The sequence below is a fragment of the Muntiacus reevesi genome, chromosome 4 (assembly GCF_963930625.1).
Source record: "Muntiacus reevesi chromosome 4, mMunRee1.1, whole genome shotgun sequence".
In the NCBI taxonomy this organism is placed as follows: Eukaryota; Metazoa; Chordata; class Mammalia; order Artiodactyla; family Cervidae; genus Muntiacus; species Muntiacus reevesi.
In genome coordinates this window covers 115769137-115837352 of record NC_089252.1, presented here as the reverse complement: position 1 = coordinate 115837352, position 68216 = coordinate 115769137, and the positions used below count along the sequence as shown (strand labels likewise).

Genomic DNA, 68216 nt, shown 5'->3' with positions numbered 1-68216 from the left:
AGGTCTGCTGCACTGCAGGCGGATCTTTACCAGCTGAGCCAGCAGGGAAGTAAAGACACTGTCTTGTGCTGTGACTGTGCTGGTAGGGAGAGTCTCGGGTGACTGGCATCCAGTGTTGTCACACCCCCTCTGGGCTAATTTGGAGTCTCCAGGAGCTGGTGAATTTCTTTCAAAGAACAAAATTGGCTGATGTAGTTTCCGTAATGGTTTTTCTCTAATAATGAAAATATATCAGCTAATTACTATAATCAACCTCCTCTATCTTCTAGAAGAAGATACAATTAAAGCTCTAGCTAAAGCCTTAATTGGATCAAGTTAAACCCTTTCAGCAATAATGCTTCATGGAGGCCGTGCTTTACGCAAGGAATCCACCTGGAGTCTGGGGCTGGGATTGCTCTGCTGGGTGGCAGCAGCCAGAGCTGGCCACTCTCTTTGCAGCTGTCCACGCACCTTGCGACGACAGAGGGTCTAAAATAACTTACTGGAGAATATTCCCTGATTGGCCCCTGATGAAAAACCCAGATTCATATGGCCTTGGAAACAGAACTATACACAAAGAAGTCTTCATCCGCATGTTGCTTCTTATCATTTCTGAGGATGAAGGAAGTCCTTTACTCTGGGGACCCCCTCTTTCCCTGTGACGTGACAGGTACTGTCAGACTTCTGATGCGACAGCAAGATTCCTGGCCTGTGGAGAGATGGGCTAAAGCCATCTTTCCATGTAAGCACACCCAGCGGCCTCTGCACAGAGACCCAGCTGAGTGTCTCTTGATTGTTCAGGTTTGGAAAGTCTAAGTGGAAGAGGAAGCTGAGGAGGCACCCTAAATTCTGACTTCCCTGAATCGGAACCTGGACGTCGGTGTTTATCTCTCAGGTGCACCACAGAATGTCTTTGACGCTTGATAGCATTAGTATTTAGTGAAGCTTGTCTCAGATGAGTGACTCTTCTTGAATAAAGGCTCACGTAAGTAAAACCATTTCAAAAAGCCAGGAATTCCTAGGCTTACATTCATTTCTATGACTTAAAACTTTTCATGTCCTGTTTTGGTAATTCACAAGTTCAGAGAGCAACCTGAATACTAAAAATGCTATTAATGTAATCTGATTTTCTGTATAGAATGTATTTTCAATATAGAATGATTTCATTTTCCTTTTCGCTGGTTTAGTTGCTAAGTTGTGTCCAAATCTTTGCAACCCCTTGGACTGCAGCCCCCCAGGCTCTTCTGTCCATGAGATTTTCCAGGCAAGAATACTGGAGTGGGTTGCCATTTCCTTCCCCAGGGGATCTTCCTGACCCAGGAATCAAACCTGGGTCTCCAGCACCGAAGGCAGATTCTTTACTGATTGAGCGACCAGGGAAGGCTTTTCACTACCACATAGATATTTTTTTAAATTTAGGCCAGGCACATATTACACTTTTTAAAACATTTCAGGATGTAAGGAGATGCTGGAATGGTAGATTAAGTTTAAATTTGTGGGTAAAATAAAACACGGTGTTTTTCATGGTTCAGCATAGGGATATTATCATAGATAAGCACAGGGGTCCATTTATCTAACTACATTTTATATGTCCTTGGGGAAATTTTTCTTTGATATCTGGGGCTTCCCAGGTGATGCTAGTGGTAAAAAATCCTCCTGCCAATGCAGGAGATGCAGGAGACTCAGGTTCAATCCCTGGGTTGGGAAGATTCCCTGGAGAAGGAAATTGCACCCCACTCCAGTATTCTTGCCTGTAAAGCCCCATGGACAGAGGAGCCTCGTGGGCTACAGGCCATGGGGTTACAAAGAGTTAGACACGATGGGCGACTGAGCATACATACACATAGTGTCTTCTCTTAGCTGATCTGTTAACCTTAGAGTTATTCCTTACTAACTTGTAATAATGGAGGGGAGGATATTGAATTTAACTCTAGACACTATTTTAAAAGATTTCATTACATTAAATTTATTAAAGTCTCTAGAAATAAGAAATTTCTTTGTTGTAGTCTCACTGAATTTTCTGTAATAAATAAGAAAATTTACCATAGTTTAGACAAGCCTACTTTATCTCTTGCTCAATAATCATTTATCTTCTAAAGGATTTTTCACTGCTCCTTCCTCCCAAATTTTAAGTGATGATGTTCTCACTGAGAACTTTCTTCCCAAGATATTAGTTAAGTAGAATTTTAATCCAGTCATTGAATTATCACAGATTCAAATTTGGGGTATATAAATCAGGTAAATGAAGCATGTTTTCCATTAAGTGGTTTTGAAGGAGAAGAAAATGACTTAGTCCCACTGTTAAGTGGGTGGGGAAAGATATATGCCAAGACCCCCAGTGGATGCCTCCAACCATGAATGGTACTGTCCCCTACCAATAACTATGCTTTTTCCTATACAAACGTAACTATGAAGATGTTAAATTTATAAATTAGACATAGTAAGAGAGTATCCAATTTGCCAGAGTATCACTACTCTTGCACTTTGGGGACATTGTTAAGTAAAATAAGGGTTGCTTGAACACAAACATTGTGATACCATGCATCTGATAACAGAGACTGCTAGGTAACCAGCATGGATGTGCTGGACAAAGGAATGATTCACGTCCTGGGCAGGAGGGAACAGGATGGTGCAAAATTTCATCATGCTATTCAGAACTGTGTACAGTGTAAAACTTATGAATGAGTTTTTTATTTCTGGAATTTTTTAATACTTTTGGACTGACACTGACAGTAGTTCAGTTCAGTTCATGCTGGTGGGGACACCCTTGTACAGTCTCCCTATGCACAGATACCTCTCCAGAGACAGAAACACTCAGTTTTAGAGTGCACACATTCCCATTTTACTTGATTTTCTGAATTTCCCTATAAAGTCGCTCTGCCAATTTATATGGTCAGATCTTTAGAACCAAGAAGGGAAGAGTCTCCATTATGATGACACTATTATAGTGACTCCCCCTTATCTGCAATTTCACTTTTTGCTTTTAGTTACCACTGTCAGAAAGTGAAGAAGAACTAAAGAGCCTCTTGATGAAAGTGAAAGAGGAGAGTGAAAAAGTTGGCTTAAAGCTCAACATGCAGAAAACTAAGACCATGGCATCAGGTCCCATCACTTCATGGCAAATAGATGGGGAAACAGTGGAAACTGAGTGACTATTTTGGGGAGCTCCAAAATCACTGCAGATGGTGATTGGAGCCATGAAATTAAAAGATGCTTACTCCTTGGAAGGAAAGTTATGACCAACCTAGACAGCATATTAAAAAGCAGAGACATTACTTTGCCAACAAAGGTCCATCTAGTCAAGGCTATGGTTTTTCCAGTAGTCATGTATGGATGTGAGAGTTGGACTAAAGAAAGCTGAGCGCAGAAGAATTGATGCATTTGAACTGTGGTGTTGGAGAGGACTCTTGAGAGTCCCTTGGACTGCAACGAGATCCAACCAGTCCATCCTAAAGGACATCAGTCCTGGGTGTTCATTGGAAGAACTGATGTTGAAGCTGAAACTCCAAAACTTTGGCCACCTGATATGAAGAGCTGACTCACTGGAAAAGACCCTGATACTGGGAAAGATAGAGGGCAGGAGGAAATGGGGACAACAGAGGATGAGATGGTTGGATGGCATCACTGACTCAATGGACATGAGTTTGAGTAAACTCTGGGAGTTGGTGATGGACAGGGAGGCCTGGCGTGCTGTGGATCATGGGGTTGCAAAGAGTCAGACACGACTGAGCCATCAAGAGAATAAATGCATAAAATTTAAAAGGTATAGTAAAATTATTAAAATTTTATTTTAAATAAATATACTAAAATAATACATACTTAGTTTATGTTGTAAGAATGCCATCAAAAGTCAAAGTGTTAGTCACTCAGTCGTGTCCGACTCTTTATGACCCCATGGACTGTAGCCCACCAGGCTCCTCTGTCCATGGGACTTCCCAGGCAAGAATACTGGAGCAGGTTGCCATATCCTTCCCCAGGGGATCGTCCCCACCAAGGGATTGAACCCAGGTCTCCTGCACTGCAGGCGGATTCCTTACCACCTGAGCCACCAGGGAAGACCCTAAGAATGCCATATTTACTCAAAATGACCTAGCAGTACACAGACTTTAGAAATAATGTGAATGATAAAAGTTGGCTATAAGACATTGATTGTGTCTATCGTGTGAGTGTCAGATTTTAAAAAATTTAGTATTGGTGACAGATGTGTTAAAAATAGACTGGGAGGTGTGTAGCCATGTTCGCAGCAGCACTGTTGACAGAAGCTGAAAGGTGGGAACAACCGAAGTGTCCGTGAGACAGCACGGGTGAACTTGGAGGACGTTGTGCCAAGTGAGATAAGCCAGTCACAGGAAGACAAATGTTATGTGACCCCCTCACGTGAGGTCCCTGGAGGAGTCAGAGCCAGTCACAGACAGTGGGGGGGCAGGGAGAGGAGCTGGTGTTTGATGGGGACAGGGTTTCAGCGTGGGAAGATGAAACAGTCCTGGAGATGAATGGTGACGCCGGCTCCACAGTGTGAGTGGACTTAATGCCACCGACTTGAAAAAGGTTACAATGACAAACTCTGTTATGTTTATTTTTCCACAGCTTTTTAAAAAGCGGGTGGTCCAGTGGTTCAGAGCTGCTTGCCAGTCGATACCTGGTCTGGGAAGATCCCACATACCACGGAGCAGCTAAGCCCGTGGGCCACAACTGCTGAGCCTGCTCTCCAGAGCCCACGCCCTGCAAACCACTGAGCCCACGTGCTGCGCCTGCTGAAGCCTGTGTGCCTGGGGCCTGTGCTCCACAACGAGAGAAGCCTCCACGATCAGAAGCCCTCGCACCGCAGCAAAGAGCAGCCCCCGCTTGCTGCAGCTAGAGAGAGACCGTGTCCAGCAATGAAGACCCGGCACATTAAAAAAAAAAAAATCTAAAAATATCAGAAAAATGTATACTGGAAAGAGAGCCTATATTATATCTGAAGATGCAGAGGACAGGAATGGGGACTAAAGGGATGTTAACTCCATCAGTATCTTTAAACAACTTTTCCCATCAGCCTTGATTTGAAGCTTGGAGTGTTAATTATAGCTGAGCTCAGGCAGCCACTGTGTGGGACAGAGCAATGTGGCCCTGAACCTCCACCAGCATGGTTAAATGGTGTCACTTAGTGTATGGTTTTTTAACTTTTTCTATGCAAAGTTTCAGACATGTAGGAATGTAGAATGATTAAGGTACCTGCTCATAGTGCCCCGACTCTGTTTTCTCCCTGCCCTGTTTGGATGAACTGAGTGTCCCCTTTCTCGTTCATGTGAACATAGGAGGAAGTCTGTCTGCTTAGCCCATGGTCAGGTGTCATCCAAAAGCTCTTCAGGCCCAGCGGACCCTGAAAGTTATCGGTGAGACCATCCAGGCATACATGACTTCTCTTTGGTTCTTCCAGGTGAGTGAGGAACCTTTTATTTTACATGAGGTCTATAGTTTCTAATCATTTGAGACACCACGGGTTACTAAAATATTACTAAGTTAAAATGTGTGCAGTCACATAACTTTCTGAGGACTTAAAATTCAGTGTCCTGCTAAGAAGCCTGGCCGGTGCACTAGCCTATGTCACAAAATAAAACTGACCCAAAACACTGGGCAACCGGCACGTCCAAGTTGGCTGATCTTGAGCTGCCATCCTCCAGAAGCCATTTGTTGTAAAGCTGGTTTGGTGTTGAGTTCTCTTAGCTTTTGCTTTTCTGTATCAACCTTTGATTTCTCTATCAAATACTGAACAGGAGCCTTGTTGGGCAGAGGATTCTTGGTTGTAGGTTTTCCCTTTTCATCACTTTAAATATATCATGCCACTCCCTTCTATTGGGTTTCCCTGTGGCTCAGCGGGAAAGAGGAGAAGGCAATGGCACCCCACTCCAGTACTCTTGCCTGGAAAACCCCATGGACGGAGGAGCCTGGTAGGGTGCAGTCCATGGGGTTTCGAAGAGTTAGACATGATTGAGCGGTTTCACTTTCACTTTTCACTTTCATGCATTGGAGAAGGAAATGGCAACCCACTCCAGTGTTCTTGCCTGGAGAATCCCAGGGACGGCGGAGCCTGGTGGGCTGCCGTCTGTGGGGTCGCACAGAGTCGAATATCACTGAAGTGACTTAGCAGCAGCAGCAGCAGCAGGAAAGAATCTGCCTGCTAATGCAGAAGATGGGGTTTTGATCCCTGGGCCAGGAAGATCCCCTGGAGAAGGAAATGGCAACCCACTCCAGTATTCTTGTCTGGGAAATCCCAGGGACAGAGGAGCCTGACGGCTAAAGTCCATGGAGTCGCAAAGAATTGGACACAACTGAGCAAGTAAACTCCCTTCTAGCCTGAGTTTCTGCTGAAAAACCAGTTGTTAACCTTATAGGTATTCTCTTGTATGTTCTTTTTCCTTTGTTGCTTTTAATATTTTTCTGTTTGTCATTAATTTTTATTAATAGCAATTGATTACTATGTGTCTTAGAGTGTTCCTCCTTGGGTTTATCCTGCTTGGGATTATCTGTACTTCCTAGACTTGGGTGACTATTTCCTATCCCAGTTAGGGAAGTTTCTAGCTATTATCTGTTTTGAGTATTTTCTCAGGTTCTTTCCCTCTCTCTTCTCCTCCTGGGACCCTTATAATGTGAACACTGGTACATTTAATGTTGTCCCAGAGGGCTCTTAAATTGTCATTGCACTTTTTTTCTTTTATTCTGTTCCATAGCAGTGATTTCCACTATTGTCTTCCAGCTCACTTATCCATTCTGCTGCCTCATTTATTCTATTGATTCCTTCTACTGTATTTTTCATCGGAGTTACTGTTCAGTTGTTTGTTCTTTAAATCTTCTAGCTCATTGTTAAACATTTCGTGTATCTTCTTAGTCTGTGCTTCCATTCTTTTTGTGAGATCTTAGATCATCTTTACTATCATTACTCTGAATCCTCTTTCAGGTAGATTGTCTATCTGCACTTTATTTAGTCTTTCTTCTGGGGTTTTATCTTGTTTTACCATCTGACACATATTCCTCTGCCGTCTTATTTGTGGTCTCCACTCTGCAGCCTGCAAGACAGTAGCTCCTCTTGCTGCAGGTGTCTGCCCTCTGGTGGGCGAGGCTAGTCAGAGAGGCGTGTGCAGGCTTCCTGGTGGGAGGGACTGGTGCTTGCCCACCGGTGGGTAGAGCTGGCTCTTGACCCCCCGTGGACAAGGTCATGTCAAGGATTGTTTAGAGGTGGTGAGGGCTCAGGAAGACTTTAAGCAGTCTGTCTGCTGACGGCTGGGGCTGTGATCCCACTGTTGGTTGTTTGGCCCGAGTCAGCCCAGCACTTGAGCCTAAGGGCTGATGGGTGGGGTTAGGTCTCTGCCTAAACAGTAATCTCCAGGGCAGCTCACGCCAGTGAGCACTCCCCAGTGCCTCTGTCCCTAGTGTCCTTGCCCCTGCAGTGAGCCTCAGCACCTCCCACCTCCTAGAAGACCCTGGGGGCTAGCAGGGAGGTCTGGCCCAGGCTCCTATGAAGTGCTTTTTCCCCCAGGTCCCAGTGTGCCTGAGACTTGTGTGTGCCCTCTAAGAGTGGCATTTGTTACTTCCAGTCCTGTGGAGTTCCTGTGATCAAGCCCTGCTACTGCTGCTGCTGCTAAGTCGCGTCAGTCGTGTCCGACTCTGTGCGACCCCTGAGACGGCAGCCCACCAGGCTCCGCCGTCCCTGGGATTCTCCAGGTAAGAACACTGGAGTGGGTTGCCATTTCCCTCTCCAATGCATGAAAGTGAAAAGTGAAAGTGAAGTCGCTCAGTCGTGTCCGACTCTTTGCAACCCCATGGACTGCAACCCACCAGGTTCCTCTGTCCACGGGATTTTCCAGGCAAGAGTACTGGAGTGGGTTGCCATTGCCTTCTCTGTGATCAAGCCCTACTGGCTTTCAAAGTCAAATTGTTCTTGTGGCTCCTCCTCCCAATGCCAGACCCCCAGGCTGTTGGAACTCTTAACTCCTGTGGGAGAACCTCTGCGATATATTCTTTTCCAGTTTGTACGTCACCTATTTAGTGGGTGTGATAGTTGATTACATTGTGAATGCACCCCTCCCTACCATCTTGTAGTGGCTTCATTTTCTTTGAACATAGACTATCCTTTTTTGTCGAAGGTTGTTCAGCAGTTATTTGTGATTTTGGTGTTTTCATGAGAGAAGGTGAGCTCAGGTCCTTCTACTTGGCCATTTTGTCCTAGTCCGTGGGATCTGCCTTTCTCCTTACTTTTCTGCTTTTAAGTAAATGCTGACCCCTGGCTGGACTCTATCTTCATGCAGTTGGGAACAAGATGGGTCACCTTCCCGTGTCCCTAGGACATGGACCGTAGAGGTTCCCTGAATGCACGGAATGCATGGGATCCAAGACATGGTCACAGATCAGTGACGTCTTGGTCAAAATGTTTCCAGAAAAAGTATGTCTTAAACGTGCAAGGGTCTGCCTGCGGTTCAAAGAAGTCCCAGGGCTTCTCCAGGTGTCACGGCTTCCAGGCCTGGCCACTCCAGCTTCGTGCCCCTACGCCCTCGCCCTCGCCCTGAGCTGGGCCTGCAGGCTTACTCTCTGGTGTCAGAGGCAGCCTCCTATGCTGTGTCTCCATGTCCCTTGGGCACTGTGGGCTGTGACTCACTTCTGACAAATGCAACAGAAACGTTGACAGCAGTGCCCATGTGAGAGCATCTACTCACAGACAAAATCATCTGAGCTTTGTTTGAATGCAACACGGAAAACTTGACTCAGAATGATCTACCGGTGTCTTCAGAGAATTTCAGTTGAGTTTTTCACAATTCCTATTTCCTTGTATCAGAAATATTTTTAATTAGTAAAAACAGAAGCCACACTCGCAATCAGGTAAAAACCATGTTTTTCTTTTAATTGACACAGTTTCCTCTCTTGCCTCGCACTCTGGTAATGATTAGGTCCCCACCTCTCAGGAGCACTGCATCCGAACAAGCTGAGACAGAACCAGTGTGAACGCGGTCCCAGAGCAGAGCTTTTCACTTACAAAGGGATTCACTCAGAGTCCAAAGCTCTGCTTTCTAACCGCAGAAAACCTGGAGCTCAAGGCAAAACTGGAAACCAGAAGGAACCAGAAACGAAGCATACTGCCTCCTCAAATACTCGAGGGCTGATCGTCTCACCTCTGCTACAAGGAATGGCCCCACTCCAGCATTTGTAAGGGAAAACGTTCTGTTTTTATTTCACTTTCCAACTGGGTATAAAATCTACTAAAAGGAACACGAAGAATCAAAACAAATCAGCTCACTCACAAGAGTCACTCCCAGATAGTGATTTCTGGTTGCTGAGATGATTCAGCACGTTATTTCCAAGTGGCAAAATTCACGACAATCTGAGGACTCAAAAGTGGCAGCGATATTCACCAACAGGTTTGTGTGAGACACACATACACACAACCCCGTTTTTCAGTGTATATACGGCAAAGGGCCAAGACCCCAATCAGCACAATAACTTATTTTGTACATTACAGTGCACAGAACAGAGGGAAAAGACACTTTCTTGGAGACGTTCGTCTGGGCTCTGAAGGCGGCTGGAGCCCAGTGCCCCAGCCATCATTAGCTCGACGCCGCCTCCTCTTTGGTTGCACTGGCCTCGGAGGCAGCTGCTTCCTGTAAGGGGTCTGCTGGCTTCTCCTCCTCCTCCTCCTCCTCCTCTTCCTGGGGGTAGAGGTCTGGGTACTTCTGCATGCACTCCTGCATGGCCCGGAACTGGTCCACACAGTCCGACCCCTTGACATCCTCCTTGCTGTAGTGGAAGCAGGAAAAGGCTGCCTTGAACTGTTCCCCGCACGGGCCACTGGCCATCCCCCCAAGGCATGGGCAGTTCCAGTTGATGTCTCCGTTTGGCAGGATCAGTCCTGGGACAGGAAGATGGGCAAGGAAGTGAGACAGGTTTCAAAAAAAGCAAACCCAAGCCCAGCCTCACAGGCATAATGGTAAGACAAACTGCTGCCTGGCCGGCGCTGGCCGGTGGCCCTGCTTCTCCCTCGGGATGGGGTTTAAACTCCCAGCACAAACCCACCGAGCGTTCTCGGCTCAGTCGGACAGAAGTCACCGTGGGCGGCTTTCTCCAGTGCAGCTCTGCCGGGTGTGCGAAGTCGCCTCCCGGGGCTATAGCCATGCTTGTGCTCAGGACTACACGGGGGAAACCGTTTAGTCCAAAGGCTTGAAGGGTGAGTCCTGGTCTCCTCCTTCCACACGGATGGTCGGGACCCCCATGCCCTCCCTTCAAGCCCGTCCTGCTCCTCGGCTGCTCTCAGCTCAGCACAGCCTGAGGACTGGAAACAGCGAGGCTGGACGGTGTGCAAGGGGCGGGGCGTGTCAGAGCACTGAGGCTCCACTTTGTCAAAGTGGAGAACTGTTCAGAGCTCAGAAGCAACTCCTAGGTTTGGCCTGATGGCCAGGTCAGCGCACGGCCCCTCCCACCCAAGGGAGACACTCTCGTGTCCTGGGAGCAGGTGGCCAAGGTGGACACCCAGCCATGGCCAGAACATTGGACTGCTGCCCCGCGACCCCGGCCCCGCGCTCACCATGCTCCTCGTACGGATCATTGGGGTCGTCGGCCACCAGCTCTGCGTTGCTTGGAGTCTCGTGGTCTTCTTTGGTCACAAATATGATTCGATCCTTCCCTAGAGTTTGGAGAACAGAGAGAGCCACATTGCACCAGAAGCTGCACCAGGAGCTGTGACTCAGCCTGAACCCAAGCAGCCACGGAAGCCTCGTGTGAAGCCTGTCCCACCTGAAACCTTGATGCGCTCCCCCTGGGGACCCCCTCCCCTCGATGCCGACCTGGGGGACAGTCTAGCGGCCACCAGTGCACCATGTGCCTGTGGCTGGAATGGGGAGGAGGGAGACGAGACGCCCCACCCCTCAGATGCAGCTGCCCTCAGTCCCGAAGCCTGCTGACGTCTGACAGGCCGGTCTTGCCCTGCTCAGAACTCCCATGGCCCCACACCTTTGTTCCGTCCCGTGGCCTGTGAGCACCTTGTCCAGGCCCTGAGGGACCTGCCAGCAGGCGCCCTCAGATGACACCCCGCCCGCCAGGCTCCTCCGGCAGAGGCTTGGGAAGAGCACCAGGATGGCTGTATGAAGCTCAGAGAGGTATGCGGGTGAGGACAGTGCGGGGGCGGGACACCCTCCCCTCACTGTCCCCCAAGTGGTGACAGCGATGACAGCTGCCACTCCGCACACAGGGCCACGGCCCGCTCCAGAACACCCAGGGTGTCTGCTCCAGCACCCCATACTTGACCTCAGAGAGGGCGGCTCGTCCCACATGGCCCGGGGAAGGGTTGGGGCCAGGCAGCCAGGACACGCTGAAGAACCTAAAGACCTCAGTGATTCCGACCAGAGTTCGGAACACTCGAAAGCAGCCCACAGAAGCGCTGTGCTAAGCAGAAGACATAAGCTGACACGACTGACTGCTCAGCTCAGCCCTGACAGTTTTGTTTACCAAGGTCTCAGCTGGGCCCAGCCCAGTGCGGAGGCTGGTCTTCGGCCCAGAGCCAAGGGGTCCAAGCCTGGACAGTGACTTGTCTTTGTACCCCCAGCCCTGGTGCCCGATGGTCCTCATGCTGGTTGAACAGACCCGGTAACAGTCAGGGCTCGACACCAGGTGCGGGAAGAGCAAAGCGTGGCCCCGCGCAGGAGAGGTAAGGCCGGCTTGGGAGGGTCCGGCTCCCGGTGCCGTCAGCATCCCAGAGGCTCGGGGCTGGGCTTCAAACCGGGGCTCAGGCACAACAGCCATGTGACCTCAGGCACCTCCCAGCTCAGCCCATCTCCCTCCCTGGTTTGGGCAAGAGTCAAGAGACTCCAGAAAACAAGGAAGTGAAGTGAGTTTCTAGGTGCACCTGAAATTCCGCTCAAAACACAGTAACTTTTTCAGCGGCATCAAATGACAGACATCTCTGGGAAGAGAGAACAGGGCTGGAGATGTCGGTGAGGACTGGAAGTGGGAAAGCGGGTAGAGTAGTGCTCTTGCCTGAAAGACTGAAGAAAGTTGCCCGTGGAGTCCCCCAAAGGGGCAGGCCCCAGAGCCTGGCGGGACTGGCAGTCGGAGGCCCCAGGGCCCTGAAAGCAGGAGCTCGGGGTGGCTGAGGACTGGAGGAAGGACGGAGCGGCGAGGCACGCCGAGGCCCCGGGTCTGCAGCCGTGCTCTGCGGCCACACCGACTCCCGTCCTCCTCTCCCCCCTACCTCTTCCGCCCGGCGAGCTCTGCCTTCAAGTCTGTCCACAAAGACCCACATCCCTCACCTGCAGGACTCCCTCCATTCAGCATCTCCTTGCTTCTACGCAAAGACACTGAGCACACGCCTACCTCGGGGAGCCGCCAGGCCGTTCTGTCATCCAGGAGTGTATTCAGATCTCTCATAGCCACGTCTCCCTGACTTCAGCCCTCCTGCTCAGATGGCATCTTCCTTCATCTCTCCCCATTGCCCTTAACCCGCCTTTTCTTACCCACAGTTACATGTCTGTTTACCACCCATCTCCCCGACTGAAATGTCAGCTCCTCATGGGCAAGGATGTGTCTGTTCCATTCACTGCAGTACCCCAGAGCCTAGTACAGTGCCCGAGAGAGTGAGTAATCAGTATTTGCTGGAAAAGTGAATGGGGAAATGAACTCTGAATTCAGACATGAAGACCCCAGACCCAGCAGAGTATGGAGGATAGATAGCTATCACCATGAAGTAGGTTACAGGAAAAAATAAAACCTTGCTTGGGTGGTCTCATTTCCCCTAGAACACATCATCTCTTGGCACATCCAACCTGCCCCCTCCACTGCCTCCACCGTGCCACAGGGCAGACTACCCACCTCTGCCAACTGCCTCTGCCATGTCATGGGGGCTAGCACATCACAGGTGCTCAGTCTGTCTGCTGACAGGACAGGAAAGAGCAGGACCAGCATTAGAAAAGAAGGAACAAAGACGGGAGCAATGTGGCCCTGGGCCAGGCAGCCAGCCTGAGTCCATGCTGCCTAACACCTTGAATACCAGCTATGGCCTTTGACCCCAACGCTGGGGGGCGGACCCCTGAAGTCAAGTGCATGGGCAAGTGATTCCCTCAGAAAAGGGCAGCCATGTGTACCAGTTCACTGGGTAAACTGCAGGGGATGTGGCCCATCTAATGCTCTCAGCCTGCTGCAACGCAGACAAGCCGAAAGAGAACAAAAATACACCAGGTGATTTCAGAGAGTTTAGGCTGTGGAAGACACAAAGCCCAGGGAAGACCTCACTGAGGTGGCATCTGCACGGAATCTTAAAGGATGAGGAAGTAGCCGTGAGAAGAGCTGGGGGAGGGATGCACCAGACACAGGGAACAGCCAGAGGGCAGCCTGGCAGCACAGAGACAGGCGCGTAGAGACCAGCAGGAGCCAGGCCAGGCCTCGATCCCATAAGCCTTCATCAGGAAGGCACTGGGGTCGGTTCTCCAAGTCCCATGGGAAGCATAAAGAATCCATGCATAGAAAACAGGGACAGTGGCATGGACAGGTAAAAACTAGGCAAGGCCTAAAGTGAGTGCTTCTAATTCTTATCCCCAAAGAAAGAAAGAGATCTTTGATCCAGGAAAAGATACAGGTCTGAACACTTACCTCTGCTTCCCAGATAACATGCGACTCCTAGAAACCCACAAGAATGAGGATTATAGCCTCATTATACCCAGAAGGCTAAAAAAAAAAACATTTGCTACATAAAGGAGTAAATTAGACTCAGAAAGATGAAATCAAAAACAAGAGACCTAGTCTAACAAACTGGTGAGGACAGAGGACTTCTGCTCATGGCAGAATTCAATATCAATCAATGGAAACTACTTCTCAGAGACATCACTGAGTATTATGGCTTTGCGACCCAGGGAAGGAGGGTTCCAGAAGCAGAATGGGGTACTGAGAAACTGTTGTTTGGTCGCTCAGTCGTGTCCAACTCTTTGCAACCCCATGGAATGTTGCTCTGTCCATGGGATTTTCCAGCCAAGAATACTGGAGTGGGTCGCCATTTATTAGAATTCCATGGACTGTATAGTCCATGGGGTCCCACAGAGTGGGACGGGACTGAGCGACTCTCACCTTCCTCCTCCAGGGGATCTTCCCCACCCAGGGATTAACTCCAGTCTCCTGCATTGGCATCTGAGGCACCAGGGGAGGCCACTGGTAAAAGGCTTGGCATTTTAAATCGAGCTGTGAGCTGAAGCCTGACAGGCTTCTCCTAACTGAAGCATGACCTTGGGCAGGTCACCTCCACTCGGCTCAGGATTTCCTGAGATGACTGAGTGAGCTGGAGTATTCACTAGAGAGTTTCCAGGGAGTTCCACTTCTCTCTGGAACTTCATAGTCCCAGATATCCACCCTCCCCCTCACCTGGCATGGAGAAGGTACTTCATGAATATCTGCGGAATGAATGAAGACTAACTTCTCTTTACAAGACTGGACAACTGGGCCTGGAGGGTTTGGGTGTCGGCTCAGGGACAGTTCGTGGTTGCGCGGGGAGGCCCTCGGACCGCGGCCTGGAGACTTCCTAGGTGAGAGACCGCAGGCGGGGACCAACTTTTGTTTTTTTTCTGCGGGATGTCTTCCCAGCGGAGGGCTCCCTGGAGTCCACTGGGCACCAGACGGGGAAGCTCTGGACTCAGACCGCGAGTCTCCAACCTCAGCTCGGCAAGTAGCCGGCCGCGTGGCTCAGCCAAGTCACCTCTGCGTCTTGGTTTACTCTTGGGTTAAGAGCAGGGCCTGATCCGTGCCCGCCGGCGGCTCTCCCACCGTCAGCACCGCGCCCACCGAGGGGCGACCTTCCGGGACAGTTAGAGGCGGTGCAAACGGGAACACGTGGTGTGTGGCGAGCGGCGTAGCAACATAACTAGTAATCAGCACATTTCCCGTTACCAGCCTCAGGCAGCGCACTCGCGCCGCCTTAACCCCCGGGCCTAGGTTACGAGTCCCCCCACGTGCTGTTCTCTCCGAGTTCCGGGTTCGAGTCTTTCGGCGACCCGGGAAAGCCTTGTTCCTCCGCGGGCCTCGGTTTTCTCATCCGAAAAGTGGGGCTGGCGACCCCGCCGCCAACCCGCACCCTCCTCCCAAGAACTTGTGCACCGCGCCCTCAGTGGGGGGTGCTGCACGGACCGCGTGTCCCTTGCAGGCCCTCGGACGCCGTCTTCACACAGCCCGCCCTCCTACCTTCCTGCCGGCAGTAGGCCATGATGCAGCCCGGCACTCCGACCTCGCGGCGATCGCGGCGGCGGCCTCACGCCGTGACCTCTCCGCGGCGGGGCGGGCGGCTCGGAGGCCCGCGCGGACCCGCCCCCCAGGCCTGCCCGCCGCGCGCCTGCCTCGGCGCTTCCAGTTCGGCGCTCTCAGCCGGTAACTACATTTCCCGGCAGGCTGCGCGCCTCGCGGCCACGCCCCAGACAGTAGGAACTACATTTCCCAGAATGGCTTGCAGTGCGCGGGCTCGTCAGTGAGGTGTCGGTGGGTTGCAACTTTCGGAAAGCACCCGACCCAGGACTACGTTTCCCAGGAGGCAGTGCGGCACGGCGAGCGAGAGCCAAAAAAAGCCTGGGCGTCCTGGGCGGTAGCTCTGTGGCGCGTCCCCGGCTCTCGGTTTGCGCCGCTGTCTGCAGCTCTCCGGCGGGCGAGAGGTCGCGGACTCAGTGCTGCGGCCGTAAACCCTACTCCGCGCTGAGCCGAGCGAGGCGGGCGGCGACCGGGCCCCACCATGGCCGCGAACGTGAGTGTCTCCTGGTCCGCCGGCCACACCCAGGCCTCCCGGTCCTCCGGCCCCCTCTTCCCGCGGCCGTGTGGCGGCTCCCTGCTCGGCGGTCCCCTCCGTCCAGCCCGCCCGCCTCCCTCTCACACCCCTGTCCGCGCCTTCCGGCAGCTGTGCCGTCTGTCTTGCTCAGCCCGGCCCGACTCCTTGGGTCCCGCTGTTGGGGACCGGGCCTCTGGTCCGTGGCTCCAGCTCGGGGTCCTCTGGTGCGCAGCCCGTCCCCGCAGCCCTTTCCTTCGTTCCCGGTTCCCTTCTGGACCCTCAGGGTTGTCACGTGTGCGGACTTGGAGGGCCGGACGGGGCCGCAGAGAGGTGGCCAGTCCACGGGGGCGGTGGGGAAACCGATCCGCCCGGATGGAGCTGTCCAGCGACGTGCTGTCCGGGGCGGGCAGTGAGCTCCGTGCCCAGCGGGGTATGTAAAACCGGGGCTGTTATGCACTGGAGCGCAGGCTAGATGGGGAGCGGAGACTTCAGGGAGGCGGGCAGAGGAGGGCATTTCCCTACGGCCGGGCGCCCGTCCTCCTAGCAGGGGTTTAGTTGCAGAGCCCCTCGCTGAAGGTGGTGCCCCTGGAAAGGCTGCTGGCCTCCTGCCAGCAGCCAGCCTTTCTCAGGAACCTTTCAGAAGTTTAAGCCAAACATTCATTCAACAAACTGAGGGGCACGTCTCACCAGGGTGTTGGACGAAGAAGGAGCTGGTGACTCAGGCTCCGCTTCTCTGTGAGTGTCTGGAGCCAGCTCGGAGCCCTGCCAGGCCGGGCACTCCCTCCCTCTTGCTTTGGTTGAGTGTCCTAGCCACTCTCCGCAGCTCTGTTACACCCTTTCCAGGCTCCTCCTCTGTCCCCAAGCGTCCTTTCTGCCTCCCACACCCCCTGAGAAGCCAGGGTTTCGTCACCCGCAGCCCCAGTACACCCTGCCTGGTTTCGTTGTTCGAGAGGGTTAGGGTTAGGCGGGGAAGTCCTAAGTGATGCCCCTGGAGGCGGTCCCCCAGATCAGGGTCTGCGGGGGAGGGGGGGCCTGGGCTACGTCAGGAGACAGGCGTGCCCTCAGACCACCACCAGGATATCTTACAGATGCGAACTTCCCAGCAGGGAAGCGCACTTGCCCAGGGCCCCCACAGCCAGTTTGGCGGGTCATGTGAAGGTGTGGCAGGCTCTGGCGTCAGGCCCACCTGGGGAAAGATCCAAATTCTTCCTCAGTAGCTATGTGGCCTTAATTTCTTGGGATTTTTGTTTCCTCACGGGCTCAGTTACTGTGAAGTTTAAGGAAGACTGTGCTTTAAGCACAGCACCTGGTGCACCGTAGGTACTTAATACGTTAAAAACCAGTTTATCTTCAGTCCTAATGGGCGGAGAGCCTCTTGGGTACGTAGGGTCCTGATCTTTGCCAAGGAGTGTAGATGAATTTGGGTATCCTCTGCCACCAAACCTTCGTTGATTCACCCAGTAGTGGGGTGCACATTTACAGGGACCGGGAGGCCCCGTGCCGAAGAAAGATCTGAAGATGGTGGGCAGGAGCAGAAAGGACACCCGATTCTTAATCACTGTAACCTCCGCCCAGTAATGGAGTTACTGTTGACATCTGTGCTTTATAAATGAGTCAACAGGATCAGAGGGGTAGAAGCTTACCCAGGGTTACACAGGAGGTGATTTTCAGGGCCTGTAGGTCAGCCTCTGTTCCCGATGCATTTAGAAGCACATTTCTTCTAAGCCTGGAGTAGGGGAGAGGGTGGGGAGGAGATCACCACCGTCCTTGTTTACTGGGAATTTGGTCTAGTGGGCCGGGTGTGTCATGCCAGCCTGAGGATCACCTTCTTTCTTCTCTTCAAGGCCATCTTTGAGCCCCTTGTCTTGATATTGGCTGTTAGGGGTGGCTGGGGTGAGGCCCAGGAGGAAGCCAGGCCTTCCTACACCCAAGTTGGGGACTGGCTTCTTTTCCTGCCCTGCGTGCCTGCCTCGGGCTCCCAGTGTTCAGCTCCTGTTGTGGCCCCAAGCGTGAGGAAGGCAGTCGGGAGTAGAATGGTAGAGAGTGGCCCCCAGTCTGCCCGGATATGAATCCTGAGTCCGCCTCATAGAGGCTGTGTGATGTGGACTGGTGCCGTAACTGCTGACCCCGTTTTCCTGTCTCTGAAATGAAGTCGTGATAGCACCTACCTTCTTGGCTGTTGCAGGACTGGCTTCTGATAGACTGGTGTTTGCCATCGTAATCATCATAATGGCTGATGGTCACCTGTCTTCCTGCAGCAAATGGCTCCACTGACGTTTCCATGTGGCTTGGAAAGTCAAGAGCATTGGTGATGCTTGTGTTAGAGGAGGCTGGGTGTAGAAACAGGGGTCGAGGTCTGTTCAGGTGGAGGGGCCTTTTCAAAATGAGAGACTTGAATCCATGAATTGATGTTCAGTTTGGCTGAGCAGAGATAAGTCAACAACAGATAAGGCAACTGCTGTCTGTCGTGGTTGCAAAGAATCATTTATTTGATGTCCTTTCCAATAGACAAAATTTCTGTTATAATCCGTGATCTGTAGGGTTTTCTGGAAGCTGACTGTAAAAAGAACTTGTTACCAATTTTTTTTTTTAAGTGTCTCAATAAGACCCTGACAATAATGTAATGTGTCCCTTGAGCCACCACGGGGGAAAGTTTCCGAAAATACTGTTTTCCCCAGGAACCATTTTCTCAGGTGCACGGTGAGTTGAAGGAGATACATGCTGGAGTCACGGCAGGTGTGCCCAGGCGTGAGGTGTGTGTTGTCTGCTTTTTAAAGTAGGTCTAAACCGTATTTGGGTGGTGGGGTCAAAATTCCCCTCTTCGGGGCCGTGTCTGTTTCTCTTCTGTAGTGTCAGTTTCGTGAGCCTGTGGGAGGAATGCTTCCGCTGGGTTAGGAGCATTCCCTGAGAGCAGTGGACATTTTGGAGGGTGGACCGCATGAGGATTTAAATCTTCACGTGAAGATGGGGCAGCGTCACGGCCTCAGCGAGCTGATTGCCTTTAGCTTCCATGGCATTGAATGAGAATTCCCAGTGTTTTCAGTAGTTACTAACTGTTTTGGCAGTTGTATAACAATAACTCTTCTACTTGTCTTTTATTAGGTTGTCCTGACGAGGTTGAACACCTCACTGTTTCCATAGCATTCCCGAGTCGTGTGTCACTCCTGAGGCACAGCGGCTGGCAGCGTAGATGGTGCCACGGGGTCGTTAGCTAGAGTTAAGGCAGTTCATTCAGCTTCTGCTTTGTTTCTGGTAAATGACAGCTTTTGGTGATGTCCACTATGGGCGTTACTGCACGTCCATCTTGGTAACGTCCCTGCTCCTCCCTTAAGTAGGACCGTCTGTAAATTAAATCAGATCAGCATTATCGATACGGGTTCCCGGGAACAAGAAGATGACCTAACCGGTTCACAAAGTGCAGTCGAGGCTGTTTTCTTCCTGTGGCGCCAGAAGCAGCGCTGCAGGTCAGGGCTCTCACATGGAACCCAGTAGCGCAGGGCAGCGACACCCCACAGAAGCTGGGCGCTCCAGAGCAGTGCTGAGGGCGGTGGCAGTGCGGAAGAGCCCTCCTGAGTGCGGGCCGGGGCCGAGCAGGGGGCCCCGTCCTCGTGTGCGGCGGCCCTGCAGGAGAGCCGTGACTGGGGCAGCCCTTGTGCAGGAGAAAGGCCTCTGGCTGCCGAGTCCAGTTTAGTTTGAGAGGCTAAAGCTTGTCATGAAACAGTTTTGTAAAAGCGTAGTTACTGTAGAGACATAAATGACAAAAGACTTAAAATCTTGGTTAAAGACTTGATTACAATGCAGTTGTCAAGGAAACTATTCTATAGCATACAACATTTTAAGAGAGTAACTAGAATCATGAGTGACACATACCAGGAGATTTCCAATTTTAGGAAATTGCTACAATTTCTAGAATGCTTATATTAATATATTTATCCACACAATATGACCTAAGAATTTATCATTACTCAGTGTTTCCCATGTAATGTAACATATCAAATGGGCCCAGTTAGCTTAATATTTCTCTTTGAGATGTTCAGGGGTTTTCTGAAGCATCCCAAAGTTAACTGGAGGTCAAAAAAGCTTCATTAAGAATTTGAGTTGAGGAAGTTTGTGGAAGATATCAAAAGGTTTTAAATGTTTGACTAAGTAGGATCATAAGTCACTATGAAACAATATTTATTCGCTTAACCAAAGTGATAATAAAAAGATTTCAAAAGTAAATAACAGAAAGCTACAGCAGATAAGTTAGAGGTGAAGAAACTTTATGATCTTTACCAAAAGCAGTATTTTGAGAAGGCTTTGTCCTCTTCACAGAGAAAAAAGTTGGTTTTCACCATTTTACCTTTATTATTAAAATTCATTCTTTTAATTAAATTCAGTCTGATCTTAGTAAGTCCTGGCCATGTACAAAACTTTTCTCAAGGTTCCCTTTTTAAAATTAATTTTTAAAAATATATGGTACTTTATAGTCAGTCTTTGAGTAAAGCGCAGAGCATATTTATTCATAGTCTCAAGCATGTTTAGTCTCTCTGTGTGTGTTGCTTCAATCATGGCCAACTCTGCGACCCCATGGACTGTAGCCCACCAGCCTCCTCCATCCGTGGGATTTTCCAGGCAAGAACACTGGAGTGGGTTGCCATTAAAGTAGGTAATTAAAGACTTATTTAGCAATTACTCTTTCAGTATTTTCTTATTAAGAAAATGGTCTAGACATTCAGTGAATTCCATCATTTGACTTAATTTAGCAGAACTCGATAACTCTAAAATTTCAAATCCCCCCAAATTGGGAGAAACTGTCTTTAGGTGTGAAAGTGAAAGTTGCTTGGTTGTGTCTGACTCTTTGCGACCCCATGGACTGTACTGTCCATGGAATTCTCCAGGCCAGAATACTGGAATGGGTAGCCTTTCCCTTCTCCAGGGGATCTTCCCAACCCAGGGATCGAACCCAGGTCTCCTACAGTGCAGGTGGATTCTTTACCAACTGAGCCACCTGTTTTTAGGTACACATACCCTAAAAGAAAATTACCCTGAAAGAATTCACCCCAAAACTTACTCATTATTTATGAAAATGTTACCATGCCAAGTTAATTTTCTTGTTGACACATTTTATAACCACGATAATGTGAACATATTAACTTTCAGGAAACCTGAGTACAGTTAAAATGTTACACTTAATGATGACTGTAAAGCCATGTCTGTCTTAATTAGACCATCAATTTTAACTTGTTTTCTTCCATTAAAGATTAATCCTAGATTATGTGATCCTTTGACAGTTTGGGCTAGTTTAAGTGAAATATTTGATTTGTAAACATTTACTTTTAAGTCAATTAAGTAGAACTCTTTTACATTAATGTTGATAGTAACCTCTGAAGTTAGAGATGGATCATACTTGTATATACAGACATACATATATCCAGATACACACAGGAATAGCTGTCCTGCTTGAGTTTTACAAAGATCTGTTTTCACACACACATACACACCCCCTTTTTTTTTCTTTTGAATCTAGTACTTAAGCCAAATAGACTCTAAAACTGGAAAGAAGAAAAAAAGGTCAATCTTCATCCCAGTTCCCAAGAAGAAAAGTACTAGAGAATGTTCAAACTATCAGATGATCGCTCTCACTTCCCATGCTAGTAAGGTTATGCTCGGAATCCTTTAAGCCACGCTTCGGCAGTACTTGAATTGAGAACTTCCAGATGTACCAGCTTAGAAAAGGCAGAAGAACCAGAGATCAAATTGCCAACATTCACTGGGTCATAGAGAAAGCAAGGGGATTCCAGAAAAACATCTACTTCTGTTTCATTGACTCCATTAAAGCCTTTGACTGTTTGGATCATAACAAACTGTGACAAACTCTGAAAAAAAATGAGAATAACAGGCCATCTTGTCTATTGAGAAACTTGTATGCAGGTCGAGAAGCAACAGTTAGAACCTTAAATGAAACAACTGAGTGGTTCAAACTTGAGAAAGGAGTATGACAAGGCTGATTATTGTCGCCCGCTTATTTAACTTACATACAGAACACACCTCATGCAACGCCGGGCTGGATGAGCTACGAGCCGGAGTCAAGAATGCCAGGAGAAATATCAACAACCTTAGATACACAGACGATACCACTCTTAACGGCAGAAAGCAAAGAGGAACTAAAGAGCCTCTTGACGAGGCTGAAAGAGGAGTGTGAAAAAGCTGGCTTAATACTTTGGCCACCTGATGCAAAGAACTGACTCATTGTAAAAGACCCTGATGCTGGGAAAGATTGAAGACGGGAGGAGAAGGGGACGACAGAGGGTGAGATGGTTGGATGGCATCACCGACTCAATGGACATGAGTTTGAGTAAACTCCAGGAGTTGGTGATGGGCAGGGAGGCCTGGCGTGCTGCGGTCCTAGGGGCTCGCAGAGTCGGACACGACTGAGCAGCTAAACTGACTGAAAGCTCAATATTGAAGAAACTAAGATCATGGCATCAGTCCCATCACTTCATGGCAAATGGAGGGGTAGGAAAGGTGGAAACTGTGACAGAGTTCCTCTTCTTGGGCTTTAAAATCACTGTGGATGGTGACTGCAGCATGAAACTAGAAGACAGTTTCTTTTGGAAGGAAAGTTGTGACAAACCTCGACAGTGTTTTAAAAAGCAAAGACATCACTTTGCTGACAAAGGTCCATATAGTCAAAGCTATGGTCTTTCTAGTAGTTATGTACAGAAGTGAGAGTTGGACCATAAAGAAGGCAGAGTGCCGAAGAATTGATGCCTTCGAAATGTGGTGCTGGAGAAGACTCTTGAGAGTCCCTTGGACTGCAAGGAGATCAAACCAGTCAATCCAAAAGGAAATCAACCCTGAATACTCACTGGAAGGACTGATGTTGAAACTGAAATTCCAGTAGTTTGGCCACCTGATGTGAAGAACTGACTCACTGGAAAAGACCCTGATGCTGGGAAAGATTGAGGGCAGGAGGAGAAGGGGACGACAGAGGATGAGATATCTGGATGGCATCACTAACTCAATGGACATGAACTTGGGCAAACTCCAGGAGATGGTGAAGGACAGAGAGGCCTGGCATGCTTTAGTCCATGGGGTTGCAAGGAGTTGGACATGACTTGGCAACTGAACCCCAACAATTAAGCCAAGACAATAGACTCAAGGCAATGTGGGCTGTGTTCACATTTCAAGAGCATGATAAGGGTTATAACTTCAGGCTTTCTCCTAGCAATACTTCTTTTCCCTCAAGTTCTGAATTTTTTGTCAAGCCAGCTTTCTCTACAGTGTTGGAACATCTAAGGAGCTCCCTCCTGGTCATTTAAGAGTTAAGTGTTTGCAGGCGTTGGTTTTGTCATGAAGCCAGCCAAGAGGCCGTTCGGCCTTTGAGGGATAGTTTCCCGTTATTACTTTGGCAGCCTCATTCAGATAGGATCTCAACAACTTTCTGAGGGCCCCGTGATGGAACGAATGTGTATCTGGCTCCCTAAGGGGTTCCCCTGGGGTTCGCTTGACTCTCGTGTCTCAGCTTCTCCTTCCAACAGTTAAAACCGCTGTGGGTGCGGGGAGTGCCGGCTGATCAGCGTCACTGTGCTCCCCAGCGGGCAGAATGCACTCAGTGGTTCTAGTGGGGCTCCCTGTGGGGCCGCTGCTCGTCTGGAGGACTGATGCTCAGGCACTTCCACTGGGGTCTCCGCCGCCTGAGAACTGCTCCTGGCTGAAGGAGCAGGTGTCCCTTCACGTGGAGCTACGCGGGCTCAGTGTCCTTCCACTGGCGGTGTGTTCACACCGTGTATACAAGTCTTTCCAATTTAAGTCAGTCTGTCAAGAAAGACCAGTGAGCCCCGTTCACCCCAAAGCACATCCCAGGTCTCTGCCTAGGAGATGGTCCAGTAATCCCTTTAAGACTCCAAGTCCCAAGAGGAACAGCTTGAGTAAAACTCAGAGTGGGATTTAAAGCAACAATGTCCAGGTGTCAGGAGAACTCAGGAGAGCACCGAAGGAATGCAGAGAAGCGGGAGGTGCTCCAAGGACCCGTGCTTGTACCAGGGCTGGTTTGGGGTGGACTCCAGGTGTCCTCTGGTGGATGTGTCTGACAGTCCCCCAACTACGCCAATCAAATGTGGATGAAAATTTAGTTAACCATCAAATCAAGAAGAAAAAAGGGCATTTTATTTGAGCCAAACAGGATTATAACCCTGGAGACAGCCTCCCAGAAGCTCTGAGAACTTCCACCTGCTAGAAGTTGAAGACACAGTTGTGAGCATTTCTGGGACAAAGGATCATACGTGAAAATGGCATACTGATGCTTTACATACGCTTCACCAAGGATACGTAGTCCAGGTAGGCGTGTGTACAAAGCGAGCAGCAAGTCCCCATGGCTCCTTCCAGAGCGGAGAAAGAACGCTGCTGTTTTTAGAAGTTTCGTTGCTGACGTCAGAAGAAAGGGGAAAAGGTCCTTACGGTTGAGCAGGTGCTCCCATGTTTGAGAAGGTCTGGTCAGTAACGCAGATGCAGACTGCACGTGAGGGAGGTAGGAGGCCCACACGGCACAGAGTTTTATGTTCGAATTTTCGTGTCCTGCCCTCACATATAAATTACATTTCACCAGCTTGTAAATGAGTGTTCATAGAAGCTTTGTTCATAATCGCTAGGAACTGGAAATATCCAAGGTATCCATTGACTGGTGAGTAAATTGACAGATGTGGAATTCTACTCGGCTATTTAAAGGAGCAGACTACTGATACCATGACATAGGTGACCCCAAGCGTTACGCCAAGTCCACGAATCTGGACAGAGGAGCTCATGCTGTGTCGTGATCTCTTCGTACCACGTTCAGGAAGAGGCAGAACTAAATCGTAGTGATACAGATTCAGGTCACTGTTACCTCTGGGCGGTGGGGATACGGAGTATTGGCAAGGAGCGGCACAGGGAGCTTTGGGTGAGCGACGTGTTTTGTGTGTTGATGAACATGGGTATGCGCTTGTCAAAACTCAACACTCAATCTGTGCACTTTTACATATAGAATTAAAACTCAGTAAGAGCTGAGTGTAAATGCAGTTTGTTTTTTGAAAACCAGTTTTCTTTTTGTGTTTTTTCAGTATTCCAGTGCGAGTAACAAGAAAGATCACGTCAGAATCACGGACAAGCCCCAGCCTGACTTCTTGGAGCGGCTGAGCGAGACCTCGGGTGGAATGTTCGTGGGGCTCGTGACCTTCCTGGTCTCCTTCTACTTAATCTTCACCAATGAGGTATGGTGCTCGGGGTCCCTCTGTGCAGAGTGGGGGTCCGTGCGGTATCGCAACGCAGAGGCTGGATGTGGTAACAAGGGTCAAGATTTTATGGGCGTGAGGGTTGGATTAGTCAGTTCTTTCTCTTGTGCCCCGCCTCATCACTAACAGAGCAGGAGGGGAGATGGATCAGTTCACATACCTGAAATGAGGGTGAAAGAAAAAGTGAAAGTCGCTCAGTCGTGTTTAACTCTTTGCAACCCCATGGACTACAGTCCATGGAATTCTCCCGGCCAGAATCCTGGAGTGGGTAGCCTATCCCTTCTCCAGCAGATCTTCCTGACCTGGGAATTGAATCAGGGTCTCCTGCTTTGCAGGTGGATTCTTTACCAACTGAGCTACCAGGGAAGCCCTGAAATGGGGATAGCATCAGCCTCAGGCGTAGTTGGATCCAGGCATTCATGCTGGGTCACCAGGAGCCTCTGTTTCTCCAGCTGTTGCCCATTCTTCTCTGTTGTTCAGCGGGCTCTCCCCCGGTGGGGGCAAAGGTGGCTCAGCAACTCTCATGTCACATCCAAGCAGCTTAGCAACCCCAGAGAGAAGAGGAAGCGTCTCTACTTCTAAATCAGTTTAGGCAAAGTCGCAGGGTGATCTCTGAGTGTCCTCCATCCTCCCTGAACCACTCCTTGTGGCCAGTGGACACAGGATGCGGTTGGTGAGGCCTGGGTCATATTGAACAGCTGTGCGATCAGCCCTGGTGAGGCACATGGATGGAGGGGAGGAGAAGCTAGAGAAAAACGGGGCAGGGGTGCAGGGCAGAGGCAGCCGCCGTTCTTCCTGGCGTGGTGGTGCTGCGTGGGGTGCGGGGAGACCTGGAGAGCAGGCGTCCTGGGTTCTCCTTGCCCAGGACGGCGGGTGTCCGGCAGCTGAAATCCCCTGTCTCCGGCATGCACAGGGCCGCGCATTGAAGACGGCGAGCTCGCTGGCCGAGGGGCTCTCGCTGGTGGTGTCCCCCAGCAGCATCCACAGCGTGGCCCCGGAGAACGAGGGGAGGCTGGTGCACATCATCGGGGCCCTGCGGACGTCCAAGGTAGGCCGGCGGTGCTCGCTGACCGCTGGGGCTCGGGCCCCTCATGGGCGTCGTCTGGAGGCCTGGGCCTGGGAAACAGAGACTCGGTGTGAGTCGCGCTGCACCGCTCGGCGGCTGTGGACCTGTCTGTCCCGAGTCTCAGAGTCTTCCTCTGTCAAATGGGGAGGAGCCTTGTAACAACCCGAGGGGGCTCTGCGGAGCGGCCTGATTCAGGAGCGCCTCTCCTGGCACAGTGGCCCTTGGCCAGAGCTTGACACAGAGGCGCATTAGTGGTGACGACGGGCGTGCGTGCCTGGGGCAGGGTCTCCTGTCTGAACACCCTTCATGCTGCCTGGCCCTGCACCCTGGGCTTGCAGCCTGAGCCGTGCGTGCAGCTTGGGTCACAGGCTCCACTCTCGGGGCGGGTGGCTCCCCTGGCTCCCATGCGAGCGGCTGCGGGGTTCTCCAGGCTGTCCTGCCCTCTGGACCTGTTTCTCCCCAGCCTAGCTTCCCCTCAGCTGAGCGTTCTTGTCCTTTGTCTTCCTGGCCTGTTTCTGTGTGAAGCTCTTGTCTGATCCTAACTATGGGGTCCACCTCCCGGCTGTGAAGCTGCGGCGGCACGTGGAGATGTACCAGTGGGTGGAGACAGAGGAGTCCAGGTGAGGGGCCGTGGGCGCCGGGGTTAGGGGGACGCGCGGCCGGCCTTCACATCAGCACTGCCGAAGGTCACCGTGGGAAGTCTTCTTGTCGGAGGAATATCAGGTTATCCCCCAGGCGTTGGCCCATGGTCTCGTTTGGAGGTGGCAGGGGTCTCCTGCAGAGTGCCTGGGGGAAGAAAGCGGCTGGCCTGGCTCCCGGGGATCACCACGTGTCTGGGCTGGTGCGGACCAAGCCTGCTCCGTGTGGGGAGCCTGGCCTGGGAGCCCCGAGGCCGCTCAGGCCAGAGACGCCTAGAGGTGGGGCCGCCTCGGGAGCGGCTGGCTCACTTGGGCTGCCTGTGGTTTCCCACAGGGAGTACACGGAGGACGGGCAGGTGAAGACGGAGAAGAAGTACTCCTACAGTGAGTCGCGGGCCCCCCTGCTCCCCATGGCCCCCATCCTTCCTTAGCCAGCATCAGGCTCCTGGCGTGCTGGTCCTCGGAGCCCTGCTCCCCGTCTGTCCAGCGAGGCTCCAGGAGTTGCCCCGTGGGCCCTCGGGTGGTCACGGGCTTGGATCAGAGGACGTGGGGCCGGCGGGCCTCAAACCTGAGGTTTCCCATGGTCTCTGCGTTGCTCGCTCTGCTCAAAACAGACACAGAATGGAGGTCGGAGGTCATCAACAGCAGAAACTTTGACCGAGAGATTGGCCACAAAAACCCCAGGTGAGAACCAGCCCCTGGCAGCTTCCCAGGCTCCGCATCCTCATCTGGGTAGTGCGGCTGAGTTTCTTCTGTCTCGCGGGCTGATGAAATGTGGGCCGGGGCTCCGAGGCTCGCTCAGGCACCAGGAGCAGAGGCGGGGCCTGACGCCCCTGGCCCTGGGCAACCATCCCTCCAACAGGGCCTGGGTGTGGGGCTGGGCCAAGTGCCCGGAGGGGTGGTCAGCGGCAGACATGCGGAGACGGTCGCAGGGCTTTCGGGAGCGGCCGTACTTGGTGCCCCGCTTCAAGAGCCCGACAGAGGATGGTTAGCTCAGGGGCAGGGGTGAGGGTGTGGATACAGGTGTGACGCTGGGCAGGGCCCACGTGGGCTGTGTGCTGTGACGAGCCGGGAGGGACCAGGAAGGGCCTTGAATGTTCGCAGTGAGGCTTGGATGCTGGTGGCCGGGAAGGGTCTGGAGGCGAGGGTGTGAAGCCCATGGCCGGGCTGTCTGATGGCTGGGGGGCACGGTGGGACAGGCTGGCAGGGGTCCTGGCAGGATCCTGAGAAGCTCTGGGAGACGGGAAGCCGGCGGAAGCTGCCCTTCCTCTGCAGGGGATGGGGTTGGGGGACAACAAGACTGCAAGGCCGGGCTGGGCTGGGCTGGCAGGAGCCCCCTGGGTGCCGACCCTGCCCAGCACCTCCCCCCGGACCCTGGCAGCTCCCACCCGGCGCCCCACATCTCCAACAGCTCCCGCTCTCTCCCCAGCGCGATGGCGGTGGAGTCGTTCACTGCAACAGCCCCCTTCGTCCAGATCGGCAGGTTTTTCCTTTCGGCGGGTGAGTCTCAGGCAGTTAGATTAGCCACCATGGCCCCAGGAGCCTGTACTTCCACCCGGTCGCCCCCCAGGAGCCGGGACCCTGCCCTCAGTCGTTGGGCGCTTAAAGGGGTCTCCCGCTGCCCTGGGCGAGGGTCAGCCAGCACTTCTCCAGCGTCATACTTTTGGTGTGTCCCCAGGAAGGGGGACCTGTGTGGAGCCCCTGAAGCCTGTTCAGGGAGCAGCTGCCGGGTGTGGGTCCTCGTCCGGCTGAGCAGGCGGGGCTGAGAGCCCCTCCTCAGGCCGCCCTGGAGGGCAGCGCACTTTTAAGGCCTCCTGAGCCCGGGAGGGACTGCTTCATTACAGACCCTGCAGGGCCGCCACAGAGAGGGGCTTGCAGGGGACAGCCTGGCTGTGAGACCGCCATCGAAACTCCTAGGGCTTGGCCCTGGGCCAGACCTGAGGAGGGAGAGAGGACACTTAGGGTCAGAGCGTCAAGGTGTCGGGGCAGGGGAGAGACCGCGTGAGCAGGGCCTGGCCTGTCTGCCACATGCTCTGGCCCTCAACTGGTGCCAGCCATCCCAGGCGGCCCTGCCTCATGCTGCGGGGCATCTGGGAGCCAGGCCAGGACGCCGGTAACTGGACCTGGGGACCAGTGGCCACAGGACCAAGGCCCTCCCGGGACTTGACGGGGGATGGCTTCCTGGAGGCTGAAGGGGCTAGCCCTGTGGAGGACGGAGTTGAAGCAGGGCCTCCGGGTGGGAGAGCGGGCGTGCAGAGGCCCTGGGGGGTGAGCTGGCAGGTGGCCACGCAGCTGGGCTTGTGGGGCGGGCTGGGAAGGCCGTCAGGCTGTGGGTTTGCAGACGGGCTACAGAGGACGTGCACTGTTTCTAACCACCTGTTTCTCAGGGCTCATCGACAAAGTGGACAACTTCAAGACGCTGAGCTTGTCTAAGCTGGAGGACCCGCATGTTGACATCATTCGCCGGGGGGACTATTTCTACCACAGTGAAAACCCCAAGTACCCCGAGGTACGCAGCAGGTTCAGGCGCTCGGATGACCGAGGTCGGGGCCCTGGAGTCCTGCCCCCTACAGTGTGTGAGTCTGAGCCCCGCTTCAGCTCCATCCAGTTCCATGAATCGCGGCTGCACTCGGCTGGCGCCAGCGAGGCTGCAGAGAGGGACTGTCCATGCAATGGGGCTGCCTGGGTGTGGGTGGGGCTGGTGTGACCCCCTCATGGGCGCCCTGGGCCCCAGCTCGGACTCCCACCTCCCTCCCTCGCCTCTCTTCTGCCCCAGGTTGGAGACCTGCGTGTCTCCTTCTCCTACGCAGGGCTGAGCAGCGACGACCCCGACCTGGGCCCGGCTCACGTGGTAAGCGGCTCCCCAGGCTGAGGGGGGGCCCTTCCCGGGTGCACACCCCCGGGCCCGAGCGCACGCTTAGGACGCACCCCTCCCCCTCGTGTGTGCACGTCCTCGGTCCCCAGGCGGGGAGTGGCCCTGAGGGTCTCAGCGCCGCGCCTGAGGAGGTTCTTCCAGGCCTGTGCAGCCGCTGTCCCTGAGTGCTGACCTCTGCCCTGTAGATGCTCACCCTGCACTCCTGACCCTGTCACCCCCGCCCCCCTGGGTCCTCCCCGGGGCTTTGGAGGGAGCAGCACAGTGGGAGCGCCTCCCCCGGGCCCATGCGGAGGCAGGGGCTGGGCGGCCTGGGGCCCCTGCTGCCTTGGCGCACAGCGAGACGGGCGCAGGCCCCGGGCAGATGGCCCCGCGGCTCTGAGCTGGAGTTCCCCGACCAGGTCACCGTGATTGCCCGGCAGCGAGGTGACCAGCTGGTCCCCTACTCCACCAAGGCGGGGGACACCCTGCTTCTGCTGCACCACGGGGACTTCTCGGCAGAGGTGAGCGGCCGCGGTGCGCCTGTGCGCTGCCCTCCAGTGCTCTGGTCGCCAGCCGCCCCCACGGAGGCAGAGCCAGGGCTGGAGGCAATGGAAGGGGTGAGGTGTCCTTGTGTGTGCGGCCCGGCTGCCCTCCGAGAGAGGGAACAGTGAGCAAAGCAGAGAATCCCCCGGATGCCCGGAGGTGACAGACGTGCTAACAGGAGCCTCCTGTGGCGGCGGGTGGCGAGCGACTTCTCTGCTGAGTCCCAAGTGAAGAGCTGGGCGGGTCAGTTGTCGCAGCCCAGGGCCCCCTTACCGGGGCCAGGACTCGGGTGGCCCTGTGCACGGAGGGGCAGGCAGAGGCCCCTCAGGGCCGAGTGTGAGCTCGGGTGAAGGGGTGAGCGGTGCAGGACCAGGTGAGTGAGGGCGGGGTCGCCCCAGGGAGGCCTGGGTACCCCCATCCACAACAGAGGGTCAGGCCGCACACACGCTCCGAGGACAGGCTGCAGAGAGCTGCTTCTAGTCCAGTGGCTGCCTGAGACATCCGGCCCTGCCGTTGGGGCGGGCTGCTGACCCCGCAGGGTGGGGTGTGACCACCTCGCCTCCCTGCTTGTCCTGCAGGAGGTGTTTCGTCGGGAACAGAAGAGCAACTCGCTGAAGACGTGGGGCCTGCGGGCGGCCGGCTGGGCGGCCATGTTCATGGGCCTCAACCTCATGACGCGGATCCTCTACACGCTGGGTAGGTGGGCAGACGGGGCCTCCTTGGCCCCCACCACCGCTCCGGCTTTGCAGCCCACTGGGTGCACTCAGCCCCTCCCGTGACCTCAGGGCCTTGGGACGGGTGAGCCGGGGAAGCAGGACGTCGTCACAGTGCCCCAGGGTGCGGGGGTGGACGCTGACCCCCGAGGCTGCAGTCTCCCCGCTCTGCCCACCGCCCATCCCCTCAGTGTCCACCCCTTCACCCCCAGCTGCGTAGCCGTGCTGAGGGGCTGGCCGGCCGGGAGAGCTCCCGGTTCCTTTCCTGCCCCAGCCTAGGTTTCCTCACACCTAACCTGCTGAGTTTTGTGACGAGCTTGGCAAATAGGAAACATGCAAGAGCTGTCACCCTTCACGCCCCACCCCCAAACCCTGAATGAGACTTGGACAGCGTGGCAGGCCTGGAGCGCAGGGGAGGCTGTGCCGGGCTGTTCATGGGCCTGAGTTGGCCTGCTTGAGCCCAGGAGCTCAGCTCAGGACCCAGCCGCAGGGTGGGTGACTGGCGCTGGGCCTGCTGCTGTGCGGGAGGATGGGGCTTCTCGGGGGACTGAGCCCCATCAGCCAGGTGGGTATGGTTCCCGGAAACCCCTCCCCGCTTAGCCTTGCCAGCTGGGAGAGTCTGGCTGCAGCCCCCAGATGATCAGCCCATTTTACAGGCGGGAAGACTGAGGATCGGGGGGCTGGGGGAGGCTGCTTCCCCCAGATGGTGGAACCGCACCCAGGAAGCAACCTGTGTGGTCACTGGGCCCATCATGGCCACGACCTCGGGTAGGCCCTTTGCTCTCGGGGCCCAGTCCCCCCTCGTCAGGTCTGTCTCGGGGTTCCCCTCTGACCGGTTCACTCCACGCCAGAGGCTGAGCCTCCAGCGTCAGGACAGAGTGAGCGTACAGAGGACTTGGTGTGGGGGGGGGAACGCGGGACGCAGGACGCTGCCGGCAGGGCGCCCGTCCACCCCCTGCCCTCCGCACCTTCTGAGAGTCTGCTGCGTCAGCACGGGCAGGGTGCCCAGAGGCCATGCCGCCAGCAGGATGGGCAGGGTCCCTGTCCTCTGGGCTCAGCGCGGTGGCCGAGTGGAGGCTCTGCACTCAGCCTGGAGGTTAAATTGTGGTTCTGGCACCTTCTGCCTGTAAACTCAACTGCCAGGCCTCGGCGGTCTTGTGGGTGAACCGAGGTTAGGAGCGGCACCAGCCTACAGGAGGGCGGGGTTTGATGAGATGCATGGTCCCCCAGCCAGCACCCACACACGAGGCGTGCTGGTTGCGGGGGCCGAGTCGGGCCCGCGTGGGGCTGGACCCAGATGGGCCCCCAGGCGGCCTGTGGCCGCTGTGTCACGGCGGGCACCAGACCGCCGGCCTCCTGGGAACTGAATGCAGGTCCCCCAGTGCGTGCCGGCCACAGAAGGCCTACCTCAGCAGTCCGCAGGCCCAGGACAGGGTGACTGCAGATGGGCTGATGGAGCCCACATTGGGTGCGGTCTGCCGGGGTCTCTGGGTGGGCGGCTCCTCCGGTCCATCGAGCCCTCACAGGTCCTCCCTGGAGCTGGCACACAGGTGATCCGTAACAGCTCGGGTGAGCGACAGGCTCCTCCAGGAAGGGCTGGGCGGCCCGCACAGGCCTGCGGGGGTTCAGCCCTGCTGCTTTGTCGGGCAGCAGAGAGGTGCTCGCCAGCATCTCTCATCTGCCCCAGGGCATGCCGCATGCCGGGGCTGGGCTGGGCCTGCCTATCTTCCGTCTTCCTCGTGTGTCCCGGCCGCCGCGGGCCGTGTGTCCCACCGCTGCCTCTCCCTCCGTGCCTGGTCCAGCGATAGGCGGGCTGCCGGCGGGGGAGCGGAGGAACCGAGCTGGGGGCCTGGGAACCCTGACTGCCGCTCTCTCCCCACAGTGGACTGGTTCCCCGTCTTCCGAGACTTGGTCAACATCGGCCTGAAGGCCTTTGCCTTCTGCGTGGCAACCTCGCTGACCTTGCTGACCGTGGCCGCCGGCTGGCTCTTCTACCGGCCTCTGTGGGCGCTTGGCATCGCTGGCCTGGCCCTGGTGCCCGTCATCATTGCTCGGACTCGGGTGCCAGCCAAGAAGCTGGAGTGAGCGGGCGTGGTGCCCGCAGACACCCCCGCGCCTCGGACCCAGGCTGCCCTCCCCCGACCCGCCTGGGTCCTGGATTCCACGCACCCCGCCCTAGCTGCACACGGCTGGCGGGTTGGTGTCCATCAGTTAGCCCTTCACGCCCCTTCTTGCCAGCGGGCAGCTTTGCTGGCAGGGGCAGCTCCTGCCTGGCAGCGTGACCTCCGCCCTCCTGCTTGTCTCCTTTGCTTCTCTGGGCACCGCGTGACCACCCGTGTCTCTTAGCTGATGTCTGTAGAGGTGGTGACGCTCAGACCAGAGACGGTGCCCGGCCCTGCTACAGCCGCGGCCACGCTGACTCCAGGACGGTGGCCTGGGCGCTGCAAACCCCGTCTGCATGCAGCTCAGCTCGGTGCTCAGAGGCCCATGGGGTGTCCCGATGACGGTGGGTGTTTGTCAGGCTTCGCATGCCTGTTAGTTGGGCAGAATCCTTCCGGGGTGCAGGACCTTCGAAAGGTCAGGTTACTTAACGTTTCTTATGCTTCATGTCCCTGCATGAAACTCCCTGACGGGGGATTGTGTGGGGGGTTGTTAAGTGGGAGTTGTTTCAGGTAAGCCTTAAAAAACAAAACACCTCCTGAATGATTCATATCTCAGACTGTTACACAAAAGCCCTCTGTAATCTGTCTGTTGCAGTCAGTTCAGAGCACGGACGTTCGGTGGGGCTGTGACTTAACCTGGTTGAGGAAGTTACCGTCTGTATTCTGGGTCCCTGGGAAGGTTTTCACAGCTTCAGGTTCTTTGAAACCAGTGTTAGCAGAGGCTTGTTTTCGCTCTGAGAGGAGATGGGGGTCTCTGCGTCGGAGAGAAAGCCATTTCCTTTCTTTGGCATCAAAACGCACTGTTTTCTTGAAGGTGATTTTGAATTACTCAGCTATCCCAAGTGCATTCCTTCATGGTGACCCCCCTTGCACACACGCGTGCACACACACCCCAGATCAACCCCAGTCAGGCGTCGGAGGCTGCGTGTTGGGCAGCCCTTGCCTGGCTCTTTGCAGCACACGCTCTGCCATTAGCACCCGGCCCCAAGTGGCTGCTTCTGGGTGGCTTATGTGCTCAGTGTCCACGGCTTCATCCTAACTCAAATCCACCCACAGTTAATTCCCAGAGTTTCTAGTCTCCTAAGTGCTTTCACACCCTTTGAAAGATAAAGTATGTGGTAACGTCGACGTCTTAAAAGGCGGTGCGTCCTTTGACTATTTGGAAATTGCTCTGCCTTCCTGGGGTGGCTGCTTCAGTGAGTGAGTCACCTGTCTCTGTCCTGGGGGACTTGTGTAAATTGAGATTTTTTCATGTTCAATACAACCAGCCCCAGGGATGAGTTATCTGGGTTTAAGGATTGAAATAGTGTTCACTATTGCTTATTAAATCAATGGTTTCTTTGACTTTCTCAGCTCCTAAAAGGTGCATTTGGAAAGTACAGCGACAAAATGATGGCCAAATACTAAATCCTTGACATTTGTGTAACTTTTTCCTAGTACAGATTTTAAGTTACTGCCAATTTCAAGTGTTCTTAAAGAACAAAAGAATGTTAGATATTTCAAGCATTTGGAACATCATAATGAAACTTGTATTATCTTTGTATTTTTGATAAAAATTCAAAATAAATTTCTAAACATCTTTTGATATAGAACTTGCCATATCCCCCTTTTTTGCATTCTTTCTGAAATTTCTATCTCATAAGAATTCAGCCATAGGGTTTATTTAGAACCTATGAATTTTTGCAACTTATGTATTGCTTTTAGCAGTTTAAATTGGTTTAAATTTTTTTAAAAAGGTACCTCGCTATTCCTAGCACTTGGAAACCTACTCTGTTCTGTGTGGACTTATTTTGGCTTCTGTGGCACCCATCTGCAGATGGTTCTAGGAAGTGGGAGGGAGTGAGCGGGACCCAGCGCAGAAGGCGCCCCCTCGGCCAATGAGCTGTGTGGCGCTGGCCACGACGGTGACCTGAGCCTCAGGTCCCTCACCTGTGACGTGGGGGGTGTCTACCCCACGGGTCGTGGTGAGCACGGAGCGAGAGGAAGCCCCCGAGCCCCTGCTCTTCAGAGCTTCAGCAGCAGACGGCCGCCAAGCGTCCACCCTGCAGTTTGAACTTCTTTCCCCCTTATTACAGCATTCGAGGCAGGTGAGTGCCGACTTTTCAGAACCGGAGGTTTGGCTCCATTTCCAGGAGCTGCCTGCCGTCCGCCTGAAGAACAGGTTATCCCTGCAGAAAGCGGGCAGTGCTCGACTCCACTCCCAGAAAACGCGTGCTCACCTGCAGGAGGGTGAGACCAAGCTCTGATGCAGGAAGTGCCAGAGCGGTGGTTCCCATGGCAACCTCCGTGTTTCTCAACAAGCGCCTTCCTGCCAGTTCTTGCCACATGAGTCACACTCCAAAGGGTTTCGTTTGTTTCCCTTGGATAAAACAGACTGATTTTTAATGGCTGCTGTCAAGATTAAGTAATACCTCTTCGACTAAACAGAAAAATATTCTTCTGTCTGTAACGCTAAGCTCTCAGCCTTCAGGAGAACAGACTCCGATCTTTAATGTAGTCCTGATCTGTGTACCCGCTTCATGGACCAGACTTGTGGAGCTGTGAGCCATGCCAGTCCTAAGGGAAATCAACCCTGACTATTCATTAGAAGGACTGATGCTGAAGCCCCAAGACTCGGGCCACCTGATGCGAAGAGCCGACTCACTGGATAAGACCCTGACGCTGGGAAAGACTGAAGGCAAAGGAAGGGGGCAACGGAGGGTGAGATGGTTGGATGGCATTGCCGACTCAATGGACACGAGTTTGAGCAAGCTCCGGGAGATAGTGGAGGACAAGCCTGGTGTGCTGTGGTCCGTGGGGTCACAAAGACTCAGATGACTGAGCGATGGAACACGGGCCACCTGTGTACGCATCCCTGTCGCCCAGGTGTTCTCAGCTGACATAAAGTCTTAAAGAAAACGCAGAGCCAAGCCTTTCTAGATAAATGCTTTTATTTTTTTCCTGAAAATGTTATAAAAGTTATTTCTCCTAAAGATCTACAATGTATAGGGCTTTATAAATGTATCCAGTAATGAGTAAAGTCTAGTTACACACTGATCCCTTCTTCCTAACGTTTAAGTCGCGCCCGCCTCCAAGGGATCATCCTGACCCAAGGATCAAACACGTGTCTCTCGCCTCTGCACTGGCAGGCGGTTCTGTGCCACCAGCGCCTCCTGGGAAGCCTCTTAGGAACTTGTCAGTCTCGTTGTTTCTCCTTATTGTAGCTTTGTTCTAGTCCTCTGCTGCCCTGAAGTGTTCCTGGCAAAGCAGGCGGCAGTATCCCCTGAGGTGGCCTGCACGCAGTGTCAGGGCCTGCCTGGGAACCGCAAGGGGCCCGCCGAGGCCGGGCCTGAGCCGTCTGCAGCGGCTCGTTTCGGACACAGGAGGACTGCCTGGGAGCGAGGTCTGGGGCACGGCCGAGTCGCCGAGGTGACCGCTTGCGTCACAGCTTCTCAAACGGGAACAGGTGGGCAGCTGCTTCCTTCTTCTCCCTCCTGGTCCTCCTGGGGCACTTTGGCTCCTCGACCTCTCGGTTTTGGGGCCAGGAGGCCGCCAGGATCCTGGCCGCTTCCGCTTGAGAGCTGGTCCCCTCCTCCTCATCTGATGAGAGCCCGCCTCCTGCGTCTGTGTGGGGAGCGGCCGCCTCACTCTGGGGGCCGGGCAGACAATGGAGGAAGCAGTGTCAGGAAGCCCTGGGCGTGACCCGGAGGACAGGGCCTGGCCTGCGGGTCCCGCAGTGGAGCACGGCCCTGGGACTGCCCACAGGGAGCTGCGACAAACCCAGGAGGTGACTGCCAGTGGCGCCCTGCACTTGTTCGCTGGGTTTTGAACCAAAAAAGTGCCCAAACGCTTAGCACTAACTCAGTGTCGGATGCTCCAAGGGGGCAGCCCTGGAGGCCTCGAGTCTGGGCAGGCAGGGGCAGAAAGCCTGGGCGGGAGGAAGGAGCCCGTGGGAACACGGAGCCGGGAGAGGGGGCATCAGGGATCTGAGGAGGGAGCAGATGCAGGTGGGGGGCGGGGGAGGGCGGTCAGGTGCTCCCAGAGCACGTCTCCACGTCCCTGACCCAGTGCTGACCGACCACTCCGTGTGGCTGTGCCTGGGGGCATCTGTGCCCCCAGCAGGAGCCCTCAGGGGCCGCAGTGCTGCAGAAGGGCCTGAATGGGCAGCGGGGGTGGGCGCAGCCCCAGGGGCAGTACCAGGCCAGGAGGTGCAGACACCTGTCCGCCCACGTGGGCTCAGCACCAGGTCCAGCCCACAGCGGGCTCCCTTGTGCAGACGGGGCAGGGCCCACGGCCTGACTCCGGGATCCCTTTCTCAACACGGACAGGGCGCAGGACCCGGGAGACACGTGTACGGCACCGGAACACAGCAGCCTTGAGCTCTGGGCAGAAGTGGCCGTGGTTCCCAAGCCCTCCCCTGGGCACACCGTCCTCTGGGGCCACACTGACCTGGGCCCCGTAGCGAAGCTTCAGCCGCTCCCGGATCAGCAGCCCTTTGACCAGCAGCTTCCAGTTCCCCAGAGCCCGCTTCTCCCTCTTCTGCAGAGGCAGACAGAGAACAGAGACGCTGAGCGCGGCCATTCAGGAACAGATACAGGGGACACAGCGGGTCGGCAGAGTCGCTCAGCCTATGACTCATGAAGTGATACATGGGAGAGGCACCAAAGCCAAACACCTCTCCTTAACTGGCGCTGAGGTGTTCTGAGGATGGGGAGGGCCCTGGACCCTGGCAAATCCCTTTAGGAGGCAGGTGTCGGCAGCTGGACCGAGATCTGGTTCTGAGGGGCGGGCAGGCAGCTGCTCAGTGCCGGCCACCTGGCGCCCCCAGGGAGGCAGTCGTAGCCAGAAAGTGTGCTGGGCCCGGCTTCCCGCTCCTCGCAGCCCCCCCTTGCGTGCCCCCCAGCCCTGCCCGCTCACCTCCTTCTCCTTCTTTTCTACGAGCGCTTGCTCGTTCTCCCAGGCAGTTAGGAGCACGTCTCTGTACTCCTCGCAGACTACGTAGCCGTCGGTTCTGCGGGGTCAGCACACGTGGTCCTTGAGCCCGTGCCTGCTCTGGCCTCTCTGCTCCCCGCCGCGGGGGACAGCTGGCCACCCCTGAGCACTCGGGCCCTGAAGGACTTCCTGGCCCGCGGTCCACCGTCCCGGCCGGGGCTGCTGGCAGACACCACCCGTGCAGAAGGCGGGGCAGTGGACCCGACCCTCCTCCACCGCCGGAGCGGGCAGAGGCCACCAGCCAGGAAGCATGCTGACGCTGCTCGGTTGCCCTGAGCGCCCCCAGGACAGCGCTTAACCCAGCACCTCAGGGTGCTGGTTCACTGGCTTTGCAGCCTCTGGACGGAAGGCCCAGAATAAAAGTGTGAAAAGGTCAAGGATCGAGGCCGATCCTGCAAATCCAGAGGAAAACCCTGAAAGTGAGAGCTGGGGGCCTCGACCCCACACCGGTCCCCCGCGCCTTCTCCAGAACCTGCCGCCCCGCCTTCCCGCCTCGGCAGACGCCCCTCGCGCACATGGGATGGCAGTAGCCTTTATGGAAATCGAAGCCGGTGACGGCCTGCGCGCAGTCGATGTTCAGCTTCCGGGCCACGCGGTGCAGGTTGGGCAGGCTCAGCTGGACGCAGCCGACAGGCATCATGCTGGGCAGGAAGAGGTACACGTTCCCAAACTCGTTCCGGGGCACCTACGGAGGGAGGCGCCCGGGTCGGCCAGCCGCGGAGGGGGGCGCCCGGGTCCAGCCAGCCGCGGAGGGGGGCGGCCGGGTCCGCGCAGCCGCGGAGGGGGGCGGCCAGGTCCGGGCAGCCGCGGGTGGGGGGCGGCCGGCTCCCGGCCCGCGCGCACGCGGCCCTCCTTACCTTTCCGTCCACGGCCACCGGCGGCTGGTACTCCTCCGTCTGCCATCTGCCAAAGAGCCCCAGGTCGTTGTAGTCGTGCAGCTGCGGCTCGGCCTGGCGGGCTCTCCGCGCCCGGTTGGAGTAGCCTTTCACCATCTACACGGAGGGAGGAGCCAGCGCTCACACCACGCGCTCCCAGCGCAGCGGGTACTGTGCTCAGCGCAGCCTTTCCAGCAGACCGGGAGGTGGCGTGCGTCACTAGTATCACCTCCGTCTTAACAGGGGCGCACTCTAGGAGGTGTGAGCAGCTCACCCCCCGTCACGGCCTTCAACTGTGTCCTATGTTCGTCACTGAAGGGGAAAGTGGGCTCGAGAGATGTCCCCACGGCTGGTGAGCGACAGGCCTGCTTTGGGCCGAGACCAGCTCCCTGCGCCTCAATCCCTTCCCACGAACCAGAGGCCCCCTACCCGGCCCAGCCCCCCAGGTCTCAGCAACCCAAAGGGCCCCTCCCAGGGGTCTCCCAGAAGCACCCGTGGCTCATGACTGCCCACTGTCCTCTGCTGGCTGAACCGGGCCCCGTGTCCCGTCCCTGCCTCACAGTCTGTGCTGAATTCACGCCTCTCTGGGCAGCTGACCGACCCGGTGTAGCACCGAGGCTGGTGCAGGGGGGCTGCTGTCTCACTAGCTCAGGCCTCGGGCAAGCTGCCCCTTCTCAGCTCCTGCTCTCCTGTCTGTAAAACTCATTCGTGATGCTAACGCCACGCAGGGACCGCAGAGAGCTGGTGTGGGCGTGTCCACAGCAGGCAGGGCCATGGCCTCTCTGGACACGCAGGGGACACAGATCTGACCCCAGGGCCTCAGGCACACACCGGGGTCAGAGGGCTGCTTCCCGGCCCGGCTCTCCTGTGTGCCTGGGAAGGCCCGTCTCTCACAAAGTCCTCGGTACAGACAGCCCCGTGCCCACGCCCTTCCCGTCTGACCCCTGGCGCACGTGGCTGCCCTCCATCCCGCGGCGCTTACCTTGTAGGGCACTTCTCCGAGCCGCACCACGCGTGCTTGCTTCAGCCATGTGTCCCTGGAGTGCAGCGTGTGCACGCAGTCCCTGAGGAGCCGGTGGGAGACAGAGGGCTGCTCGCATCCCCTAAGCAGCCCACAGGGCCCCGCTGCCTCGCCCAGGGCACCGGGGAGGCCCCGTCAGGCCCACAGCCGACAGGCGCCTGGCCGTCTTGTGGGGGACACGTCCACTCGCAGACCCCAACCCTGACGGCCGCACAGGGAGCCCCCGGCCGCAGGGCGGCCCCGCACCTGGAGTAGACGGCCTCCCCGCGGCAGTACCCAAGGACGGCGGCCGTCTCGGGGTAGATGGCCTCGTACTTGAGGAGGTGCCTCTTGAGGGCGTAGAGAGGGTGGTTCTTATACGTGCCGATGACAGTGGGCAGAGGCTGGTCCAGGTGCTTCGCCTGAAACTGCAAAGGCCAGAGAGACAGTGGCGGGCGTGCCACACGGGGCTCAGTCATGTCTGAGTCTCCGCAACTCCACGGACCGTAGCCCGCCAGGCTCCTCTGTCCCAGGCATAATGGAGTGGGTTGCCATTTCCTTCTCCAGGGGATCTTCCCGACCCAGGGATCAAAGCCACGTCTTCTATATTGCAGGCCAATTCTTTACCACTGAGCCTCTGGGGAAGGCCCAGGTTTGGCGGGGGCGACCTTCAAACAACTCGCTCGGGCAGCAGCTGGTGGCAGGGAGCTTCTGGGGGCCCCGGGCTGCTGCCTGTGTTGTGCGCGGCGCTCTGCTCTGCAGACGCAGATGTGTTGAGAGCTCTGCAGTCTGGCGGCTCTGCAGCTCCCGGCGCTGGAGAAGTCACCCCTGCCCTCCGACAGCGCGGCCGACCCGAGCAGAGCCTTCCTTGGGGGGAGGCCACACCGTAAGTGACACCCTGATTCTGTGATGTGGGTTCCGGGGCCCGGCTCCCACAGAGACCAGGACGCCCACAGCTTCTCCTCCACGGCTTCCAGGGCCTGGCTTCTCACCAGCAACCCCGCTGCTCTCACCCTCATCCCTCTCCCTGGCTCTCCTGCGCTTGCCCGCAGTGTCCCTTCCAATCCCCGACAGACGGGAGGACCAGCAGGTGGGGAGGCGGGAGGGACCCCGCGCGGCCAGCTTCTGAGCAAGCCTTGAACTAGGTGAGTCACAACAGGCTCAGCACGAACGCAGCTACCCTATCACCGCAGAGCCGCGTCCTGAGCGAGCTCCCCGGCGCGCCCTGCAACAAGCCCTCCATGCTCCTCCCGGGAGCTGAGAGTCCGAGGTCGCCGCAGGGATGCTGGCGTGCACACCTGTGCGCGGGCGCACGCCGAGCGGGAGAAACGGCTACACTGTTTCCTCTTTCACTTGGGACGACTTACCTGACTTACGTCAAGCTCCACATTTCTAACCAGGCAATAACTGCAAGTACACGGGCTTTGGAGCCAGAGCAACCTGGGTTCCAATACCAAGTCAGCTCATCTCTTGGAGCCTAAATGTGTAGCTGGTGAAATCAAGGCTGCGATTACCCCAGCTTGATTTCAGTCCCCAGAGCGCCCCAGCCGCTCTGACCGTTAACTGAGGCAACAGTCTGAACCCCCCAGCGCGGGCCAGCGCCGCTCCCGGGCCTCACCTCCTGATCCTCCCGCTGCTCCCTGTCCACCAGCGGGCTCCGGTAGGGGCGCAGGCTCTCCGCCCACCACGCGGCGTCCACGCGGCTCTTGCGCGTCGCCGTCAGCCAGGCGGGGTCGTACCTCTGCGTGACGTCGCGCACGCAGCCGGCGCCGTCGATGCCCACGACGTAGGTCACGGGCTTGGTGGCGTACTGGTAGCAGGTCAGGGGCTGGCCCACCACGCCGTGCACGCAGTCCACACACACCCACTTCTCCTCGCGCTCCGAGAACACCTCCAGCCACTGGTCCACGCCGGCCGCTCCCTGTCCGCCTGCCTTCCCGCCGTCCCCCGACGGCTTCTTGCCTCTCTTCGGCTTACTGCCCGCAGCGCTCGCCGCTGCTTCTGCGACGCCAGGGGGCGGACGGCGGCTTCCGTGCTGGGACTTGGACCTGCTCTTGGACCCCGCCTTTGTCCTCTGAGGGGCGGGGGCCCTCCGCGGCCACGGCAGGCCGGGCTCGGAATCCTCGTCAGACGGGCGGCAGCTGTCCTCGCTGGACGGCTCAAAGTCAGAGCCGCTGCTGGCCGCGTCACTGTCGCTCTCCTCCTTGTAAGACACCCTGGCGGCCGCCCGCCGCCTCCGGGCCAGCGCTCGCTTCTGGGTCCCCCGCCTCTGCCCCCGAGCCTTGCCCGTGTCCTCCCCGCTGGACGGGGACTCCGCCCGCGGCCTCCTGCCTGCGGCCGCCTTGCCCTTCCCTCTGGCACGTGCCCCACCAGCGCCCTCAGAAGACGCGTCCTCTCCTCGGCTTCCTCCACTGGGCTTTCCAGGAGCATGGCTGGAAGCTTCTGAGGAGCCCCCAGGCGCCTCTGTGGATCTTCCTTTGCAAGGTTTCTTTCCCTTAAACAGAACAGGAAATTTCTGTTTTTTCTTTTTTAACAATGACATGATAAAGAGTCTGCCATCTAACAGGGCTAAGTCCTGCTGGAGCACCAGCGTACACGAGACGTCCCTGGCTCCGTGAGGGGCGGGCTGCCCTCCAGCAGGTGTGAGAAAGCGTTCACTAGATTCTGCAGCACCCAAGAGGAGCCCACAGTCTGATTCTTCTCACTCTGCAGTGAGCACAGGATGCCGGCACAGACAAACCCGGGTTCAAATCCCACTTCCGCGTCTCAGTTTTATCTGATCTGGATAGATCACGTCACCGCTGAGCCTCAGTTTCCTCAGCAGGAGTACCCACCTTACACATAAGGCACTTTGCAAGCAAAATCGCATTATTAAGAATTCAGAATTAAAAGTTGACTTCTGGACTGAATTTCAGACAGTGCCAGCACCCCCAAGGAGCAGTGTTCATCCCCCTTCCTGGATGACGGCAGAGTTCAGAGGCTCCCCACCCTCACCCACACCACTGGGGCGGATGAGCACCTCTTTACTGAGCCACCCACAGACCAGAAACCAGAGCAGCACGGAGCGCGGCCTGCAGGCCCCTCTGCACATGCAGAGCCCAGGCTGCGAGATGCCTGCCCTGCACCCAGCTTCCCCACACAGCGCCTGAGCCAGGCCCGCTCAGAGGAAGCCTGCTCCGCGAAGACTGCCTTTAAAAGTAGTCTAACGAGCAGGTCTGCTTAAGTCTCAGGTAACTTCTCCCTCCTCCCTGGCCACCACCCTTTCCTCTGGAAGGCCCGGGAACCTCACCTTCGCTGCTGATAACTTCAGAGGAATTGGCTGCAGAGACAGTACGAGGCGGGTAGGGAGATCCAGGGCCCGGAGAAGCAGCAAAAATATCTAGAATGAGACAGAACAACACGCTTATCCTCGGGAAAGAAGTAAGGATTGGAGTGATCCCGTGTGGTGAATGAACATGAAGACATGGCAAGTCAAAGGAACCAGATGTGGAAGGTCACACGGAGCTGTCCCTCGGCTATCTGCGAGGACGGCTCCCAGGACCCGCTTGGGTTCCAGAGCCCGTGATGCCGCCCCACGGCAGGGGAGAGCAGCCAGCCCTGCCTACCCTCGGGTCCTGCCTCTGCGGGCTCAAGCCCTGCAGAGAGACGCCTGATCGGCAGTCAGCTGACTCTGTGAACGCGGAGGTGGCCGACAGTGAGGGCTGACTGTACTGCGATGTCTTTTATGTGAAGGGTCCACACTATGTGAATCCACAGACCGAACACGGGTCGGTGGTGCCAGCTCCCAGGGAGGCGGGAGGAGGGGAATGGAGCGACCGTGTCGTGGGCACGGGGCTCCCTGCGGGGGCAGCAGACAGGGTCTGGGGACAGGCAGTGTGAACTGCTGTGAACTGCTGTGAACAGGACTGCTCACTTCTTTTTATTTTTTTTTTAATAAAAAACAACTACTGTTTTCGCTTAATAAAACTGCACGAAGAAAACGCAAACACAGATGCACAGGAACGAAGTATGGGAGGATGATGCTGAAACACCACTGTTCTCCTCTGGCTGCTGGTCTAACAGCGCAATTCCTGGCCAGATACTCAGACATTTTCAAGCCAAATCGGAAGAGAAAGTAAAGATGCCAGCCTTATGGCCTCTAAAGATACAAAATGTCCCCGTAAACAGAATCTGAGGCTTAGACACAAGTATATGCATTGACAGGAATTTTCGAGGATAAAACCACGTTTCTACCTGTTTCATTGAGATGGAGCTCTACCTGAGGGGATTCTGAGCGTGTGACAAGCCCTGTCTGCCCAGAAGCTCTTTGCTACGGCTCCTGGACAGAACCCTCCTTGCCGCACAGCCGTCTGCCAGGTCATTGTCCATTGTGCAAGGTAAGGAAACACTCTTAAGCATTTCTGCAGCCAACATTAGGCCTTTTTTAAAAAAAAAAAAAAAAAAGTTTATTTACTATGGCTGCACTGGGTCTTATTCGTGGCATCTGGGACCTAGTTCCCAGACCAGGGTTTGAACCCAAGCCCCCTTCACTGGGAGCATGCAGTCTCAGCCACGGGACCACCAGGGAAGTCCCTCCTTGGGACCTTTAAACACCCCTTGAATACTGTAAGCAACTGCAGAGAACCTGACCGAAACCCAAGTGCGCTGCTACTCCAGGACGCCGAGTAGACAGGAGAAGGGCAGCTGTTGCTCGCAGGCTGGTCCCAGTCCTGACTCCAGTGCTCAGACTGCATGGCCCTAAGGAAGTGATTCCGCTTCTGAGCTCCGGTACCTGTTCTCATCTTCTGAGAGTTGAGCAAGGAAGTGTATGTAAAACAGCCTGAATGGTACGTGGCACCTGACCGCCACCATCGTGGGCTCACAGACCTATAAAACAGTGCTGCCTGGGGCGTCACTCACGTGGACCAGCTCCTCGTCGTCCTTTGCTGAGTAAATAGCAAATCTCCGCTCCAGCGTCGTCTGCAGGCCGTCCTGCTCATTGGTCGAGAGGTCAGCGTTCACCGTAAACGTTCCGATGAACCTGGAGAGAACCAGGTACTTCTCAGAGGCCAGGGTAAAGAGAAGCCCTGTCTGCCTACGGCCAGAACCCACAGGGGAGAGCCTCGAGAGGGGCTCAGGAGCCCCCCTGCCCGGCCTGTCTGGCCGACTCCTTAAGTCCCAGCTCAGCCTTCCCCTCAAGGAGGGTCTGTGGGACTGACCTGCACCCGGCCCCTGAGACCCGAGTCCTGCCCTGCGCTCCGCAGGACAGGCCTGAGGGCCCTACCATTTCACCAGGTTGGACAGGTAGAGGACGTCCACGTCTCGGGGTGCCACTTTGGTGAAGCGCACTGGGATGATGGAGAGGCCAATGGCTCGCAGGTCTGGCTGGTTGCAGATGCTGTTTCGGTAGAAGCCGTTTGCCAGCAGACACAGCAGGTGAACCTGGGAAGACGGAAGTGGGAAGCCTGAAAACCAGAGGGATTTTGGCTGCCAAATTCAAAGATGTCTTGAGGACAGGAAATACCCGCTGTCATTTCTAGATACAAAAAAAGAAAAGGAGAACTCCTAGCACTGCCATTTCCCAAGGCTCTCTGTCTTTCACCCCCCTCTTCTCTCTAGATGCTCCTTCCCTCAGAGAAACAATCAAATCTCAAAGCTGCAAAATACAAACTTCCTTTCTCTAAGAGGTCTTGTCTTTCGGAAGTGCATCCTGAAGGATCTGCGGATGAAACGTTACGAAGCCTGGGGTCTAGAGGACCGTCGGCACGGCCTGTCCCCGCGCCGTCCTCCCCCTGACCCGCCCCGACCCCTCTCCTAAACAAGGTCTTCCTCGGCTGCTGGGGCCCACCCTGGCCTCCCCTCGTTCTGCCTCCTGAGTCTCCCTGTTCTGAGGTCTCTGCTGTTCCGTCTGTGAGACAGAAAGTCCTGAACGGTAGGAGACAAGCTTCGTGCGAGTTTCCCCACAACACCAGGCTCCTGGCGAGGCCTCAGCGTGTCCAGTAAGTGCCAGCTGAAGTCAGGAGCCGCCGCGCCTGCAGCTGAGGCCCGACCCAGTGTTACTGAACGGCTGAGCGAAGGGAGGGGCGGGGAGCGCTGAGCTGACGCCCCGCGTCCTCCCTGCGCACTCCTCACGCCCCCTCCCAGGCAGGCGCCGTTATCACCCCCTCACCACCCCCACTTCGCTTCAGGAGAGCCGGCAGCGCGGCTGACGGACAGCAGTACCCCGCACACCAGCCTCCTCGTCGGAGCGCGTCCACCCGCCGCCCGTCGCGGCCGTACCTTGTGCGTGTCCTCGTGGACCTCCTTATTGAAACGTTTCATCATCCTCCGAAGATACGTCTCAAACTCCATTTTGATCTTTTCACTGCAACGCACATTGAACAATCCCGAAGTGGAGGGGGGAGCCTGAGCCCACTCGCCCATCCCTGCCGACGCCTTTCAGGGGCAGTGACTCAGGCCGTGCTACCCAGCAGACCTGCCACTGGCCGGTCCTACGCCTCCCCGCCCGCAAACCCCGGCCCGGAACACTCCCTCCCCAACCCGCACCTGCCACGCCTCCCGAGCAGGTGCCCCAGGACGTCCCTTCTGACCACCCCCGACTGCCCCACCTCTGGGGCCCACTGCCTTGGCGTTAAGTCTGCGCACGTCGCTTGTTTGCGCAACGCTGTTCTGCCGTAAGATCCCTCTCGTCTCTGTCCCAAGCCCCTTTAAGAAAACCTCTTGAACGACTTCTTTTATCTCCCTCCTTGACACCTGATAAAGTGCTCATCACATGGGGGACTCAGGACCAGTTAACTACCAGGAGATGCGCCGCATCCGGCCAGGCCGCCGGGGCTGCAGAGGGAAGGGTGACCCCCGGAAGGAGCGGGGGAGGCCCCCAGCCACGGGGAGCGCTGCTGCAGGCCCTGCCGCGGTGCCGTGGGACACGAGCTGGGGCGTCGGGTCAGCCTGACAGACACAGCTCGGGGCTCCTCCATGCCCAGCTGCGACGCTGCTTAGCCGTGAGCCCCCGGGCCCTCGTTCACACGCTGTCCTGAAGAGTCCGTACGGTAACGGGCGGCCTGCGCAGCCCCGGGCTCGTCTGTGCTTGCCTGGACCCAAACGCTTCGCCTTCAAGTCCTCGAGGTGAGCCCAGGGCGCTCTCGCCCAAGGCTCCTGACAACCTGGACACTCAGCCCGTGTCTCCTGTGTGTTTTTCAAAAGCTTCCCTGGGGAGCAGCTGCCGCTGGTGAGACATGAGGAAATCGAGAAGCAAGTGCTCGGTCGTACCTTCTTTCTCTGGCCTTCACCTGCTCCGGTGTCTCGATCTCTATCTCCACCGGCTTCACGGGCAGGGCGGATGCCGAGAAGGCTGCGCCTTCCCCCGCGTCACCCGGCCCGGGCTCACCCACTTCTAGCAACAGGAATTTTTTAGATCAGTGATAACAATTATGGTTATAAGAGGCAGTGCACTGAAAAACAGTGAGGTTCTGCTGGGGATGGAGTCAGGGAGGAAACCGTTGAGACCCCTGCTCTGAGTTCCCAGGAGAGGCCCTGAATGCTCATGGCCAAGTGTCTCGTTAACCTGCAATGCCCAACGAGCGCCCAGAGCAGCAGCCCCGGGGGGACCCTCAGACACGGACCCTGGTGCCGTGGAGCCGGGGCTCAGGAGCAGTGTCCTGCTCTCTGCATTACTCTAGTGAAGCCCCCCACGGTTCGCTTTCTAGAAGCCTGACTTCCAGCCTCGACTGTAAAGGTGCACAGGGCAAGCCATGCATCTTTTCCATCTCCTTCTCCACTACTCTGCTTGTAAACACTGGCCGAAATTAACTCTGCTGAACTGGATGGAACGGTGAACTTCATGAGCTAAGGTCCTTGCAAAGCGGCTCTGGGCCCGGAAGCAATGACCACAGCCGGTGCCAAGAGCCTGGTTTCTGTGTGCCGGCTCCTACTAGAATGAAACAGGGCCGATTCCAGCTCCGCCGCAGGGAGAGCGCAGGGAGACCCTGGAACGCCTCACTGCGCCAAAGAACAAAAACATTCTCAGAAACTACTGAAGCCGCGCCACACACCACAGCGTGGCTGCTTAAGGGGGCTCCTGCTAGCCAAATGTGGGGGCAATCTGAAGGTCAAAAGGATAAAGAGGATAACTGCTGACATAGTTTAATTTTTACGTCCATAGTGATACCCAAAACAAGTAACTATATAATAAAAACAGTCCTTAAAGGAGAGACCTCTGCTTTACAGGTCAAACTCAGCTAATAATTATCCATGAAATGACAATCAAAATATTGCCACGTTGCCATGCTCACTATAATAATCTTTGGTTCAGTCAAGATCACACCAACACCATTAAGTAGAAAGTGACTGGGGCACAGGATATTCACAGAGAATCAGAGGGAAAATGAACCTTTTCACTGGCACAGTCAGGCGGGACCAGACACGGTCGAGCTTAGCATCACCAGCAGGACCACCTGAGGTCAGGCGCCTCTTAGCAGATGCGCTACGAAGTAGAGAACTCAGTGATAATACTGAGCATTATCATCGGCAGTATTCCTGCCAAAGAACGTCCACTCTAAAGGCAACCAAGTCTTTGGACTCACGGTTCATAGGACCTGCAGGGAGGCATTCCAACAAGCTAACCACCATTATAAAGCAGAACATGAGACATTCTACAGAACAAAAGGCCAGGACTCTGCCAAAAAAAAAATACAAAAAACAGTGCTATGAACTGGAGCAAACTCCAGGAGATGCTCAGGACACGAGAACCTGGCGTGCTGCTGTCGTAGGGTCACAAAAAGTCGGACGTGACTTAATGACTGAAAAACAATGAAAAGCAAAACAATGAGGCGGGGGGCGAAGTGGGGGATAACTTCCCTGGTGGTCCAGTGGTTAAAATTCCTCACTCCCAATGCAGGGGGCACAGGTTCAGTCCCTGGCCAGGGGACTAAGATCTTCATGTTGTGCAGTGTGGGCGCCCCCCCACCCCACCCCAGCCAAAAGGTGGTGGGTGGAGTCTCTGCTCTAGATTAAAGAGACCAAATACCTTGATTAGATTTTGCACTGGGGGGGTTAAAAAAAACAAGAAAAAAAGGCAGCTATAATAGATCCTCTCAGTCATCAGGGCCTTAAATGGGTGATGACAGTATTCCAGTATGCCTTACCCTCAGGAGATAAATGTCGAAGTGTTTACCCTGAAGAGTCAGGATGTCCGTGACTTACTTTCACTAGTCCCACCAGCAGAGTTACAGAAAGGGAGACACGTCCCCCACGGCCCAACGGTCAAGTCAGGGCGTCTAGGGGATGCCTGGACTACAGGCTCCGTTACTTGGTAGGTTTGAACATTTTCAAAAGGAAAAGCCCTGCTAGGCAGAAGGGCCCAAGGACGGAGACCCTGGCCGCTGTTTGCTGCAAGGACAGGATGCGCCAGGCCCTTCACGCTCTCCCACGAACCCCCGGCTCACAGGGACTGCGCAGAGTCTACCGACCGTCCTGGAGAACAAGCTGGACGCACTCACCCACAGGGCTGCCCGAGGGCAAAGCTGGGCCCGAGGCACGCGTGAGCTCACGTCTCTCACCGAGTGCCTCCGGAGGAAGAGAAGGCACAGCCCTCTGGGGTGACCTGGTCGTACACTCTTCCCTGCATCAAAAGCAAGTCACTACTGCGGCCGTATCTCGGTCTTCCTCTTTTTCCAAGAAAGGGACAGGACTGCAGTGACATGACCCCAAACAGAACCAAGCAGGAGGACAGGATGAGCCCTTTCTGGGAGCAGAGGGGTCGCGGTACCTTCCACCTCTTCCCAGTCCTCCTCGCTGTCTTCCTCGGCGTCTCCCTCGGCGTCCCCCTCGCAGCCGCCTCTGTCCGCAGCGGCCTCTCTCTCTGGGGGCTGGCCCTTCCTGCGGGCGCTCGGCCAGTCACTGTGGGGAGATCAGAGGAAGGTGGAGAAAGCGCGCACGTCCCGGTATTATGGGGACCTTAAGCTCCCCTTTCAGGGCTCCTTCTGTTGACTGAATCTGCTGCCCTTAGTTGAAGGTGGTTTGGCAGCTCTGAGCCTCACGCCCTCCATTAGCCCGGGCCTCGGGTTCCCACCAGGACGGGCTCTGATCAGGGGTCTAATACTACATGTGTCTTCGGAAACAGGAGGAGTGTGATGAACCGGCACCCTGAGGCCATGTGATGGGAAACAGCTGTCTGCAAACGGATGGGAAAGGGAGACGAGACCACTAAGAGAATGCAGGTCCCAGAAGGAGAAGCCGTGATGCCTGTGTGCACGTGTGCAGCCAGATGCCAGCAAGAAACAGGGAAGGATTCACACTGGCTGACCCTCCCTGCCTCTGAGAGGGAAGACGAGAGGCGAGTGAGGCTGGTAGAATTTCACTGCTAGGTACGTGGGGGTGTGTCGTGAGGAACACGCTCCGCTCCGCTGGAGCAGAGGCAGAAGAACCATGTAGACGCGCAGCTGGCTATGCACTGGCTCAGGGCTCCGTGCCTGCTCACGGGCAGTGGATTAATGTTTCTGCAAATTCACACATAAAGCATCTTCAGAGCCCCGAGTTCCTTTTAGCTTTTGTAAGATCTGACACATGCTGTCCAGTGAGAATATTAGCCAAGATTTTAGCACCGGTACTTAAATTCACAGGCTTCAGACTTCAGCTCTAAAAAGACAAGACACTCCCTTTTTAGCCTGCGGCTTCCTTTCAAAAGCACAGAAACAAAAAGAACCCCTTTAAAAGTAAATGTGGGAGAAATGTCACTTCCCAGCCTAGAGGCAAGAAGGGGAGCCGGGCTTTCCCTGGCAGCATCCTGGCTGATCTGTGTGTGGACTCCCCTGCAGAAAGAATCCAGCAGGTGGGAGCGGGAAGTGGAATGAGTCTGAGGGGAGAGGAGGTGAACGACGGTGGTGAGTCCACGTGCCTCCCGTGCTCCTTCCCACAGCGGCCGTGTCCTAGGCTACCTCCCAGCCAGCACTGGGGCTGCCAGGAGAGCCCACGCTGAGAGAGAGACTTCTCTCTGATGTGAAGCAGGAACTGCGGCCTGTGGGTCCTCTTCCCTGCACCCCCCACCCCTCCGCAACATTCCCCGGAGGCAGAGTGTTCATGAGGTTCCCATGCATGGTTCACCACGTGATCAATGTGCTCAGTCACTGTAAGAGGCCCTGCCCTAGATGCCACGGGGCATACAGAGATGAGCCGGCGTGGTTCCAGCCGTCTGAGAGCTCACAGGGGTGTGTGGCATGGACACAAGCAAGTGTAACACAAGGCAGGTGACTACACTCTTAAGAGATGCAGCAAGAAGCCAGCAGAGGAGAGGAGGAGGAATCAGTTGGGACCTAGGGGCAGGTGAGTTCTGCTCTGCATCGTCAAGGTGGCAGAACGCTTCCAGCTGCAGGCAGACCATGAGCACGTGTCGAGTGAACGCGGGCGTCCAGCCGGGCCGGAGCAGAGCAAACCCAAGGGGAGCGGGACAGGACGTGGCTGGAACGTCGCGGAAACGCCTCGTGCACGTGGTGTCTGTGTGGTAGAAACAGCACTGGGCCAGGAGCAGAAGACCTGTGTCTCATCCCGGCTTCTGCCACCATCTAGCTGTGTGGCCACTAGTAAGTAAGTCACTCTCTGCAAGCGGTGGTCCTCATCTGCGGAGGCTGGGAGGTAAACTATACGGTCACCACGACTTCCAGTCTTACCAGTGGCCCGAGCGCTACCCAGGCGTGTTTAAAGATCCCACCTTTTCCACAGACCCCAGAGACGAGCAACAGAAGCAGGTTTCCTTAGTCGTACTTGCCTGGTGGGAACAACCAAGGCCCGGTCAAGACGCTTTCTGCCGTCTCACCTGAAATCTTCCCCATCGCTGAGGGCTTCGTCCTTTATAACCTGGGGCTCTTCAGATTTCACTGAAACCTTGGCCGCCTTCCTTCTCACTGGACCGTCCGCTGAGCCCCCAGCATCACGGCGGCCCCTCTTCCTCTTTCCTCGGGAAACTTTTGTGGGAGGGCTCTTCTTCAGCGGTTTCTCATCTTCGGAGACATCTAGGTGACCACACGGAACATGAGAGGGGACACTGCAGGTCCGTGGGCAGGGTCACGGAAGTCCTCCCTGACAACCTCTCCCCAGACGCCCATCACCATCCCATGTTCGGGCAGCAACCAGCGTTCAGCCCGTCCCACCTCCAGCTGGTCTGCACACCACAGGCCTCCTTCATCGGTTACTCTGTTCTACCTTCTGAGGCTATACAGACACCAGCACACGACCCATAAAACCTAAACTGCAAACCTTAGATTTTACCTAATGTCCAGCAAGGAGAACGCATCAATCCAGCAATTAACACCTTGCTTGTTACTACCTGCTGAGACTATTTTAGGGATAATCCACTCCTACTAAGTGAAAAGCTTCAAGTTTATAAACATGTCTGAGTGGGAAGGACAGGGAAGCCTGGCATGCTGCAGCCCATGGGGTCACAAAGAATCAGACTCGACTGAGCAACTGAACAACAATGATTTCCCCTAATCTAAGCTTCTGCTGTCTTTTAAAACCAAACGTTACTCAAAACACATACTTTATGAAATCTATCCAATCTAACCCAAATGTCACGTGTACAAGCTTGCGTGTATGCTAAGTCATTTCAGTCATGTCCAACTCTGCAACCCCGTGGACTGTAGCCCACCAGGCTCCTCTGTTCATGGCATTTTCCAAGCAAGAATACTGGAGCGGGTTGCCAGGCCCTCCTCCAGGGGATCTTCCTGACCCTGGGATCGAACCTCTGTCTCTTACGTCTCCTGCACTGGCAGGCGAGTTCTTTACCACTAGCTCCACCTGGGAAGCCCCTTATTTCAAGCTTAAGTTTGGAATAAGTCAGCAGTAATTGAAAAACAATTTTATTTTAATAACCATTATTAATGATTAATAAATAATAAAATTGTGTTAAAAGGAGATATAAAAAAATGCATACACTATTCATTTTAGTTCAACTAGGGTATCTAAAAGCATGGTCTCTTAACATATAACTATATTACGTATATAATAATACAACAGGGGGAAATACTTTTCTATTGAAATATAGTCCCTCAGATTATCTTAAATCTGAAATAAATCATCTTCTTTTTTCCTCTGCACGACTGCTTCAATTAACATTGGAAAACAAAAATACTCTAACCTTTACTGAGGTTCCAAAAGGAGCTGCGATATTTACCTAAAATATCAAATTAATTCATTCCTTTTATTTATGGTTTGTACTGCTAACTCCCTGGATACGTATTTTTAGTCCCCAAAATACAATTTTGCATGGAAGAAAAAGACTCTACCTTTTGAGCTTTAAAAAAAAAAAATCATAACTAAATTTTAATAAATGCTTATTAAATAAATTTAATAAATTTAATAAATGCTTATAGCAGCATTTGTTTTAATGCTGGCTAAAATCACTGATTCAGTTCTGTTTCTTCAGATTTCTTATTCAAGGCCAAAAGTTTATTTACGACCTGACAGTTTGGTAGGGCATACTGAAAACCATGATTTCTAGATCTGACAGTGGTTTTTAGCCCTCTGTCAATAAGATGCTAAATACTTTACTAAAGATGCAGGTGGGAAGACGCTTCAGAAGCACTGTTTATTCCTCTCTAAACTTACTTGGTCGGTTAAAAGGCAGAGGTGTGCATATCTATGCTTTGAATAGAGAAACAGAGGAGTTAAAAGTGAGAACAAGGGAAACAAACTGTGAATCAAAAAAAAGTTCATAGTATCATTTCAAAGTATCCAAAATTTTAAAAATCTGAATACCCATCCATTAAATGGACATTAATTAAATCATTAATTATGGTATAGTCACACAATGATATATAATTCAGTTATCTTTTAAGACAAAGGAAAAAGATATGATAAAATGCTAAGAATGCAAAGTTGTTTATATAGTTTCTACTACGCAAAAAGACACAAACTAGGAGGAAACACAGTATTACTTAGTGGTGGTGGTTTCTGGATGGTAGACATATGGATTTTACATTTTTTCCTAAATTCTTTGTGTGTGTTTTGTGTGTGTGTCAGAGTATCAAGAGGCTATTATCTAGATACTCCATGCAAACGGAAACTAAAATATAGCTCAGACAGCAATAATCGTATCAGGCAAGATAGACCATAAAACAGAGTCTATAATAATAGAAAAAGACATTATGTAATGATAAAGGGGTCAATACAAGAAGATGATATCACTGATAAACACATATGCATCTAACAGAGGAGCATCTGAATATATACAGAAAATATTAACAGAAATAAAGGGAGACGCTGACAGTATACAATAATTGTAGGTGACTTCGACACACCACTTACATCAATGGACAGATCATTCAGAAAGAAAATCAATAAGGTAAATAAAAATAAATGGAAAAAAAAAAAAAAAGGAAATCAACAAGGTAACAGTGACCTTAAATGGCACATTGGACCAGATTAAGTTAATAGATAACTTCAAGACCCTGTGTCCAACACAGCAGAATAGTCTTTTCAAGTGCACATGGAACATTGTCCAGGATTGATCGACCACATGCTAACCACAAAACAAGTCCCAACAAATTCTAGACTGAAAAGTTATTAAGTATCTTTTCCAATGACAACAGTATGAAACCAGAAATCAATTACAGGAGAAAAATGAAACACAAACACACGGAGACTAAATAGGATGCTACAAAAAACAACCAACCAACGGATGACTCATGATACTGTAGAGAAAATCAGAAAATACCTTAAGATGGTGAAAATAAAAAACACAATTTTACAAAATCTACAGGACACAGCGAAAGCAGTTTTAAGAGGGAAGCTTAGAGCAATACAGGCCCACCTCAAGAAACAGGAAAAGTCTCAAACAACCTAACCTACCATCTAAAGGAATCAGAAATATCAGTCATAAAAAAAGAAATCTTGCCATTTGCAACAACATGGAGGATATTATGCTTGGTGAAATAAAGAAAGACAAATACCATGTTTTCCCTTATATACAGAATCTAAAAAATAAAACAAATGAACAAATAAAACAAAAACAGACTCACAGATACAGGGAACAAATCAGTGGCTACCAGTGGGGAAAGGGGTAGGGGGAGAGGCAAGATAGGGGAAGAGGATTAAGAGGAACACAGTGGTAGGTATAAAATCAGTAAATTACAAGGATGTAATGTATAGCACAGGGATATGGTCGATACTTTGTAATAACTTTATATGGAGTATTAAGTGTGAAAGTGCTAGTCACTCAGTCATGTCTGATTTGTGACCCCATGGACTATAGCCTGTCAGGCTTCTCTGTCCATAGAATTCTCCAGGCAAGAATACGGGAGTGGGTGGCCATTCCCTACTCCAGGGGATCTTCCTGACCCAGGGACTGAACCCAGGTCTCCTGCACTGCAGGCGGATTCTTCACTGTCTGAGCCACCCGGGGAGCCCTTATATGGAATATAATCCAATATCCAATATCAAGTCATTGTTGTACGTCTGAACTAATGCTATAATAAGTCAACTATAGTTTAAACAGAGGCCATCTTCCAAAACTGTCCAAGATCTAGAGCTGTCTGCTACAGTCAGCCCTCTGTTCTGTATCCCCTGGTTCTTAATCTGTGGATTTAACCAACCTTGGATTGAACTTTGCTTGAATCCACAGATGTGCAACCTGTGCAGGGCTGGCTGTACTACACTGTTATATAACCTGGTTATTTCAGCATGAATTAACCACTGGGCTTGCTCGGCCAGCTAATTTAACAACAACAACAACAACAAGAAAAAAAGCCACCTACTTAGAACTGCCGGCAGCAACTCTTATAGCACTAAGAAGAAAATACACACTCCTTAGTCTGGTCTCCAACCTAAGGTGCCTTCTTACCTCTCTCACCTCAATTCTAAAACATTCCTTTCTAAGAGTTTTAAACTTACTGATTCCTCTGCCCAGAGCTCTCTTTGCCCACATCCTACAAAAGGCCCCTTCATTACAGCCAGTAATTGGCTGAGAGCACTACATCCTCGGACAGGACTTCTTGACCACTGATTTCTGACTCTGCCGAGTGTTCCCTGTGCCCACGTCAGTTTTATTACAGAGATCTGCCTTCTTCATAGGTCCTATCACCATGGGAATTTGTTTTTTAACTTGTTAGTCCTACCTCCCCTTCCCCAAAGATTACAAGCATCATGAGAGCAGGAACTTTGCCTGTCCTGTTCACCGCAACCCTTCCAGTGCCTGTAACTGGGCCTGAAAATAGCCAGGTGCTCAGTAAGAATCTGCCGGAGGAGTTAATGATGAAGGAGGAAATCGATGAAGGACTATTGAGATTAAATGTGTAGAAACTACAGGGGCCCTAACAGAAACAAAGATATAAAGGGAAGACAGATAGTTGGCTGTTGAAAGCAGCCAAGTATCACTTATTTGCATGCACTGCGGGGCTGTTATACACTACACTGACGAGTCACCAAATCAATTTCAGCTGCAGCCAAAACCACAGCCAAACTGTTCCTCCACCAACCACAGCAAAGACAACAGCTCTTCCCGGAAGCTGCCTTGGAAACTTACTGCAGCTCCACCGGCTCGCAGAGGGCGTGTGAGGCTTGAGTGTACCCCTTGCCTACGCGTAGTTTGAATGATATGAGTTAGCTCATCTGATCACCTCACCCAGACCAGGCCCAGAGCCTATGTGCATCTCACTGAAAACTCACCGCCACCCTGCAGAATCACAGAATTACTCAATCTAATGTCATAGGGGGTCTTACTGGTGATTTGGTCCAATCGTCTACTCAGTTATATGAGGTACCCCGGAAATTCCTTCTACCACATGCATTATACAGTTATTTATACTATTTATTGAGCACTTAGTATATGCAGGGAAGTGGAGAGGACAAGATGAGATACCGCAAAAAGTAAGACATGTTTTCATAAGCTTATCTGGTTAAGACAGGTCAAAAAGGAAGCAAATAAATTACCAAGATCCTCTGTGATGAAGTGTACCTGGGAAAGACGACCTAAGGCAAGACACTCAAGGAGAGCCTGCAGGAAAAGAAGGCAGCCATGGCAAAAGCCACGAGGAACAGTCGAGGGAGAAGGAACATCAAAGGCAAAGGCTCGGGTGAGAAATAACGCGGCGTGCCCGAGGAACCAAAAGGAGGCCAACACGGAGATTATCTGGGAAAGGAGAGAGCAGGCAGCACAAATAGCGGCAGCGGAATCATGCAGGGTCTTGGAGGCCATGTGAGGAATCTCGATGATATGCCAAGGGCAATGGGAAGCCAGAGCGTTTGAAGCAGGAGCGTGGCAAGATCTCATTTATTTTTTTCTTAAGATCACTTGCTGCCGCATGGAGAACTCGGTGAGTAGAGGAAAGGAAGTACATAGAGTAGTAAACAGACCACTGCAGCCATTCAACTGCAAAGTGAAGGTGGCTTGGACAGGGGGTGTGGCCAAGAAAATATAGAGAAGTAGGAGATTTGAGACAGGGTTCTGAGATGGAACTGACAGAACCTGCTGAAGGACTGGAGGTGCGCAGTGTAAAGAAGAGGGGTTTGTTCTAACAAGTGATGAAGGGACCAGTGAGATGGGGATAAGTGGGGAAGGGGCAGGTTTAGTTTGCCCAGGACAAAGATAAGAAAACTATCCGATATGCACGTAGAGAAGTCGACTGGATCCGAAACCTGGGGCTCTAGGGTGGGATTTAGCTGAAGGTACCGGTAAGGAAGCCTGGCGAGCTGCAGGCCTTGGGGTCGCAAAGTGTCGGGCACGACGTAGCGACTGAACAACTGCTCTTCAGATCACACTCACGCACTGTAAAGTGCGGGTCCGCTGGGCTTGTGCGGGCACAAAACAAGCGCCTTCTGCCTATTCACCCTCTGCATCTGCCAGGAGACCGGACTCGACCCTGCAGGCGGCAGGACGCAGGAAGGGATCGCGCAGGGGAGCTCGCGGTCCGGCCAGGATCGGCGGAACCGCTCAGGGCGCATCCGGCACGGAGGGCAAAGGCGCAGCGACGTCGAGGTGGCCCGGGGCGGTCGCACGCCGCCTGCCTCCCGCGCTCACCGGGACGCGGTCTCCTCCGCGCAGGTGGGCGCGGGGTTGCCTATCGGCACCCGCGGGAGGTCGGCCTCGCCCTCCCCGCGCCCGGCCTGCCTCCTGCCCTCCTCCAGCCTCTCCCCGCCAAGCCCGGCTCGGCCTCGCTCTCACCCGCCTCCTCCTCCTCGCGCCGGGCTCTGGTCTCGCCCTTGGCCGTCTGGCCGCGGGGGCCCCGGCCAGCCGCGCGTTTCCGAGCCATCTCTGCCCGGGCAAGACTCGCCAGGCGAGGGACACACCGCGCCGGCGCCGTACGCTGCCCGCGAGCTGGCTCCGCCCCGAGGCGGGGCGAGTGCGGCCCCGCCCCCTCGCAGAGGCCACACCCCCACCCCGCGCCCCCCATGAAGCTCCGCCCCAGCCCCGAAGTACCAATGCCGACTGCCGGAAGCGAAAAGCCGCAAAACCGGTTTCTTTCTACTTCCGGTGCGTTGTGTTCTCGCGTTTCCAGAGTCTGGAGGCTGGAGGCAGGGCGGGGTTGGGGGGGGGGGGGCGGGGTTGTTCTCGTGCTCTCGCGAGAGGCGGGAAAGAGCGCAGGGTTTGAAAGATGGCGGACGACGTGGACCCGGTGAGTGTCTTCTGAAGCGCTAGCTCAGCAGCGGCTTACTTATTCCCGGGCCTGGCTGTGCCCGGGTTTGCCTGCCAGGTTTGCTTTTTCCAGTCTCACGGGAAGGTGGCTAATTATGCCGCCTCTTTCTGGGTCTTCACGGCCTTAATCTGCCAATTTGGCTAACCGCGCCCCCTCCGAATTTTACGTCAGGCCTTGAGATCTTTTACTGTTCCAAACCCGCTGAAAACTAATTATTCCTCACTCTCGTCATTTCCTTTCTCTTGGGTATGTTTCTGTTTGCCAAGATACTATTTCAAATACATCAAGTTAATACATTAGCCCTTTTTTACTCCTCACAATAATCACGAAGGGATTCACTTAGCGTGAAGGGACACGCTAAGTCGTGTCCGACTCTTGCGAACGCGTGGACTGCAGTCCTCCAGGCTTTTCTTTTCATGGGGTTTCTCAGGCAAGAATACTGGACTGGGTGCCATTTCCTCCTCCAGGGGATTCTTCCCGACCCCGGGATCGAACCTGCGTCTCCTGAATTGCCAGGCGGATTCTTTACCAGTCATTTATAAACAGGGAAACTGAGAATTAGAGATGGCACCATTTTTAATCCCAGTTCGTAAGTGTCAGAGTCAGGAGTTGAGCCCACACTCCCAGAGTCACAGACAGTGCTTTCACCCAGTATTCTAAAGTATCTACAAAATACTAATATATTCATCTTACTGGCCAAATGGCTCCCTAAACTCAGCCTGCCCTGTACTGAAGTCATAATCCTCCCTCAGACATGATCTCTACATTGCATGCTCTCTTACGTGGTAGTCATTAAATGTATGGTCTTCAGGCTACTAAATGATACTTGAAATAAAGGTGAAGTCCCTGAGAGAGTGACTCCCTCCACCCTGAAATGGGGTCAGACAGTTCGGATTTTGAGGGAACAGAGTCATGATAATTTTGTCCTAACTCCTCTCTCTCTTCTTTGTACTTTTCAGCCCCCATTTATCCAGCACTTAGTGTTAGACATTGTTCTACGCCTTCATACACTGTCCTTTAAGCCTCACAACAACAGTATTAGGTAGGCACTGTTGATACACAGATTTTACAGATTAGGAGACTGAGGCATAGAGGGATTAAGTGACTTGCCCACAGTCACGCAGGGCGCGGAGCGTTCAGTCCCTTCACTCTAGTCCTGTAGTGTCACTCAGCCTGTTTCTTTTATCAGCAACAAACGACCAACACTGTGGAAGAGCCCCTGGATCTCATCCGGCTCAGCCTGGACGAGCGCATCTACGTGAAGATGAGAAATGACAGAGAGCTTCGAGGCAGGTTACATGTGAGTAAGCTGTCTCCTTGAGATTATTTCCTTCCCCCTCCTCCTTTGAAAGGTGGAAATTGTCCGCTCTGGAAGAGCATGTTGACTGTCCACCCGAAGGAGGTGGAAAGGCACCCATGTTTCTAAAGGCCAAATGTGACGGTATCTTATTCATATTTTTAACATTTTTTTCTCTTAATGGAAATAGTGTATTTATTAAAGAACACTGTCACTGTCATTTCTTTCATTTCTTCTTTTCTGTTGTTTTATAAATAACATTTACTTGTTCTCCATTCTCATTTAAGTGTTCTTTAAACTACTGACATGTATATATATTAATTTGTGTTCTGTTGTGAAAAATTTTAGATAGCACAGATGTCCATAGAGTAAAAGCAGAATGTCATTTCTCCTACTGGTAGCCTTTCCTTCTATTTGGTCTAGAGTCTTTCAGGTCTATTCTGTATATTTACATACATGAATATGCGTCTGTGTGCATATATTTGCACTGTATACACCATCTCTAAAAAAATAAGTGGTATCTTTCTATACCTTTTGGAAGAACCTTTTTTTTTCCACTTAATCTTTTTTGGAAATTATTGATCATGAGTACATGTTAAACCTTCTTCATTATTATTTTTTTAATGACTTTGCAGAATTCTGTATGTGGTAGTAGTGATACCAAAGTCGTTTTCCATTTCTTGCTGCTAAAAGTAATGCTGCAATAATCATTTTTATATGCGGACCTTTGTTTATATCTGTATATATCAATATTTCTATAGGATTGGGCCCTTGAGGTGATTCCATTTATTCATAAAGAGTATATTAAAGGTTTTGTCTCTCCTTGATAGCTTAATACTTTGCTGAGTGTGTTCTTTTTATTTTTGCCATTCTACCCTAAAGTGATTAAAAATAGCTAGTTTTTATCCAGCACTAAACCAGGCACTGTCATTCTAAGTGTTTTGCCTGTAATATCTCATTTAATCTCTTTAGCAGTTCTATGAGTGCAGATACTCGTTATCCCCATTTTGCATTTGAAGAAACTAAGGCCCAGAAAGGTAAAGTTACTTGATTAAGGTGACACAGCCAGTAGGAAGGAGGGCCAGACTAGGAACCTAAGCCGTCTGACTTCCGCTGTCTCTTTAGTAGCATGATTCTACCTAATATGAAACCTAAAGGTCAGAAACCTCCTGTGCTTGGAAAGGAAGTGGAGACCTAAGTCTTAAGTTGCAGAAAGGAAGATGAGCCCCAGGACATGGAATAGGGGCAACTTTGCAGAGAAAAATAGAACTGAGCTTAATCACCTGGGCCATTGGCACATAGACAGGCCCTCCTGGACAGACAGGTTGCCCTAACTCTGGGAGGCTTCTTCAGTCCCCTGTGTGGACTTAGTTGCCTCCGCACTGAATGACCCCCCAACCTTTGTCTTGGGGCTCTCATCTGTGGATCTTTGCTCTTGTTTGTGTGCTTTGCCTGGCACTTCCCTGTGTTGCTAATTGGCTGCTTTTATTTTGATGTGAGCTGGTGAACTATTTAAACCTTGACTAAAAGTAACTCAAGTGGGTTCTAAGCAAGACCCTCTGCCCTCCGCTCTGGAGCTTCACCATTTGGTCAAATGCGTGAGCTTTGGGGCTTGAATTGAGGACATCCTTGAGTACCTGAGTTGCATTGTTTGTTGACTGTGCTGAGCAGCTAATTCTGGCAAGGCTGTAAAATATGCAGGGTGCTGCTCTACTTGTGTTTACTTTGTGGTGTTTAGTCTGGGACAGGGAGGTTTGAGTGACTGTGTCTTGTGCCTTTAGGAGACTAGTGCTGTCATCTTAGCAGTTAAAGAATTTTATTTCCTTTACTGTATATAACTTCAAATTATTTTGAGTAAATTCATCTTTGGCCACAAACAGTTTTATATTTGTGTTGGGCCAATTAAGTAATCACGGGAGATGATCTGCAAAGAAACATTGTACAGCAGGGCTATTTTTTATTTGCATGTAAAAGTTTGTGGTGTAAGTATTAATGTTATGTGTTACTTGTAATTGAGTCTTTTTTTTCCTAATTTGCTTATTAAATTTCTTGGTCCGTCACTTTCCCACTTCAGGCTTATGATCAGCATTTAAATATGATACTGGGAGATGTGGAAGAAACTGTGACAACTATAGAAATTGATGAAGAAACATATGAAGAGATATATAAAGTAAGTCATGCAGTTCTAGTCATCACTTTCAAAATGTCAGTTGTTCTCAGAATCCAGTAAACTAATACTTGTTTATGGAAAGCATTTCATGTTTTGATACCTATTCATGGGCTCAGTGGAGTGCAGCAGTTAAAAGCAAAGGCTTTGGAGTGGGACAGACCTGGGTTTCCAGTGTTGGCTTGGCCACTTCCTATCTGGGGTATGTTGGGCAGAAAGTACCTCTGTAGACGTCACTTCCTCACTGGTGGGCGGGAGTACTGGTCACTTCTGTTTGGCTTCCACAATGCATTGAGATATGGCTGTTAAAGAGGCACTGTGTGCTGTATATAACAGTAATACAGGATGACGTTTTGTTTGATGTAGATTTATCTATCAGTACCTATTGGAAACTAAAACCGAGAAATTTAAAAAATACTAACTTGTTAAAAATAATAAATCTATTACATGTTGACATAAGTAACATTCTTCTGAAAATACTAACTGTATTTTCTGAAGCAAAATATTTAATGAGAAGTATCTTTTGTTTTACGTTTTGCAAATGCTTGACTTAATGGACAGCATTTAATTACATTTTTTTTCCTGAATTTAATCTGTTGTGCTACGTTATGGTTGAACGTCACACAGATAGGTTAACTGGAAAAGGGAGTAGTGTTTTTTGTGGATACTTGCCTTTGATGCTACACCCAAACTCAACACGCAGTAGTTTCTTAAAGATAAGTTGTAGTGTGGAATCTAAAACTACATCACTGAACTTTCCATATTGTTATATGTAAGTTCATTGGTCTACCTTGCACTTGGAATGGATCTTGTGTATAAGCATAATTTTGTTACATCAAATTCTGGTCATTTGGAAAATGTTAGTTCACTGAATTATGCAGATATTCTTCAGTCTTGTAAGTATTTAGAAGCCAGTCTCTGACTGTCCTCTAGTATCCTGCTTTACTGTGTAGGCTCAGGCTGCAGGGCCGTGTGGATTCAGGCCTTGACTCTGGTGCTTACCAGCTCTATAATTTTATCAGTTACCCAACTCGTCTGACTGAGTTTCCGTGCCTGTAAAATAGGGATGGTAGTACCAACTCACTTCATGCTGCCGTTGAGGATTCATTGAGAGATTCCGTGAAAAGCCTGCAGATGGCAAGAGGCACATAGTACGTGTTCAGGTGTTAGCCTTTGTTGGTTTTTGTGCTTCTGCTTGATCCTGGCTCTCCGCCTCTTTTCAGGCACTCTTGATTCCTTGGCTAGATTTCTTTTTCCTTCTGAACATGGATTTTATTTGTGTTTTAATACGCATTTTTCCCTCTCACGTGTTAATTGTTAGTTACTCTTTGTCATAAGCCATCAGTCTATAATAATAGTACAGCACAAAAGCTTGAGCTCTGGGCGAACAGATCTTGGTTCACATCTTGGCTGCTGCTGATTAGTTGTGTGACCTTGGGCAAGTTCTAGAAATTTTCTACGCCTCGAGGACCTCCTCAGTAAAGTGCCAGCACAGTAAGTGTGCCTTCCAGGATGCACTGAGTTTGGTCCTTGTAAAGCTGGCGGCAGGTGGTGGTCGGTGGCCATTGTGATTGTGGATGCGTGTGTGTCTTTCCTGAGCATCACTCTCGTCTAATGTTCCTGTTGCACAGACACCCGCTCTGGACGTCACCTCAGACTCGGTGCATCTGAGACCAGGCTCCTGGTGTCCTTCACCTTCAGAGTGAGGCCACTCTCAACTCCTTGTTCCCGTCCTGACTTCCTCAATTATCTGAACCCTTTATCTCAGAATTTTGTGTAACAAGTCAGCCAAAACCTTAGAGTCTTAAAAGCACACCCACTTAGCAGCTGACAGTTTCTGGGGGTCAGATGTCCAGGCTCAGCTGGGTCTTCTGTGTTAGGGTCTCTCACAAGGCTGCACAGGTCTGGGGTCTCCTCTGAAGACTACAGTTGGGTAGCTTCTGCTGCTGAGCTCACTTTGATGGTTGTTGGGAGGACTAATTTCCTCAAGGGTTTTGAAATATGGGCAGACCCAAAACTTCTTAGAAATGCAGGTTCACAGGCTCCACCCTGGCCTTTGGAGTGAGGCTCTCTGGGCATGGAGCCAGGAAACAGCCTTATAAGCTGTTAAACAGATGATCTTATGCACAGTAAAACTTGAGAACCCTGAGAGATACAAAGAGTTAGATACATTCATGGCTGACAGATGCGTATACTGGATTTAACATACTAAGTTTATAGGTATTATTTGAATTTACTGTTCACGGTTCTCTTTTCATGTTCCAGTACCTAAGAAGCTGATAAAACAGTTTTTACATGTTAAAAAAGTTCTGGAAACCTAGCTATTATTTCCAATACTTTCTGCCTGGCACAGAAACAGTTCTCCGTCAGAGCTACATGTGGTCAGTTGTACAGATTCCTGTAAGCTCAGAAGGATGGTTGTCACCACTCCCCCCTGGACTGTAGCAGAGCAAGGACAGGATGTCCACCGCCATAAACACTCCCTTTCAGAAAGGGAAGGATGGGGGCCCTGAGCAGTCACTGGTCCTTCAGTGACAGGTCCCCTGGGAGGCATGAGTAGTGAAGAAACCTTGTTTAGGTCAAGTATGACCTGTGCGATATTTGGGACATACTTAAACTAAAAAAAATTATTGTTTGTCTAGAACTCTTTATTGGTTACCTGCATTTTTATTGTTAAATATGGGAGCTGCAGAGTGTTGACAGAAACACTCACGTGTGCTGGCATACTCAATTTGTCAAACGCTTTTGTTAATGATCCTTTGTCATTGCTATTTCTTTAAAACTTATGACTTCTTGTGTTTCCTGTCTGTTTACTTCCAACCCATTCTTTGGGCCAGTAACCTCAAAGTCCTTTTCTAGATGAAACTTGCAGATGCCTTTGTTTCTTTTCATTGGGAGAAGGCAATGGCAACCCACTCCAGTACTCTTGCCTGGAAAATCCCATGGACGGAGGAGCCTGGTATGAGGTCACGAAGGACTCGACTGAGCGACTTCACTTTCACTTTCACTTTCACTTGTTTCTTTAGTTACCCACCTCTAACATGTGTAAGTTCCTCTCATACAAATTAATGTTGGTTACCCTGGGTCACTTGCTAACATAAACTTGAATGGGAAGGCAACACCCTTAATCTCGTCTTCCCCTCAGAGCTGTTTTTCTTGCTTTTTGTCCACAGTTTGGAGTCTAAAAACAGTTGGCTTTTTTGACCTTATGAATGCTGTTTCTTATCGCTACTTGAAAACCTGCTAGTTCTCGCGTAAGCTCATCTCTTCCTTACACTGCCCTGCCCAGTGCATCAGGTTAACGGCAACACTACCACTGTTTACTTTTTCCAGCCTTTACCCCAGAACCTAGGTTTGGGATGTCTTTAGGCTACTTTCTAGCTACTTTCTAGGCAAAAAGTTTTACTGAGGCATGAGAAGATTTCAGACCTTCCATATCTGTTTCCTTACTGCCTAAGGCTTGTCCCCTGGGCTCACACAAAAGATACCCGTTCCATACGTGAGTGGATTAGTGCCACAGTGAAGCAACATGGGAAGATTTTATTTGTGCCCACAGTCTTTAGTGACTTCCCTGGTGGCTCAGACGGTAAAGTGTCTGCCTACAATGGGGGAGACTTGGGTTCAATCCCTGGGTCGGGAAGATCCCCTGGAGAAGGCAATGGCACCCCACTCCAGTACTCTTGCCTGGAAAACCCCATGGATGGAGGAGCCTGGTAGGCTACAGTCCACGGGGTCCCAAAGAGTCGGACATGACTGAGCCATTTCACTGCACTTCACAGTCTTTAGTGAGGTTTTAGCTTGATGCACCAGCTTTCCTCCTCGTGTTCAGTCAGGGATGCCGGCTTACAGCCTCTGCCGTCCCCAGGGTTCTCTGTAATCTGAGTCCATGTGGTAGGGGAGGCCACAGAGGGCCTTTGTGGGAGGTTTGGGGTCAGCTGTCACTTCTGTCCACTTCTCATTGGTTAAAACCCAGTCTGTGGCGCCATGTGGTTGGCAGGGAGTGAGAAATGTCTAGCTGTGTGCCGGGAAGAGGGGAGAACAGGCTGGGTGGATGGCTGCAGCCTCTCCCCCGGTTGTGTTCCAGGAAAAGAAACACTCAAGGAGATGGTTCTTTGTGTCACAAAGGTAAGTGACCATGGTTTTAAAGACATTTGTTTGTGTTACGATGACTCTGTGGGTTTTGTTTTCAAATTTCTATCTCAGAAAATGAACACCACTACTACAAATTTGTATAAATGGGTTCTGTGTTTTGTTTTGTTTTTCCTCTTACAGTCAACAAAACGCAACATTCCGATGCTCTTTGTACGGGGAGATGGCGTTGTGCTAGTTGCCCCGCCATTGAGAGTTGGCTGAAACAGAGAATTTATCCTGTGTAGAAGATGAGCTATACTGTGTGATTGCCTCTTTGAATGTGGAAGATATTCAAAAGAGAGACCGATGTACATCTTGATACTAAGAAATAACCAAGAATTCTTCCACTCCTGACATAAGTTGATTTGTAGATAACTCACAAGTTCTTCAGCTAAACGGCATATTTATTTTTTTCCAACCCTTCCAATAAATGTGATTGCCGTGATACAGAGCTTTTTCAGGAATTGATTTGCTCCACTGTTTTTTTGGACAATTTCTAGGTTTCTGCCTTTAAATTAAATGTGTCGTTTCCTTTTTTGGTTTTTAATGTGGTCTCCCGTCTTGTGAATTCTTTAAAGTAAGCACGTCTTCCATTCACTTGTACACTTGTTTGCGTCTGCTGTGTTTGCGGCACCAAGTTGAGTCCTGGGAACTGCAGTTCTGTGGATCTGCGTCCCTCCCTGGGCCCTTCTGGGAAGCCCCTTGTTGAGGTGTGGTGACTGCACGGCAGTGAGGGCCATGCTGATGGTGGCATACGTGTACGGGATGCCGTGAGCAGGCAGAGAGCAGTGCCCAAGCCAGAGCCACCTGGCCGGGCAGGTGTGGTGGGGCTGATGACGTCTCATCGGAAACACTAGCACTACAGTGAACGGTGAAGCCCAGTGCTGTTAACTGTCTGGCCTGATTTTCTAAGGTCGGGCTTCAGTGGTGGTTAATCCATTATCTAGCACACTGTGCTAACATGCAGTGTTTTAAGCCCTATGCAAGAAAGATGCTTTCGTTAGACGTTGTACAAAGTGGTTTCATTTTCTTTATTGTGCCTGTTCCTGCAAGTTAATGGAGAAGAGGAAAACAAGTGTGGGCAAGCTGACGGAGGCTTCATCGACATCAGTAGACCGCAGAGAACCCTTCTGCCACACGCACACTTGGTCCAGGCTTTAGGAGGTCCCAAGATGGAACCTGTTTCTTCACTGTTGAAGAAGTGGGACTGTGTTTCTGATGGTGGCGAGTGGTTGATCCTTTGGATCATCCTTCCTGAACAGAACGCTTGTTTCAGAGCCACATCTTTTGTCAGAGTACCCCGAGCAGAGGCGTTTTGTGTCCGTCTTCTGTGACGTCCCTGTGACAGCTCTACTGCAGGACGTCACGAGAAACTGAAGCTCTGTGAACTCTCAGTTCTTGCCTGTGCGTCCCAGGCATTCCCCGGGTGAGCGTGTGGGCAGCCCTGGCTCCTGATGTCCACCACAGGCTGGCGTGGTGGCCACTCCGATTCTATTCCTGTGGCATCTGATATCTGTGCCTAATTCATGAATGCTTTTCCTATTCTTGGTCATCTTCCTGTTTTTTCTAGCATTGATAGGTTAGGTAGAACTGTTTTTTGGCTGTGAGGACTGTTGTCTACACACAGTATGTTTCTAAACCCATGAAGCTTACCACCTGACGCAGTTGCGATCGTGCGCACATAAACCCAGCTGCTCCATACAAACGTCTGCTTAGTCCTGGCTGCTGGGATACAGGGGTGGGGACTTCCCTGGTGGTCCGGCAGCTGGGACTCTGCGATCCCCATGCAGGGGGTGTAGGTTCGATCCCTGCTCAGGGAGCTAGGTCCCACATCTCAGAACTGAAGGTCCTGCATGCCACAGTGAAGATTGAAGATTCTGAGTGCTCAGCTAAGACCTGGCACAGTCAAATTTTTAAAAGTGTACCTGCATGATAATCCTCTGCATGTCCCCAGACGGCAGCTGTGCGAGCCCTTACGGAGCTCAGGCCGCCTGCCTGGAGGGTTGGAGCTGGGGCCCAACCCACAGCAGGGGCCGTTCCAGCAGCGTCCTGCCACAGTCCTCCCTCCAGGCTGCCTTTCCAGGCCTGCAGTGGTGCCGTGCTCCGAGAGGGTGCAGAGGGCCCAGAGCCGTGCCTTGGATTTCCAGGGCTGCACGGCACCCTGAGCTCCAGCCAGCTGGATGGCCCGATGTCACTGGAGCTGGGGACTGGTAGTC

The 68216-nt window shown here is 52.9% G+C and overlaps 4 protein-coding genes across 8 annotated transcripts; 2 read left to right on the top strand and 2 right to left on the bottom strand.

Annotated features, from left to right (window-relative positions):
* Positions 1 to 8827: 8827 nt before the first annotated feature.
* On the bottom strand, positions 8828 to 15358 carry CHCHD4 (coiled-coil-helix-coiled-coil-helix domain containing 4). Of its 2 annotated transcripts, none has more exons than XM_065933989.1 (3): positions 15160 to 15358; positions 10529 to 10627; positions 8828 to 9856 (listed from the first exon to the last, which is right to left on the bottom strand). In XM_065933989.1, exons 1-3 carry the CDS (start codon positions 15179 to 15181, stop codon positions 9555 to 9557), a joined length of 423 nt encoding a protein of 140 aa, XP_065790061.1. In that variant the 5' UTR covers positions 15182 to 15358; the 3' UTR covers positions 8828 to 9554. The 2 variants fall into 2 exon arrangements, with proteins under 2 accessions (XP_065790061.1, XP_065790062.1); XM_065933990.1 differs by lacking the exon at positions 15160 to 15358 and adding an exon at positions 14347 to 15151.
* A 139-nt stretch (positions 15359 to 15497) lies between these two features.
* TMEM43 (transmembrane protein 43) lies at positions 15498 to 35991 on the top strand. 2 transcript variants are annotated; one of them, XM_065933987.1, is made up of 12 exons: positions 15498 to 15709; positions 24811 to 24960; positions 25895 to 26029; positions 26573 to 26667; positions 27020 to 27069; positions 27300 to 27369; positions 28115 to 28185; positions 29073 to 29194; positions 29462 to 29536; positions 29959 to 30060; positions 30661 to 30778; positions 32678 to 35991. In XM_065933987.1, exons 1-12 carry the CDS (start codon positions 15698 to 15700, stop codon positions 32878 to 32880), a joined length of 1203 nt encoding a protein of 400 aa, XP_065790059.1. In that variant the 5' UTR covers positions 15498 to 15697; the 3' UTR covers positions 32881 to 35991. The 2 variants fall into 2 exon arrangements, with proteins under 2 accessions (XP_065790059.1, XP_065790060.1); XM_065933988.1 differs by lacking the exon at positions 15498 to 15709 and adding an exon at positions 15742 to 16160.
* XPC (XPC complex subunit, DNA damage recognition and repair factor) lies at positions 35870 to 58070 on the bottom strand. Its single transcript, XM_065933986.1, has 16 exons — positions 57934 to 58070; positions 51592 to 51787; positions 49549 to 49679; positions 47052 to 47175; positions 46062 to 46146; positions 45067 to 45224; positions 44703 to 44823; positions 43093 to 43182; positions 41422 to 42297; positions 40071 to 40231; positions 39786 to 39867; positions 38786 to 38920; positions 38444 to 38613; positions 37854 to 37947; positions 37386 to 37475; positions 35870 to 36585 (listed from the first exon to the last, which is right to left on the bottom strand). The coding sequence occupies exons 1-16, from the start codon at positions 58019 to 58021 to the stop codon at positions 36379 to 36381; spliced, it is 2808 nt and encodes a 935-aa protein (XP_065790058.1). The 5' UTR covers positions 58022 to 58070; the 3' UTR covers positions 35870 to 36378.
* A 252-nt stretch (positions 58071 to 58322) lies between these two features.
* LSM3 (LSM3 homolog, U6 small nuclear RNA and mRNA degradation associated) lies at positions 58323 to 66547 on the top strand. Of its 3 annotated transcripts, XM_065935444.1 has the most exons (5): positions 58323 to 58384; positions 59595 to 59705; positions 61777 to 61872; positions 65954 to 65994; positions 66142 to 66547. In XM_065935444.1, the coding sequence occupies exons 1-5, from the start codon at positions 58364 to 58366 to the stop codon at positions 66194 to 66196; spliced, it is 324 nt and encodes a 107-aa protein (XP_065791516.1). In that variant the 5' UTR covers positions 58323 to 58363; the 3' UTR covers positions 66197 to 66547. The 3 variants fall into 3 exon arrangements, with proteins under 3 accessions (XP_065791516.1, XP_065791517.1, XP_065791515.1); XM_065935445.1 differs by lacking the exon at positions 65954 to 65994; XM_065935443.1 differs by lacking the exon at positions 66142 to 66547 and having other exon boundaries at positions 65954 to 66135.
* Positions 66548 to 68216: the final 1669 nt, after the last annotated feature.

Bases quoted from the DNA above. Each gene is read 5' to 3' on its own strand.
- TMEM43 (XM_065933987.1), top strand. The intron at 26,030-26,572 runs GTAGGCCGGCGG...TTCTGTGTGAAG, and splicing joins GGGCCCTGCGGACGTCCAAG to CTCTTGTCTGATCCTAACTA. The intron at 30,061-30,660 runs GTGAGCGGCCGC...CTTGTCCTGCAG, and splicing joins ACGGGGACTTCTCGGCAGAG to GAGGTGTTTCGTCGGGAACA.
- CHCHD4 (XM_065933989.1), bottom strand. From the start codon at position 15,181: ATGGCCTACTGCCGGCAGGAAG. The intron at 10,628-15,159 runs GTAGGAGGGCGG...TCCAAACTCTAG, and splicing joins GGCCTACTGCCGGCAGGAAG to GGAAGGATCGAATCATATTT. The intron at 9,857-10,528 runs GTGAGCGCGGGG...TTCCTGTCCCAG, and splicing joins TGATCCGTACGAGGAGCATG to GACTGATCCTGCCAAACGGA.
- XPC (XM_065933986.1), bottom strand. From the start codon at position 58,021: ATGGCTCGGAAACGCGCGGCTGGCCGGGGCCCCCGCGGCCAGACGGCC. The intron at 42,298-43,092 runs GTGAGGTTCCCG...GTTCTGTTTAAG, and splicing joins TGAAGTTATCAGCAGCGAAG to GGAAAGAAACCTTGCAAAGG. The intron at 39,868-40,070 runs GTGCGGGGCCGC...CCGGCTCCTCAG, and splicing joins GGGGAGGCCGTCTACTCCAG to GGACTGCGTGCACACGCTGC.
- LSM3 (XM_065935444.1), top strand. From the start codon at position 58,364: ATGGCGGACGACGTGGACCCG. The intron at 59,706-61,776 runs GTGAGTAAGCTG...TTCCCACTTCAG, and splicing joins AGCTTCGAGGCAGGTTACAT to GCTTATGATCAGCATTTAAA. The intron at 65,995-66,141 runs GTAAGTGACCAT...TTCCTCTTACAG, and splicing joins TGGTTCTTTGTGTCACAAAG to TCAACAAAACGCAACATTCC.